The sequence below is a fragment of the Adiantum capillus-veneris genome, chromosome 4 (genome assembly GCF_014529385.1).
Source record: "Adiantum capillus-veneris isolate H3 chromosome 4, ASM1452938v2, whole genome shotgun sequence".
NCBI lineage: Eukaryota > Viridiplantae > Streptophyta > Polypodiopsida > Polypodiales > Pteridaceae > Adiantum > Adiantum capillus-veneris.
Genome location: NC_140934.1, coordinates 162,208,095 through 162,280,183, shown reverse-complemented (window position 1 = coordinate 162,280,183; position 72,089 = coordinate 162,208,095). Strand labels below are relative to the sequence as shown.

At 45.7% G+C, this 72,089-nt stretch overlaps 1 protein-coding gene and 1 pseudogene across 1 annotated transcript; one reads left to right on the top strand and one right to left on the bottom strand.

Annotated features, from left to right (window-relative positions):
• Positions 1-827: 827 nt before the first annotated feature.
• LOC147460275 (chaperone protein ClpC1, chloroplastic-like) lies at positions 828-1,759 on the bottom strand (annotated as a pseudogene).
• Positions 1,760-19,389: 17,630 nt separating this feature from the next.
• Positions 19,390-53,820, top strand: LOC147460274 (uncharacterized). The gene is made up of 4 exons (XM_086511356.1): positions 19,390-19,920; positions 53,056-53,181; positions 53,353-53,547; positions 53,741-53,820. The coding sequence occupies exons 1-4, from the start codon at positions 19,669-19,671 to the stop codon at positions 53,798-53,800; spliced, it is 633 nt and encodes a 210-aa protein (XP_086367482.1). The 5' UTR covers positions 19,390-19,668; the 3' UTR covers positions 53,801-53,820.
• The last annotated feature ends 18,269 nt before the right edge of the window (positions 53,821-72,089 follow it).

The following is a 72,089-nucleotide window of genomic DNA, read 5'->3' as shown; positions in this document are numbered from 1 at the left end:
AAAAGGGCTGCCCTCTCTTATGAGAGGCAGCCATGTGTAGCCGCCCTTGTGTGCGAATAAGTCCAAATCGGACCCTCCAATCAGCCCATGTGTGGCCGCCCTTGAGAAGACAAGTCCGCTTTTGAATTCGGCCACCGGCCACTGGCCATTGACTTCTGACCACCGGCCATCGGCCATTGACTACCGGCCACCGCCCAACCGACCGGTTGTTTTCTGACCACTTTCCGGCCGCCGTCCGGCCATAATATTCCGGCGTTAAAAAAAAAGTCTCAGCGGCCTCCGCCCCCGAGGCCTCTAAAGTTGCCCCTGATTCTTGTCCGTGAAAATTTTGGTTTTCGGTCAGTAATTTTCCTTCACGCACGATGGCTTCTCCTCATAATGGGGGCCTTACAAATGTGCGCTTTTACCACAGAAATTTACAAGGGTAAATCAGGCTCCATACTTAACACTAGCGGCCTCCTTCAGGCGTCCCTTTTCACCTTTCCATGCGAGGCTCGGCCCTCTAAGTTCTGCAGACCCGCCTCGTCTAGGCAACCTCTGTAGGCAGCCCCTGCTCGGCCAACTCTGGCTCCACGACTCGGTCCTGCTCAGGATAATTAAACGAAGAGAGAGAGAGAGTTTTACAGCAGAGAGGGTCAGAGAGAATATGGGGGTTTGGTCTCTCAGTTTTAAAAAAAAAACTCTCTGAAAGAGCGCGCGCCGGCGCGCGCTCTTTCAGAGAGTTTTTTTTTAAAAACTGAGAGAGAGAGAGAGAGAGAGAGAGAGAGAGAGAGAGAGAGAGAGAGAGAGAGAGAGAGAGAGAGAGAGAGAGAGTCATTGTGCGAGAGTTAGCAACTGAGAGCGAGGCGTTTCTGCTGTGTGAGGGGGTTATCATTGTTGTTGTGTACTGAGGGGGTGTAGAAATGGAGCAAGGTCTACCTCGGACAGTGATCGAATGTCCAGGCTGAAAATCCTCTTTCCAGCTATAGCCTGGGAGATATCTCCACCGCAAGCGATCATATGTGCAATGCCCTCCACAATGGCAGTCTTTCCCACGCTAGCCTCGCCCACAAGGCATGGATTGTTCTTAGTCCGTCGGCCGAGAATTTGGATTGCGCGCTCGATTTGAGATTGTCTACCAATGACAGGGTCGATCATACCTTGTCTTGCGAGCTTTGTGAGGTCAGTAGCAAAAGCACGCAAATAAGACATGAAAATTGCGTCTTTTATTGCTACATCGATGCTGGCGGGAGTGATGGTGATACCCTCAGGCGGGAATATAGCGATGCCTTTCTTCCGCCTAAAATATCCATTGCGAGTGTTTGCAGTGGTACCGCGATCGAGCATGTCAAGTGCTTCAATATCTTCGTATAGGGCCATCATTTGGATCACTTCACTTCTGACACGAATATAATCAACTCCAAGTGTGTCTAACACAGAGACGGCAACGCTACATTCCCTTTCTCTAAGTAGTCCCAGCAGCAAGTGCTTGGGGCCAACAAACCGATAACCCAAACACCTTGCTTCAAAGCAAGAAAGCTTCTCCACGACGTGCTGTGCTTCCAGACTTAGCTTGATCTAAGGAAATAACTCTTCGTCTATTAATGGACCTGCATCCGGCAGGATCGTCGACCGGCGCTTGTGTTGTGCTAGTGTAGTTAATGCAGTCCTTGGTGATGGCGCGCAGGGCTTGCAAGTGAACGGAATTGGAGGTGAGAGCGATGGCGGGGATAGAGGAGGCATCATGCAAGAGAGCGATCAAGAGATGGTGGGAGCCCATGCACCTACTTCATTGTGTGCTCGTCCACCACTAGCTGCTTACACAACGTCATTAGTAAGCCTTAAAATTCTCTATTGGTCCCCATTCTCATCCGCTTTGTACCAAATCTGCACTACCCAATTTACTGCAAAATGTGGGATCTAAGAATGCCCCAAATCAATCCGCGGACTGATTGAAGGGGTTTTTTCTTAAATGATTATAATATAAGGCCCCCACCACACACACTAAGATGGAAATTTTTGATTCAAAGCTGTGACGTCCATGGCTCCGTCGGTGGCTCGACCCCTTGCCCATTCCGGAGGGTCATTGGACACAACCAAACTCAAGGGTGTAAGCGTGCTTGAGCCGAAGAATTGGGGCCTCCATGCCTACTAGCTGAATCCAAATGTCGCAAATCCTCTACCGTCAAATGCCCTACGCAAATATTGTGGATGTCCTTCAGGTCCTCAAATTCCTTGCAGATGCCATCCCTCAAATCTTCATTTGGAAAGATTCAATGGAGTTTATAAAAAATTGATTAGCTACAAAGTAGTGCTTGAATATATGGAGATGGAAAATTATTTTGTCGACCAGACGGTACCATTTCTCAAAATTTTGGTTTACCTGGATGGAGCTTTAAGTTTTGATTGTTGTGTGTGTGTGTGTGTGTGTAAGAGAGAGAGAGAGAGAGAGAGAGAGAGAGAGAGAGAGAGAGAGAGAGAGAGAGAAGAAGAAGAAGAAGAAGAAGAGAGTTCTAACATCAGAGTGAGTCTACTTTTGATAGATAGATTTTATTATCGTCCTCGGAGGTCAAATATGACCTATGGGACCAAAGTTACATGTGATGTAGTATGTGTTTGAGTGATGAGTGACTCTCGATGCTCCAAAATTGTGGTGATGAGAGTCGCAATGGAGAGCCCACACTGTGGCTAGGAGAGGAAAGTGTGTAGGTCTAAGTCATTGCTGCAAATGTGAGAGAATAAAGTTCGGATGTGACCAAAAGCTGAGCACTCTGGTACTCAGACTCTCGAACTTGCAATGAGCATAATTTGTGCACAATTGATTTGACTCTTCTCCATTGCCCCAACACCCTATCTCGCATCGAAGGGAATGTGTGTGTGTGTGTGTGTGTGTGTGTGTGTGTGTGAGAGAGAGAGAGAGAGAGAGAGAGAGAGAGAGAGAGAGATTCCTTTCTCGTTCTCAAAGGTCAAATACAGCCTTTAGGACCAAAATTTTAAAAATTATCATGTGAGTGTAGTGCATATTATTTGTGACTCTCAATGCTTGTGAAAGAGAGAGGGAGAGGGAGGGGGAGAGAGAGATATACATGGAATGTGTACACCTATAAGAAAATTTGGTTTTTCTTGCATACATGCAGATGCCTCTAGATGTAGAGAAATATTAATAAGAAAATTTTATATTGTTTACTAACTTTATGAAATTTCACATGAAATTAAGTATTGTCATAATGTATCAAGAGTTGACAATGATATGTATGCTCTCCTCTTTGATTGGCTTATTTTTCTCGATTTTTGGTTCACTCGACAAATCTTGCTCGGTCTTTGGAATTCCTCTTATGACATTACCTCTCTCTTGAAATCATAGTCGTCCTCGACTATGGGGTAGAGAAGATAAAGCCTATTCATTAGTCCTTTTCTAGCGCGTAGAGGATCCCTATCTTACCATACGACATTGTTCCATAATGGATGACTAATCCATTTGGCGCTTGAGAGCGTAAGCTGCCGCAAGCATGTCTCCGCATTAGTCCTATCAATCTTTCATAGTAGAGTGACAAGCTCTACTTAATGTTTGGGAGACATCGTCTCTGCAAATCTGATCCTAAGCATGCATACTACTTAACATTTGTGCACAATAAAGAAAAAGAGAGTCTTATAGGATAAAAAATTTGTTTATTTCAAACATTTGTACATTTGCTTACTCTAAGGACGCATTGTAAGCATTGACAGGTTTAGGTTATCCTTTAATTGTATGCCTTGCATCCATCTAGCATCTTCAAAAGGATAGTTTTTAAACTTAATAAGATACCGTCGGATAATCTTACCGCCTCTCAATACCTTGTCTTCATGGTCGGAGAATGGACTCGGGTTGCATCACCTCTTCTTGGTCCTCAATCTCCAGTGGGTCTTCAATAGTTGGTTCTTGAGGCGGCTCTCCTTTGTAAGGCTTTAGTAGCCTCACATGAAAAGCATTGTGTATGAACCAATGACTAGGCAACTTGAGTTGATAGGCCATGTCATTGATTGGTCTAAGAATCTGGAAGGGACCATAGTACCTTTTTGCTAACTTAGCATAGTACATTTGGTGTCCCATAGAATTCTTGCCCGTCGTGTGCCTTAATCGAGCCTTGGGATATTTAAGCAAGGCCCAATGATTTTCATTAAAGGCTTGGGCTCTTCTGTGCTTATCAACAGCAGCCTTTTGCCTTTGCTGTGAGATAGAGATAGCATCCTTAATCTTTTGGCAAGATTCTTGTAGGTCTCGGCTATGCTCATCTGCATCAAAGATCTTCCGGTGTACCTTAAGTAGCGGGGGACTTTTATATCTTCCATCAATGACCTCGAAAGGTGATTTTTCCGTGGAAGTATGTACAGTGTTATTGTAAGCATACTCCACTAAGGGTAAGTACTTCTCCCATTGGGACCTTTGATCGACTTCCGTTAAGTAGGTTTTTAGTAGATCAAGAATTGTTAGGTTAGATATTTCACTTTGGCCATCCGTTTGCGGGTGATAGGCCAAAGAGAAGTTTAGCCTTGTCCCTAAATTCTCAAAGAGACACTTCCAGAAATTACTGGTCATTCTAGGATCTCTATCCGACACTATGGACATTGGCAAGCCATGGTACTTGAAGATTGTGATATGAAGAGGGTTTCCATTTGATGGGCTTTGATAGTCTTTTTGACAGGTATAAAATGAGCTTGTTTGCTGACCCTGTCTATTATCATCCATATTCCCAAATTCCCATGGATAGACTTAGGCAATCCAAAGATAAAATCCATGGATATGCTCTCCCATGGTGAATTAGGGATTGGCAAAGGTTGAAGCAATCCAGGTTGCTTCCCTCTATCAAACTTCGTCTTTTGGCATACCACACATTTAGAAACATACTCTTGTATGTTTGCTTTCATGGCAGGCCAATAGAAATATATTTCAATCCCTTTTAGGGTAGATTGAATCCCTCTATGCCCCGCATAAGGAGGAGCATAAGATTCATACATTACTTTCTCACGTAGTGAGTTAGTAACGCATAGTCTATTGCCATAGAGAAGATAACCATCTGTAAAGTAAATGGTTCCTCTTTCTTCCCTAATGCCAGGGCTGAAGTCACATCTCTAAAATCGGGATCTATAGCGTACTCATCGATCATAGAAGATAGATCATTGTGAGTTGCTATGAAAACCGGATTCACTCTCGGCCATCTTGAGAGTGCATTGACTACTTGATTATGCTTGTCAGCAATGTGAGCAATATGAAAATGAAATTGCAAAAGGAAATTTGCCCACCTCAGTTTTTTGTCGGAGAGCTTGGTCTACGTCATGAAGTACTTAAGGCTTTGGTGATCCGTCCACAGAGCAGGATGGAAGGAGTCCCCAATAAATAGTGCTTGCACGAGTCTAAGGCATGTAGAACTGTGAGGAGTTCCTTTTCATATATGCCTAGAGCTTGTTCAACAGGGTTGAGCCTTCGACTTTCATAGGTTATGGCGTGCCCTTCTTGGAGCAAAACAGCTCCAAGGCAATCACCACAGTGTCACATTGGACCTCAAATGGCTTTGAGAGATCCGGCAGTGTAAGCGGAGGTTGAGAGATAAGCGTCTCTTTAAGCTTTTCGAAAGCATTGTTCTCCTTGGCAGACCATATATACCTTATGTTTTTCTTTGTTAGGTCATGTAATGGTCCCGCGATTTGTGAGAACTTTTCTATGAAGCATCTATAGTATGCACACATACCTATAAAGCTTCTTAGTTCACGAAGATTCCTTGGATTAGGCCATCCTTTTATTACCTCTAGCTTTGATGGATCCATTTGGATGCCATCTTGAGAGATAATGTGACCTAAATATTGAATCTCTTGTAAGAAAAACTCACTTTTCTTTCGGTTAATATAAAGTTTATTCTCTTGTAAGACTTGAAATATTACGTGGAGGTGTTGCTTGTGTTTGTATAGTGAATTAGATCAAAGAACACTCCAATAAAGGTTTGGTGAGGCCTGAATAGCTTCTCCATCAAGTGGTTGAATGTGGCTCGTGCATTGGTCAAGCCAAAAGGCATGACAATCTATTCGTAAAGACCAAACGTAGTGCAAAATGCGGTCTTTACAATGTCTTGATCAACTATCCTTATTTGATGGTAGCCACTTTTTAGGTCAATCCTACTGAAGTAGGTCGACCCTTGCAGCTTATCAAACAGGTCTTCTACCCGTGGAACGGGAAACCTATTTTTGATAGTGATCCTATTTAGTGCTCTATAGTCGACACACATACGGTATGTGCCGTCTTTCTTTTGCACTAATAACACGGGTGAGCAAAATGGAGATGAGCTAGGCCTGACCATGCCCTTCTCAACTAACTCATGCACTTGCCGCATAATCTCCTCTTATTGAGCTTGAGAAACTCTATAAGGAGGTTTATTAGGCGGTGAACTTCCTGGAAGAAGTTCAATTGCATGGTCATCATTGTTTTGTTTAGGAGGTAATTCACAAGGGATGTTGTCAATAAAAACATCTTGAAATCCCTTGAGAAAATTGGATAACTCTAGTTCCTTGTGATTATTTATATGTTCTTTTGCTAAAGCATTAGGTTCATTTTGAGAATCTTTAACAAAAATCATGTACATGGAAATAGAGCTCTTTATTGACTTATTGAAAGCGTGCGTATGTACAATGGTTATGGTGTTACCCTACTCTTTGGCATCTATGTAGATATATTTCTCCTGAAACTAAAGTAGTTTTTCCTTTCAGGGAATTTAACATTGGCACAACCAAGCGATCAAACCATGGTGCCCCTAGGATTACATCTTCGTGCTTGAGAGGAGAGATAAAGAAGTCCTCTTTGTCCACATAGCTTGGGACATGGAGCCTCAATTTCCCGATTAAGGGAGTGACTGAAGCTTCTTGCCCCTTGAAAGCACCATCTCATAGGCTTGGATGCCTAACTTGGTGGCCAACTTTGTGGATATGAGATTGTGAGTGGAACCAGGGTCAAAGATAATAGAAGCATCATGTTCTCATACGTTTTCCAAAGCATGGCATAGAGGAGATCCTTTGTGGGGTGAGCTTCCTCTTCTTGGATTTCGACCAAGGTAGCTCTAGGAGGCTCATGGTGGGTGTTCTTTTGGGGGCAAGCACGGTACGCATGCCCTCGCTCGCCGCATTTGAAACAATGGTTTTCCTTGCAATAATGCTCAAGCTCTTCAGGAGAGAGTTTGTTTTTGCCTTTGTAAACTCCCTTCTCCTTAGCTTTGTTCTTATTGGAATTGCCCTTAGGAGACTTTTGGACATTGTCCTTCCCCTTAGGCTCATTGGAACCCTTGTTTTCCGTGGGCTTAAGATTTCTCTTAGCCCCTGTTTGGAAATTGATTCGTGAGGCCACCATGGTATGGTGTATGACCCTAGATATGGTGTGTGGTCTTTGTGAGTTGACATACTCCGCCATATCTTCAGTTAAGCCCGCACAAAATTGTTGTTTTTGCTCTCCAAAATCCATCTTTTTGAAGACAATATCTTTGAGATGTAACTTCCAAAACTTGTCTACATATTTATGAATAGATTCGTAAGGAGAGAGCTTCAAGCTTTGCCATTTGGTGAGTACTTTGTCTTTGGCATCGATAGCCAAAAACTGCTTCATGATGGAAGCTCTTAAAGCTTTCCATGTTCGTGGGGCTTCCGTAGGCTAGACCACCATTGCCTGGCGGACTTTTGAAAATGCATAGCTGTTGGAATTAGGGTTGTAGAGAAACACACACAGCTTGGAGAAGAGGAAGGAAGCTCAACACACACAATAGAGAGTGTGTTACTTAGTGTGCAATGGAAAGATAGATAGCCCTAGAGTGATGGGCGTATATACAATGCACGAGGGAAAAAACCTCCTAAAGAGGGAAAAAATGCCCCGGTGGTCCTAGTGTGTTCACACACATCACTACCACATGTATATGGTAACAAATCCCCCCTGGAGTGATGCAGTGAACGAGAGCTAGCACATGAGTAAAGGGAAGTGCCATGCCCTGAGGACAGGATCAGTCCACAAAGGGGAGTAAGCCCAAAGCTTTGCGGAAAGCTTCAAGCTTCTCATGAGACAATGCCTTTGTGAAGAGATCTGCAAGGTTGTCCTGTGTTGGCACATAAGCCAAGCTGATCTCTCCTGCTGAGAGCCTCTCCCTGACATAGTGGTAATGCACCTCAATGTGCTTTGTGCGAGCATGAAAAACTGGGTTCCTCGCAACTTCCAATGCGCTCTGACTGTCAATGTAGATAGTGTTGGCAGTGTCCTGTCCAACACCCAAATCAGCCATAAGGCGTCTGAGCCATACACACTCAACCGTAGCTGTGAAGACTGCCCTGTACTCAGCGTCACAACTCGAAGTGGCCACAATAGGTTGCTTCTTGCTCAACCATGATATACATGAACTGCCAAGCATGAAACAAAAACCACTTGTGGACACTCGCGTGTCAAAACAACCAGCCCAATCTGAGTCCGAAAAAGCATGTAAGTCTGGCGGCAATGATCCCCCCTTGGGATAAAACAAGCCAAGATGTAAAGTGCCACTAAGGTAGTGGAAAATCCTCTTGACAGCCTGCCAATGCTTAGACCCTAGGCTATGCATAAATCTGCTGATCTGTGAGACTGCAAATTGAATATCCGGCCTCGTGTTGCATACATAAATGAGGCAGCCAACAGCAGTTTGGTAAAGAGTGACATCAACAGGATCGCCAGCATCATGTAGACTCAACTTCAAACCTATTTCCATGGGAGTGGCAATAGGTTTGCAATCCTCAAGTCCAAGCTTACATAGCAATGTCTCTATGTAACTTTTTTGACACAAGGCAATACCACCATCACACTGCTTAAACTGTATACCCAAATAATGATGCAACAGCCCCAAATCTTTCATCTTGAAAGTAGCATTCAAATGAGCCTTAAATTCAGCAATGTGTCTCTCATTTGGTCCAGTGATCAACAAATCATCAACATAAAGAACCACAATGAGAAGTACAACACCCTCACGCTTTACATACAATGTGCTTTCTGTTGGACTGTTACGAAAGCCTTGTTTGACCAAATGAGTGTCTGCTTTCTCATACCAAGCACGAGGAGCTTGCTTCAACCCATACAAAGCCTTGTTACATTTGCACACTTTGTCCTCTTGTCCTTTTATGACAAAACCGTGAGGCTGCGTTACATAAACTTCCTCAAATATGTCACCATTCAAGAAAGTAGTAACAATGTCTGATTGATGTACATCCCAAACAAAATGAGTTGCCAATGCACATAGAAAACGCACACTAGTCATACGACAAGTGGGAGCAAAAGTCTTTTCATAATCTATGCCTTTTTGTTGTGCATAACCCTTTGCAACAAATCGAGCCTTATGGCGATCGATCTCACCATCCGGCTTGCGTTTCAACTTGTAAACCCACTTCGTACCAATGGCCTTTTTGCCAGGAGGCAAATCACATAAAGTCCATGTGTCATTTTCTGTAAGTGCATCATATTCTGATTGCATGGCAGCCATCCAATTTTCTGAATTTTGTGCTTCATCAAAAGTCAAAGGCTCCTCAACATCATGTAAGCTAGACACAGCCAAAGCATAACAATTTGATGCATAAGATGCATGGCGAGAGCCTGAATGAGTACGACTAGACAAAGGTGCATCCAATTTACTGTCACGCAAAGTGTGCACCAGCCATTTTGGCATACCTCTAGCCTGCTCATTTTGAGCCCTTTCCTCATCAAGTACATCATGTACATCTGCATCAGTAATAGGCTGATCTAAAACATTTTCAGAAACCCCCATAGGTTGTACATTTGCCTCATTGGAACTTACATTCGTATTTCCACCATTGAAAAGAGGCAACAAAGTGTCATAAATGTCCTGTGAGCTTACATTACTGTCTCTAGTACATGACAACAAGGGCTGAACAGAATCTTCCACAAACACTACATCCCGTGAAACCAAAATACGTTTTGTTTGTGGATGATACAACCTGTAACCTTTGCTTTCAGCAGTATTACCAACAAAAATACATTTGACAGCCTTATCATCCAATTTTCTGTGCTGCACTTGTGGCACCAAAGCATATGCCAAACAACCAAAAACACGCATGTGCTCAATAGAAGGTTTTCTATCATGCCATGCTTCATATGGAGTAATAGACTGCAAAGCTTTCATAGGACACCTGTTAAGTACATAAGTGGCACACATAATGGCCTCAAGCCAAAAAGAATGCGGAAAAGCTTGACTTTTGACCATACATCGTGCCATTTCCGTCAGTGACCCGTTTTTTCTCTCAGCAACACCATTTTGCTGAGGTGTATAAGGCACTGTACATTGGTGTTTTATCCCACGACTAGCCAGAAATGCATTAAATTCATGAGACATATACTCCCCCCCTCGATCGGAACGGAGTGTGCCCATAGTACATTTCGAGACATTTTTAGCCATAGCCAGAAATTGTTTGAAGCACATAAAAACTTCGGACTTTGCTTTAAGCGGAAATACCCATGCATGCCTGGAGTAATCATCAATGAAAGTCATGAAGTACAGGTAATTGCCCAAGGACGGAGTTTGCATGGGCCCACAAACATCACTATGCACAAGCTGCAACCTGCATGTGGCCCGAAATGAACCATCCTTTGGAAATTTAGAACGCTGCATCTTACCCAAAATATAGCCTTCACAAACATGTTTGAGAGGTGCTTCAAGAGGCGGCAAAGAAGCAACCATATACGATTTCTACAAACGCAGCAAACTGGCAAAATTCTGATGACCAAAACGTGCATGCCAAAGTTTTGCATCTGAAATAGCCCTTGAATTTGCAACAGCATTTGCAAAATTTTATCCACACTTGTCATACAAAGTGAGCTTATACAGCCCACGGCACAAAAGGCCAGATGCAACAATTTCATCACCAAAACTGAGATCATGAACTGTATATCTGTCATCCACAAATTTGACTACAAGTACAAGTCTAGCAAGTGAGGATACAGACAAAAGATTCTTCTTGATCCCAAGTACATGAAGTGCATCAACAAGTGTGAAGGAACTGCCATTAGCAGTAGTGAGCACAATCTTTCCAACTCCCTGAATTGGATAAGAGGCGTTGTTGGCACAAGTGACTGAATTCCCATGAGGGACAGACTCGAGAGAGGTAAACAATTCACGATGTGAGGTAATGTGCTTTGTAGCACCACTGTCGAAATACCATACATATGAATCTGCAGCAACCGACAAGCATGCATCATGGACAGCAGGATTGTAAGTGCACTCTGCGCTAAAAGCCCATTCTGCATCAACATCAGCAACACAGTCTCCTTTCACAGAATACTCAACAATGGCTGCATTTGTAGTGGAACCAGCATTTGCAGTGGAACCACCCTCTTTCTTCTTAGCCTCTTTGGCCTTCAACTTAGGACACGACTTCATCAAGTGATCATTGGCTTTACAATAATGGCAACGCATCTTCCTTTTGCCCTTATCACCAGAATTGCCAGACGAATTGTTGCCAACAGAAGCATTAGGAACAGAAGTTTTGCCACTCGCAGCAGAACCATAAGAAGTGGCTGCATTGTTGTTACCACCCTTTCTTTGAGAAGCTATAAAAGCCTGTTCAACTGCACGCTGTCTAGTCCTGTTTTTTCTGGACAGTGACTCTTGCAACAGCAATGTGCATAATGCATCAAACTTGACAACTTTTGGATTTCCTTGGGTCATAAGTCTCCAAGTACTAGCAAAAGTCTGGTAAGAATTTGGTAAGGCATCAAGAACAGTCTGCACAAGGGAACTGTCTGAAATAACTTCACCTGCAGAAATAAGTTGCTCATTGATATCCTTGACACTAGCAAGGAAAGTGTCCATATCATCTTCCTCATGCATAATCTTCGACTCCAACTCTTTACACAGCAAAGCAATTTTAGCCTCATTGCGACTTGCATAAAGAGCTGCTAGAATATCCCAAGCCTGTTTTGCAGATTTTGCTGAACGGATGTGAGGAACAATGGTGCGCTTCACAGACAATGCAATCAATGCATGAGCCTGCGCATCCTTAACATCCCAACGAGCTTGTTCTGCCATAGGCAAAACAACTCTAACAGTTGCAATCCTTGCAGCAAGACCTGCAACATCCTCAACATCGCCTACATCTTCAGAACCAGGACGTACATCAATGCCCTGCACAATGTTCCAGACACCCTTTGACACAAGAACATGTTGCATCATATAAGCCCACATAGGGTAGTTGTCCCCATCCAACCTGTCCTCAGCAGCAAACATCTTGAACACATCTGTGTTGTTGTTGTCAGCCATGTAAATGCTGCACCTGATGTGAAAACTGCCCGAAAATAGGAGAAATGGAGCGGGAACAACCTGTGCTATATAGCACAAACTGTAGAAGACTATAAGGCACCTGTTATGTAGAAAACGGCACTGATAGAAATTCTGCACAAAATGACGAAATAGCCTGTGCAGTACTGCCTGTAGTGGAGCGGAGGCCAAAATGAGCCCAAATCAAAATTCTAAGGAGATCAAGCTCTTCGAGCTTACCCAAAATTTTTGTCGACCTGCAAACGCTCGCCAAAGCTCACTGAAATCGGAGAAAGTGAGCAGGCGTGTGCCGGAGCAGCTGGCGACTAAGCCCGGGAGGACGTGACCTGCTCTGATACCAATTGTTGGAATTAGGGTTGCAGAGAAACACACACAGCTTGGAGAAGATGAAGGAAGCTCAAGGCACACAATAGAGAGTGTGTTACTTAGTGTGCAATGGAAAGATAGATAGCCCTAGAGTGATGGGCGTATATACAATGCATGGGGGAAAAAACCTCCTAAAGAGGGAAAAAATGCCCCGGCGGTCCTAGTGTGTTTACACACATCACTACCACATGTATATGGTAACAATAGCTACATGGCGTAGCTTAGAGGACTCCGTGAAGCCCTCATCTCCAAACGCCGCATCGAATTGTTGTATGAAAGCCAAGACTTTGTTCGTAGCACCAAAGGTGCCATCATAGGTAAGGAAAGAGATGTTCTTTCCTCCCTCTTTGAACTTCTTGAGCTTGGACGACCTCTTCCACGCGGCATAGGATTTCCTATGGCTTCTTCTTTTTGGTGGTTTGAAAGTTGCACCATCACTTTCTTCAGAGGAGGAAGAATTTGAGGAAGATGGAGAAGAGGGTGACCTCTTTCTCGCCTTTTTCTTGCCTTGGTCTTCCTTGTCGGCACCATTACTTTCTTCATAAGAGGAAGAAGATGGAGAAGAGGGTGACCTCTTTCTCGCCTTTTTCTTTTCTTGTTTTTTGTCACCTCTCTTTGAATTATGGTATGGAGAAGTGTGCAATGGTCTTCTCCCTTTAGGAGGTGATGGAGAGCGTTTTGCCCGCCATCTTCGTGGAGCCATCTCCATCGAGGTGGCAGGAGACTCACTTCTTTCTTGAATCAGAGAGAGGCCTCTTTTGGAAGTCTCACAAGGAGGCTTCCTAGGTACTCTCTCTTCTTGGTGGAGAGTTTGGAGAATCTCATGAGCACAAAGCTGCCATCGCACTTCACTTTGGAGGGATGGATTGCCCATGGCTTGATGAAGCCTAGAAACAAGGTAGTTAACAAGCATAGGGGCATCATTAGTAGCCTGCTCATTAGCAAAATCAAAGCTATTAACATTAATTTCACTCTCTTTACTATTGTCAACCATTCTAACAACTTTTAGGTGTAAACTCTTTTAGGTGGTCCAATCATGCAAACAACAGAAAAGTAGAAATAGAAGAAGGATTACAATGATGTGAGAGTATGCACATGAAACACTTGAAAGTGTTCCATGCTTGTTGGGGGGGCAATATGTGACGTGTTTTGGTGGAATAGTGTGGGCCACCCCAAAGTCTTTGAGAGATGTTTTTCAAATGCTTTTGGGACCCTTGTATGTAAATAAAGCATGCTTGTACAAAGTGTACAAAGGTGGTGTGTACCAGCTCTCTCTACGCATGTAGGCCAGTTGTGTGGGATACATAGTTTTGTTGTTTTTGTACATAGAAGTGTCAAGACTTCAAAGAGTGTGTAAATGATTTAAAAATATGAAGAAAAACTGAGTTTTCATCGGAATAGAAGAGAGGGTCTTTCAGCACCAAAACAGTACCGACTCCTGTCAAGCTTCTAATAGTTCAATAGTGGTTAAGCTGTAGGCAAGCCCCGTTGGTCTCCACTATTAAGACCATAGCTCTTGACGGTGATGCCCCGTTATCTGCATGAAGTAGGCACACTGCAAGGCTAGAAAATCCCTATTCTACTTACTCAATTGCAATTAATAATACCCTCGGGGGGTGCACTAAGTAGTCATGTTAATGTATAACGTGAGTTCAAATGTAGGGTTTTAAAATACAAAAAAATTAGGCAATTTAGCAGAGATACATGAAAATAAGGGATTTTTATATTCAATTTTGGGAAAAAATCCTAAAATAAGGGGTCATTTTATTCATCCACACGTGTCAAAAGAGGGGGTTTTTAAATACCCCTGAACGCACGTTGAATAGGGAGTTACTGAAGGGTGAACCCCCCGAGATAATACCAACCATTTATAGCTAGCTTGAGGACCTCCCTTCTTGAGCAAGAAAAGAGAAACCTTGTGCTCTGATACCAATCTAACATTTAATGGCTTAGTAACTTGTGTGTAGCTAAAAATAACATGAGCATAGTGAGCATTTCATTAGAATAGATTCCTAATGAGCATAGCAAGAGTGCTTGGATGGAGAGAGCAAAAAAAATCATAACACCTAGATAGATCGGTGTGAACAATACTTCAAAAGAGAGAGAAATTAAGCTATTGACAACAGTTGAGGACCGGATTTACATGGAGCCGGTCCCCCCCCTCCAAAAGGCTTTGTATTATAGGTTTTCCCCATCAAGGGAGACATTTTACAAGTTCCTTCAATAACTTGATGGTGCAATGAAGATGGAAGCTTCAAGCACCTTGCACACACTTATAAAACACAACATCCATTCCCTCATGGTCTCAGACCCAAGACCTCACACATCTTCGAAGATGGTGAGAGCTAGCGGGGTATGAGAGTAGATTGAGAGGAAGAAGGAGTAGTCTTACGAGAAAGAAGTATATCTCCTCACATAATCACTCATAATAGCTTAGCATAGCTTAGTAATTAGCATGGTAGAGGAGATGAGCATGCATTGAAGCTTGGCTCTTGGTTGGATTTGCATCACAAAGCCAAGAGTTGTTGGTGTAGGCCTCCCTTCTCACAAGCTTGGAGTAGATGGTGAGTTAAAGCTTGAGAAGGAGAGAGAAAGTCTTCTTGATTCACACATGAGATTGTTTGAGTGTGTGTGTGTTCATGCCTTGCCAAAATCAGCCCTCTCTCCCTCTCTCTCTCTCTCTCTCTTGGTCGACCCCTCTTGCAATTTACTCATGCTGGCACCCCATTGGACCCTACAAAGCTTAGCCAATCATAATTGAGAAGCATAAGTGATAGACTTGTGACATGTGTCCCCCTTTCCCCTTTTGTGAGAGCTTTAGGTAATTAAATAATGCAATTGAACTCTCATTGGACCCCTTTGTCTTCTGGCCAATAGGAAGCAGGCAAGCCATTGGGCTGTTGAATGCTCATTTGACCCCTTGGGAGACTGTCCAATAGTCTTCTAGAGAGCTTAATTCCTATTGGTTCTTTTATCAAGCGTTTTAAAATGAATTAAACTAAATGTACTCTAGCCTAATTCTCATTGGTCCACCTCTATGGCCATCCAATAGCATTTATGTGCACCTTGAGGGCAACTGGGCTAGGGAGCGGACATGTGTCCCCTGTTCCCTTTGTGTAAAGGGCTTGCAAGTGTGTGTGTGTGTGTGTTTCTCTCTCATCCCCTACTAAAAGGGCTCGGCCCCTCCTATGTAGGGATCTAGGAAGACTTTGTGTACACTTAAAAGCATCCAATTTCCCTAAGGTTTGACCATTGGACTTGCCCTTTGAAATTTGGAACCTTAGCATTTTGGAAGTCTTAATGGGATAAACCTTAGGTCTTTGAAGCCCATTGCTTGCACATTGCTCTTTTGCAGATGCCCCCCTCACCCCTCCCCCTTGGATCCCTCTTTTCCCTCCTTTGGATCCCTACTGTGGCCAGTCTGCCAGCTTAACCAATATTCTAGCTTTTTCTCCCCTGGTACTTCCCCATATTAAATGATCAGTTTAACATGAGAATTCATGTACGAGAATTAGATATTAGTTATTATGACATTGTGGACTTTAAGAAAGCCTTTGATATGATTCCACGTAACAATTTGTGGAGAAGGATGTACAAGCTTCAACTGCCAAGTGAGTTTATGCTTTCGTTTTCTTGAATCCATGAGAATGTGATGTATCAATTGTGTATGGAAAGAGGAATTTCAAATCTTTTTGCAAGTACTATTGGGGTTAAACAAGGATGTCCATTGTCACCAACTCTCTTTGGTCTATGCATTGATCAATTGGAACTAATATTACTTGACTTTATGCAAGAAGAAGGCATTGAAGAGGTCGCTATTTGCAATGTGGTAGTCATGCTTTTATTGTATGTGGATGATGTAGTGCTTCTAGCAGACACTTTAGAGGATGGACAAAAGCTTATGGTTGTCCTCGAGAACTTTTTGCTGACATAGTGGGTTGATTGTGAATGAATCCAAAACAAAGGTTATGCTTATGAAAACCAACCATAAGGAGAATCCATGCATTGTGTACAACAATGAGACACTTGAAGTTGTTGAAAGCTTTAAGTACCTTGGCCTGGAGGTTGCAGGCAATCACAAGTGGCATGAATGTGCTATGCATCATTTGGAAGCTGAAAAAAGAGCGTGCTGTGCATTTGAGAACATGTTTAATGCAGGAAATATCAAGTGTTGGGTTCTCGAGAAGTACCTTTTTGACACATTGGTGACACCTGTTCTTCTTTAAGGAGTTCAAGTGTGGGGCGGGAGCATCTCAAAGTCTACTAAAAAAGAGTTCGAGAATGTCCAAAAGCGTTTTCTTACAACTTTCTCCAAGTTAAAACACAAACACCATATATGCTCCTACTTCTTAAGTCACGATCTCTTCCAAGGTCATGGACATGGAAAGGGTTGTGGAGTACATGAAAAAGATGCGTCAAAACCCGTCACATCAACTTCCTACAATTGCATGGGAAGCAAGCAAAAAAGTTTAAAAGACGCATAAAAGCAAGATCTTGAGCACGGGATGGATGCAAGATATAAAGAAATGATTTGGGAGATGGGATGCATTATACTTGCTACATGATGCCGCAATAGACTCCCGAGTGAATGAAGCTTTTCTACAACGCAAATGTATTACAACTTGGGAGGAATCCGATGGGTCACCCGTCATACATTACACCACCCATATTTCTCCCAACTACAAAACCATGTTCTTCGCTGAAAGAGGAAACTATACTCACCCTTACATGCTTGACCCTATCCCCTTGTCAGCAATACACACTATTGCAGCCATTCGGCTTGCTCCTACTCCGTTCAATGCGAGACATGGCCTTGGGGCAATGGAGAAGAATCAAATCGATTGTGCACACTGCACAGTATGCTCACTGCAAGTTCGAGAGTTTGAGGCTACTAGAGTGCTCAGCTTTTGGTCACATCTGAACTTGCAGCTTCGAATACATTTTTAGCCATGACATAGACCTACACATTTTCCTCTCCCAGCCACAGTGTGGGCTCTTCATTGCAACTCTCATCACCACAATTTTGGAGCATCACGAATCACTCATTAGCCACACACATACTACATCACATGTAACTTTAGTCCCATAGGTCATGATTGACCTTCGAGGACGATAATAAAATCTCTCTCTCTCTCTCTCTCTCTCTCTCTCTCACACACACACACACACACACACACACACACACACACACACACACACACACACACACACACACACACACACACACACACACACACACGCGCGCGCTCACGCGCGCTTTACATACCACTGGTTGCTTCATAAATTATTCTTACAAAAGTGCATGACAGAGACCTCCCAGTTGAATGCACAGTTCTCTACTTGTCCATTGTAGTTATCCATGCAGACACATTCATATTCATGCCTACACGTGCAATTCTCCATCGCATGCAAAAATTTTGTACTCCCATTATTGTAGTTATGTAAAGAAATACCAAATATCAAATAGTGAAATATCCCAATATCCCACGAAAGAAGAACATTTCCACAAATAGGCACACCCTACTATGAGTGTGAATCCTATCGCACCTATGATTGACAATTCTCCTTCTCCTAGAAGATGCAATAGATAGAAGTCTTAATTCTTGAAAGAACTTCAGATCATAATATGAAGGCATAGGTGCTAGATAACAATATCACAAATATTAAGCAAAAAAGTTTAAACCAGTGAAATAAGCTTAATGATTCAAAGCGTCACTTCTTGTTTGTCAATACCCATCACTCATATTTTGCCTATTACAATCACATACATAAGATAGCACATAATGACCCACTACTCAATGGTCCTCTTTATAGGATTAGAAAGACAAATGCCATATATCTCTCCCAATGGCCTACATATGAATGAGATGATGCTTAGGCTAGGTTCAGATTCCACACTTAAATGTGCGTGTAGGTGATGTGTGCCACTCACGTTTTGCACCTCTAACTCTAGTATTCACACTGCAAGTAAACTTCCCTTCTCTCGACTCTTACTCATGGAACATGGCTACTCCTTTTCCTATGTGATCTTCTGTGCTGTGTGAACTGCTAGGGCTGGAGCATTTATTGGAGCGTCTCTCTACTGGGTGGAAAAGGCGGTTTGTGTAGATGCAAGTCCATTGCACAATATGACGGCACGCTTAGGGTAAAACCCCCAATGGTGTGCCACCTAAGAGAGCCGGCAAATTGCGACGACTGCTCCGCACTGTTTTCACTCGTGAAGGGCGCATCCAAGAGCTGGAAGCAAGGGCTGTCTTGGGTAATCGCAACGTCGCAAGCGATGAGGCACGCAGGTTGCAAAACGCGAAACAAAATTTCCTTTGTAACAAAAACGGCCACTAGAAGGAAGACAACGAGGGGCATAACATGAGCCGTTCAGCCAACGCGCCTCGAACTCGACATCGGACGGCCAATATCGCATCGCCTGCTGCTCTAACCAATCCACCACCTGGTTCAGCGTGTCCCTTCACTGGAGGGAAATTAACTTAGTAAAGGCCACGGACGGATCCCAACACAGGGACCCGGTTTTCTAATGGCCCCTTTACCCTAATGCCCCTCTTAAAAGAAAAAAATTTGTCACTATTAAGTTGCCATGTGGCAGTACGCGACAAGCTTTGTCCAACCGTCTCCAATTGCTCCCAAGAGTTCAAAAAGGTTTGCCGTTCAATTAATTGTGTCATGGGTAAGCTTTAACACTTTACTCAAGGTACATTTAACAATCCTGTGTTTCCGAAATCTTCGTAGCCACAAGTTTCTGTAAGACTGGAGGGACTTGAAGCCACGCATGCATTACCACCTTTGCAGATTGCGACCGTCGGGTTGCCCATCTGCCGCAGGGCTTTGCACCAGAAGAGCTTGATGGGCCGATTTTACGGCGGGTGCAGACTTTAAAAGCTTGTAGCGTTGAGGCTGTGTGCTTGTGTATATATTGTGGGTGCGGCTCGCTATCAATGGAACATGAAGCATAACGCAGGACCCATCTAGAGAAGCACTATCTCTGTCCTCCATCATGGTGTTCAAGCATCAGCATGACCAGCAGCTTGGCCACAGAGCTGCCACTGCAGCAGCTTTGCGTCCTGCTCTCCGTCACCAGCTCCCTATCACGGATTGGACTGGTCAAGTCAACCTTGAGGATAAGATTCCTGCCCGTCCTCACTCCTGTGAGTCCTCTCCTCACGTGATTGCCAGCAAACCGCAGAAGTCCTTGGACAGAACTATGCAATTTTGGTCACGTGCCATTCCTATCTATGCAAGTTATAAGGTATCTATTCTTCTGTATACTCAGAACATTCAGAGGTAAATAGGTGCTTGTACAATCTTTGCACCAATCTATATTTATGTGTGTGTTGTTGAGAGAGAGAGAGAGAGAGAGAGAGAGAGAGAGAGAGAGAGAGAGAGAGAGAGAGAGATGAGCTGCAGCTGCAGCTGCTCTAACGTCAGCAGATGATGAAGATGATTGCATAGTTAAGTGCGAACGGTTTTGATGATAAGTCATTGTGGGCCCTCCTCCCTACGTGCGTGTGTCTTTTCTGGCATATGCCCTGTTGCACTGCACTCGCCTGTTGATGTTCACCCGCAGTGTATCTGCTTGCGCACGTCAACTGCTTCGGTGGCTAGGAGGTTTTTCCCCCTGTGCATTGTATATACGCCCATCACTCTAGGGCTATCTCATCTTTCCATTGCACACTAAGTAATACACTCTCTGTCGTGTGCCTTGAGCTTTCTTCGTCTTCTCCAAGCTGTGTTTTCCTGCAATGCTAATTCTAACAATTGGTATCAGAGCAGATTGCGTCCTCTCGGGCTCGCCAGCAGCTCCAACACACGCCTACTCACTTTCTCCGATTTCAGTGAGCTTTGGCGAGCGTCAGCAGGTCGACAAATATTTTGAGTAAGCTTCAAGAGCTTAGTCTGCCCAGATTTCTGATTCGGACTCATTTTGGCCTCCGTTTTCACTACAGGTAGTACTACGCAAGCCATTTCGTCATTTTGTGCAGAAGTTCTGTCAATGCCGTTTTTTGCATAACAGGTCCCTTACAGTCTTCTATGGTTTGTATTGTAGAGCACGTGTTGTTCCCGCCCCGTTTTTTCTCTTTCCGGGCAGTTTTCACAATAGGTACAGCATTTGCCATGGCTGACAACAACACAGATGTGTACAAGTTGTTTGTTGCTGAGACAGATTGGATGGGGACAATTATCTATGTGGGCTTAGATGATGCAACATGTCCTTGTATCAAAGGGCGTTTGGAATATTGTGCAGGGCATTGATGTACGTTCTAGATCTAAGGATATAGGCGATGTTGAGGATGTTGCTATGTGATTTGGCGGGCTTATGCATAAATGAAGTGAGAAGTCCCACCAGGAAATTGATCTCAAAAAGGGTGTTCAACAACCAAATAAGAGAACCGACTAGCTTTCGATAATACGTAGCGCCGACCACATTGAAGGGGCCATATAGGGACAACTTCTGGTGTGGATCCATTGGGGTAGATATCCGGTTGTATTCGGCCATACCAAATGCCTCCAACAACTCTTCGACATAGCGCTACTCAAAAAGAAAGATGCCTCCCTCTGTCTCCCATATCTAGAGTCCAAGAAAGTAATGAAGCAAACCTAGATCTGCCATCTCAAACTTCTTTGCCAAGGTCTCCATAGTACCGTGTACATGTGGATCATTGCTATCTATAATCATAGGATCGTCCACATAGAGGATAATAAGTGTCACCATGCCTCCCTGTTGGAAAAAAATATAAATATGGGTCTGGAAGAATGATGAAAGGAAGAAAGAATCAATCTTTTGGTACCACGCTTGTGAAGCTTGCTTCAGAGCAACATAGCCTTCCACAACCTGTAAACTTTTTCACTTGATCCTGGAACTCATAAACCTTGAGGTTGCTCCCCATGCATCTCCCTCTCTCAGTCGCAGTTGAGAAAGATTGACTTAATCTGGGCTATCGATGATGGATTGCTAAAGCAAAATCTATTTGATTAGTCGTCATCCATGCAATTGGTGCAAAGGTCTCGTCATAGTCCATTGTAGTTCTCTGAGAAAAATCCTTGGCAACGAGGTGGGCCTTGTGGTTATCCAAAGACCCATCTGATTTGCACTTGCCAGATTGTGGAGATCAAGGTGTATCAATTGCTGTTGGGCTTCAGTTATGGGTTTGGTACCTGTAGGTGATATACCATAAGCAGTGGCGCGGAAGAGAGGGCATTAGTTGGACGAGGCACCTGTAGAGTTGTCACCTTTTCAGTTGGAGATTGGGGTGATCGTCATTAGAGGACTCTGTAGCTGACACTTGCTCTGAACTGGGCTCGTAGTCGGACTTGCTCTCATTGCTCTCCTCAGAGGAAGAGGTTGAAGATTCTTGCTCAGACTGAAGGTGTTGCTTCTTATTGTGAGTGAGAACCACAATGTTTAGCACAATGTTTAGTGAATGATTGAAGGACCGATATCGCAAGCTGTCTCTGAAATGAGTGAAATGAGGAAATTTTCCACAAAAGCATACATAATCTACAGGTAACGAATCCCCACACTCATATACATTCAGAATCCGGTATTACCACAAGGACCATGCCTCACAAGAATGCATGCACAATTTTGTCTCTAGCGTTGATCCTGGCCCAATTTCTGTATGTAGATGCTACAAGCGATGGGAGACAAGGGGGGGATCTACAAGCGATGGAAGTGGTTGAGGAGATTGATGTGCCCGCGCTACTGACGCGGCTGGGGGAAGATGTGTCGACTTGCAGTGCTAACGAGTTTGCGTAAGAAGGCGATGGGAGATGATTGCAGTTCTAAGGAGGTTTGAGTAAGAGGGTCGCTGGGATAGGGGTTTATAAAAAAAATCCATGTAGGATTTTTTTAACTTATGCGAAGGGTGAATGCCCAGCGTTGGGGAAGGGCGAACGGTGATTGGCGCGGAAGAGTGGGCGAGGGCGAGCCATGGCGAAGGTGAGTGTGAAAGGCGATTGGCAAAGAAAAGTGGCGAGGGCGAGCCATGGTGAGGGGAGGGCGAACGGCGAGAGAGATGGCCGAGAGCCGAGCAGGGCGAGCGACCAACAGGCTAAAAGGCTAGAAGGAGAGGGCAAGCCAAGGGGCGATTAGCCAACACAAAAGATAGTCGAGGAAGCAGCATCACAAGGGAGGCCGAGGAGCAGCAGGGCGAGGAACGCAGGAACTAAGAACTGTGGAGCTGAGAGAGATAGACAGAAGGTGAGAGATGGCAGGTGGATTAATTAAGCCTGCCAATCATTTAAAGATTCCAATTAAAATCTACTCACAGGCTAGCCATTGTAAATCATTGAACTCATTATGTATCCTAAAACTTGCGTGTTAAATGGCTAAGGAACATTTTGAAAAGCACTACCACACGTTATACACTACTGTGTTAGATACACGTTATCTACTAATATTGAAGAAGGGACTGTAGTAACATGTGATGTAGGGAGAGCCTTCCGTTCCTTTAGAGAGAGAATGCAATGATCACAAACAAAGTGAATGCTACTGTGAATGAAGGTGTTGAGACAAAGAGAAAGAGAGAGAGAAGAATATGATACCAGATGGTTCTCAAACCCTCCTCCAAGGGCCCCCCTCTCTATGGCGAGAGAGGTCTATGCTATAGATTGCACAAATCTGGTACAATGGTTTAGATGCAATGGACTCGTCGAGGATGTAGACGACAAGATGAGGAGGACGAGGACGGGCTAGAAACTGAAAACGCTAAGGTTGAAAAGCTGAATCTGCAAATTGCTGACTTTCTGTTGAACTTTGACACTGTGTCGGCGAGGATGGCGATGACGAGGACTCGATGATGATCGGCTGAAAACGCAGATGCTGAAATCTGAAAACAGCGGGGTGAAACTGTAAACGCTGGCTGACTCGACGGTACGGCGAGGATCTACTGCGGGTAGGTGAGATCTACGAGGCTAGGAGCTAGATCTGCAAAGGCTAAGTGCTGAAATCTGAAAACGCTAATGGTCTTGGCTGATCAGGCGCCGGAAACTGCAAACACTAGTCTTGATCTGGGAACTAGAAATGCCACGCTGATCTGTTGCAGAAAACGCCAGAGGAACTGGCTCTGAAAACGCTGGCTGCTGCTGTTGGCTGAAAACTCTAGGTTGTCTTCTGCCGGTCTTGCTGAGGAGAGAAAACTGCAAGTTGCTGGAACTTCTTCTGTCTCTTCTGCTAAAACTGGGCGTCCCTTGTCTGCTTATATAGCTATAAAAAGCTGGGTCGAGCAGTCTTCCCAACAGCCCACGACCGTAGAAATTGGTAAATTAAATTAATAAAAATGCCAAACTACTTGGAAAATGTATTGTCCCAAAACTGGCCGGGAATTGGACCTTCTGCTTGGACAATGCATATGCTGGATGATACTGGATGTGCAATCAGAGGATATGCAACTACTCGTAAGTGCGTGGACATGCACGAGCTGCTCATAGGCTCACAAAGGTGTGAGAACACTTCCTAAGCTGACTTGAACCCTAGACCTAAGATAGGTTGTCCTCATGCACATAGGGTTAGATGTGCACGTGACATGTGAGGACTGGCAATTTGGGTTGATTAAGGAAAGAATAGAGTGAGATGGATGAGTAGTGCAAATCACAAGAGAGTGACATTTGATTAGAAAGAGTTGAGTGTGAGAGGGAGTAGGCCAGATAGAAAAGCAAAGAAGCGAGCAGAGTGAAGTTATGGGAACAATAGATTACAACTTGGTACTTTGTACGATCAAATTCAACACGAACCACAAAAGGACTGATGGAGATACCACATACAAAAGCTAGAACACAGCAACCAACAACAGAAATAGGCATACCGAGGTACCGAAAACAAACTATAGAATGATGAGAGGAGATGGGTTTCCGCACAAGGCTTTCTTCAGATCTTGACTAGGTCTCGAGCTAGTAGACATTAACAATGTGCGGAATGATAGCACTTAATTCTTGACTCAATAATTCTTGACCCATTGACTAGGGGTGTGACAAAGTGATGACGTGGCATGACCATCTGATAGAGAAATGGCCAAGTGCACAAGAGAAATTGGACGGACTAACTTGAAGAACTTATGAAGCACCGGCCGTGGGGCCCGAAACCCTAAAAGACAGAAGCTTCACCCTGAAAGGGATTTTTGTAAAATGCACTGACATGCTGACGTGGCAGATCATACGGATGCTGACGTGGCAGGGCCATACAGAATTTCCGCGATTTGCACTGCAAGTGCCATGTGGCAGGTTGTATGGATTTCCGCAAATTACGCTGGCTGTTTTTGGGAATCTCCAACGCTAGCTTTTGGGGACCATAGCTTTTGGGTGAACTGATTGCTTTTGGGGCTCTGCTTTTGGGCATCCCATGTACTGCTTATAAGAGCCCTTGGGGCTTCACTCTGCAGAGGATTTGGACGTAGAGTTGAGAGTAGAGGTCCCTCTGGAGTTGTATTTGCAATGATTAATGATAAAGAAATACCGAAAGGGGCGCTAGACTCTGGGGCCAATACCTCTGGGCACGTAACTACGTTGGGCCGTGTCGACTCTCTCTCTCTGTCTGTGTCTCTCTCTCTCTCTCTCTCTCTCTCTCTATATATATATATATATATATATTCAGGTTCAGTGATTTTGAAGCACATGTAGGTATTTGTGAGAAAATCTCCATGGCCCGCCGACCCCAGACTTATTAGCCACTCCCACCCTTACTTCATCACGCATCGGGCACGCTCCCATCTTCATCGCTCTGTCTTACAGGGCAAAATCCATAAAGAACCCCAGATTACACATGGGTTTTTGCGGAGAATCTGACAGAGATAACACCTCTTGGTGGGCAAGCAAAGAAAAATTGAAATCGGACGCGGCAACTGAAGTAAAGAATGAAGATTTGGACAAATTTTTTTGGCAGAAAAGTTTGTTAGAGCGGAGTACAAACGTCAATTGCAGGTTGATACATGTGTGAAAAGATTGATCAAGTACTCCAGAGACCAGAAATATGCGAACTACCTGAAGAATTACCCAATTGATGAGATTCACTCGAGGTGGCCCGCTGAAAAGACAGACAAGTGCCAAAAAAAAAAGAAAGCGGAACCTGTACTCATAGAAGAGTTGGACAGAACTCTTGAAAAGAAGATGAACCAGAGGACCACCAGAAGATAAGCCAAAGAGTTACAGAGCAGCAGCCGAGCGCGGTAGAAAAGGAAAGACAAAAGCAGGACTAGTACCAGATTTTGTTGGGGACCGCCAATCCTGACCAGCTGAACGAAAGTGTCGAACTTTGCAAAGCATGGGGCAAAGTGCCAGACTAGGAAGCCCTTATCTTCTTTGATGGAGAAGCCAAGGCCAACTTCAGTTCAACCGAATTGGCGGCTTGACTTGGAATTATGCCCGAGGAAATGGGACTACTGGCCGAGGCTGTTTTAGAGGCACCGGACGGGATGTTGCCACTACACCTATCATTGGCAAATTACGTTTGCATTGTTAGGAGTATTTGGGGCACGAGGACTTTTACATCATGTCTTTGGAAGGGTGTGACGTCCTCCGAGGAATCCCTTGGTTCCCCAAGAACAGTGCCGTGGTCGATTATAGGGCAAGGAAGGACATCTTGACGAATGAGAAGGGCAAAGAGATTGTACTTGATGTAAAATTGAAAGACGAGTCCATCCCACTTTATGAAATCCTTTTTTTTTGTTTATTCAATTTTCTTGAAAGAACTAGAATGATGATTAAAGGTTGAATATGCCAGAACTCAAAAACAGAACGACAAGAATTTCTGCAAGCTTAGACTGACTATTTCTCTGAGGGCTTACAAGGCGAGTTACCTCCTTCACGTCCTCAAGATCACACGATCGATTTGATTCCCAATAGTACATCACCGAACCGGCCACCTTATAGAGTTAGCCGAACTTGCTTTAGCCAAATTGATCCGTAGAGTGGTTATCATCAGATCCAAATTGCTCCTGGAGACGGCTACAAGACAGCTTTTAGGACGACTTTTGAGTTTGTATGAATATTTGGTGATGCCATTTGGCCATGCGAATGCCCCGGCCACATTCAACCGCATGATGGATAGGATTTTCAGAGAGTACTGATCATTTGTGGGCAATTTCTTTGACGTCATCATCGTCTTCTCCAAGAGTGAAGCAGAACACACACCACCTATTACAAGTTTTCCAGGCAGTGCGGAAGCATAAATTGGTTATAAATGCTAAAAAGAGCGATTTTTTCTTGCCTGAGATACACTTCTTGGGACACATCGTCTTAGCAGAAGGGGGTAAAGATGGACCCGGCTAAATATGAGACCATTTGTGACTGGCTTTATTTGAAGAATGTCCATGAAGCTCGAAGTTTTCTTTGCTTGTGCTCATATTATTGGCGGTTCATTCGGAAATTTGCAGAGATAGCTTCTCCTTTGCATATGCTGACTCAGAAAGGAGTCCCTTTTACTTCGGGAACGACAGAGATTACAGTCTTTCAGAAACTCTAGGAAAAGTTGACAACAGGATCAGTTTTGGCCTTGCTGGACTTGCAAAAGCCATTTGAAGTTTACTGTGATGCTTGTGGTCGCAGTTTGGGAGTAGTCTTGATGCAAGAAGGCTATGTCATTGCTTACGAGAGCAGCATGTTTTCACGTCGTGAATTGGTTGCACTGGTTTACAAGAAAGAGCCGATGGCAATTATCCATGCTCTTACATAGTGACTACATTTTCTACTCGGAGCTGACTTTACTTTCTTCATAGACCATTAGAGTTTACGCTACTTCTTGTCGCAGAAAAAACTTTTGGAAAAGCAGATGAGATGGGCTAACATTCTGTCATAGTTTCATTTCCAGATAGTCCATGTGTCACAAAGTGATGACGTGGAGGATAGCAGAAACCCTAATTTCCGAAAATCGCGGAGGCAAGATTTTTTTAATTTTTTAATTTTTTGAAAATTTTGAGCGACGCAAATCTTAGCTTTTTGCTATGATTTGGGAGAAAGAGAACTTGCTTTTTACTGACTCTCATTGAGAGAGAGAGAGAATCTGCTTTTGCTTTCAAGCTTTTGGGGCTCTGCTTTTGGGCATCCCTTGTAATCTTTAAATTAGTGGTGAGGGCCTCACTTCTCAGAGCATTTGGACGCAGAGTCTGAGAGTGAAACCCTAACCGCTCTCTTGTACTTTGATGATTGATTAATACAAAAAGAAATACTGAAAGGGGTGCCAGTCTTTGGGGCCAATATCTCTAGGCACGGAACTCCGTCGGGCCAGTGCTTTTCTATTGTGATCTGTGAATTGTTTGAAGTGTTATTTGGTGCTCGTGATTGATTCTTGACTTGGAGTGTCCAAGTCTGTTACAGTGGTATCAGAGCACGGCCGATTTCTCTTCTACGAGAAATCCGATCCCCAATTTTTTTTCCGCGGCACCTATGGCTTCACGCAAGGATCAGTCGACTCCCTCTGCATTTGGAGATGTGGGCTGGGATCACAACAAAGATTCAGACAGAGTGTATCGCCCGCCTCGGCCTACTCAGGCGGAGCAAAGAGAGATGAAGCGTCGTCAATTGATCGGCGATGCAACAAAGATGATGCTCAGTTTTGCGAAGGATCCGAAATTGGCAAAATATATGAGCGAGACTTCTTTTCAGGAAGTGCATGCACAGTGGCAGAAAACCACCACACCACCCCCGAAATTTGCTTTCAAGAAACCTTATGATCCCAAACAATATTCAGAGAAGGAACTAGAAGAGGTGGTTGATGCACGGATTGCTCAGCTTTTTGACGCACAGAAGAAAGCCAAAAAGCATGGCAAAAAGCAAAAGAAAAGCACTGACTTTCCAGGTTATTTGGGTCGTCAGTGGACTTTTGACAAGGCAAAGAAACAGAAGAAGCGTGTTCGATTTGAAGGAGTACCCAGTTCTTCTTCTTCTTCTTCTTCTTCTGACAGTTCTTCTAGCTACTCGGATTCGAGCGAAGAAGACAGAAAAGGTAAAAAGCGAAGCAAGAAGCAACGCTTCGGAAAGGGCAAGAGAAAGGCAAAGAAGGCTAAATCTCGCCCAGAGACTGACAGTTCTACTGAGGACTTGTCTACAGACAGCTCAGATTCTGATGACGGAAACTTTTATGCGAACAAGAAGAATTTTTACAAAGCCAACCAGTATGACTTTCTCGAAGATAAAAGCAAGAAAGTCCGAGAGTTTAAGGAAGGTGGCCACTCGATCAAATTTGATACTTTTTTAGGATACTCAGATGCTTGGAAAGCTTTGTCTTTTATACAACAGTTTGACATCGCTTTCGCAGGAGGACGCTATTCAGAGCACTCCAAGATTCGGAGAGCTATCTCTTACTTTAAGGGGAATGCTCGTACTTGGTGGTCCACGCTTCTTTTAAACAAGACTGCGCCAGTTAAATGGCTGAAATTTAAGAAGCTTTTTATTTCTTCTTGGTTGACGTAAGAATATGAACGAGATATACGAGCTGCTTGGAACCATCTTCGGATGACCAAGAAAGATACAATCAATGCTTACTGTGAAAGATTCTGGAGCTCTTTTGTACCCTCCTCTTCATTCAAGAAGATCTCGTTCAGAGAATAGATTGAGCGGTTCACCTTGGGTCTACCTACAGATATCCGAGATCACTGCTTGGAACAGAAGTCAGCTTCTATTGAGGAGTTGATGAGTCATGCGAAGCGGGGCTTTGCCATTCACTCTGGCAGTCTGACCTACCCCACAGATGAGGCCATGACACAACGAGCCGAACAGACTTCTGGGAATGAAAGTAGAAAGAAAAAGAGCAACCCAGAGAAAAAGGATGCACGACCAAAGCTTACTCCTGAGGAGCGAGCTCGCTTTATTAGAGAGGGGAAGTGCTTTGGATGCGCATATCTCCACGAAGTGCCCTAAAAAGGCACAGAAAGAACAGAATGATAAAGACGACGACAGGCCTGGGAGTTCGAGAACAATTGAGGAACGTGGCAGAAAAGGCAGATAGGAAAGCAAAACTGGTACCACATGGTGTGGGACCTGCACCGAATCTAATGAATGAAAGTACAAACTTTGCCGCTTTTGGGGCAAAGTGAAGGATCAGGAAGCTCTTTTGAAGGAGCCAAGGCCAACTTCTTTTCACTTGGAATTGGCGGCTCGATTTGGAATTACGCCCGACAGACTGACGCCACAGGCGGAGGTAGTTCGACTGGCACCCTGATGGGATGTTGCCATTACACCGAGCATTGGCAAACTTCGTTTGCAATGACAGGGGTGTTTAGGGCACGCGAGTGATGTTCTACTCAGGATCCCTTGGTACCACAAGAGCTACGCCGTGGTTGACTACTGGGCAGAGAAAGCGACTTTGATAAATGAAGGGCTTAGAGATTGTACTTGATGAACTTCAATTTCTTTACTCATTCTTTTGGGAGAGAACTGAACGATGGATAAAGGTTGAATATGTTTTGACCTGATCAAAAGAACGCCAAGATTTTTCTCCACACTCATGCCGATTGTTTTTCAGAGGGCCTGAAGATTAGACCATTGACCTGATACCTGGAAGCACGCCACCGAACCGGCCACCTTACCGTGTGAGCCGAGTACAGAATGAAAAGATTATGAACCAAGTGAAAGACCTCTTGGAAAAGGGTCTTGTCCAGACTAATACTTCACTGTATTGCTCTCCACTGTTGTTGGATTTGAAGAAAGACGGATCTTGGAGAATAAGCATCGATTATAGAGCTCTCAACAAAATCACCATCAAGAACAAATTTCCGATTCCTAGGATCAATGATATACTCGACAAGTTACAAGGATCCTTGTGTTTTAGCAAGATTGACCCGAAGAGTGGATATCATCAGATCCGAATCGCGCGGGAGACGTCTACAAGATAGCCTTTCGGACGACTTTTGGGTTATTTTAGTTTTTGGTGATGCCTTTTGGCTTAACCAATGCTCCTGCGATATTTAATCGGATGATGGACGGGATTTTTCGAGAGTACAGGCTAGTTGTTGGCACTTCCTTTGATGATATCATTGTTTCTCCAAGAATGAGGCAGAACGCAGAGATCATCTGCTTCAAAGACTTTTTGGGACACTTTGTCTCAACAGCAAGAGTGCAAGTGGATTCGGCCAAGATAGAGACTAGACGTGATTGGCCCGATTTGAAGAATGTGTTCGTACTACAGGCGGATCATACGAAAGTTTGCAGAGGTTGCTTCCCCTTTGCATATCTTGATACAGAAAGGAGTCTTTTTCTCGTGGGGATCCACAGAGGTGACTACCTTTCTGACATTGAAAGAGAAATTGACTACAGGACCAGATTTGACTTTGCCGGACTTGCAGAAGTCATTTGAAGTATATTGTGATGCTTATGGTCATAGTCTGGGTGCGGTCTTGATACAAGAAGGCCATGTCAACGTTTACGACAGCCGATTGTTCTCTAGGCCGGACATGACAACACAGATTTATGAGAAAGAGCTTTTGGTGGTTATCCATGCTCTTACTCAATGGCGGCGTTATCTACTCGGAGCGGATTTTACTGTCTTTACAGACCATCAGAGTTTGCGCTACTTCTTGCCGCAGAAGCAGCTTTTCGAAAAGCAGATGCGGTGGGCGAACATCTTGTCACAGTTTCACTTCCAGATTGTCCATGTGCAGGGACAGAAGAATGTGGTGGCAGATGCTTTGTCTCGGAAGCCGTTGGTTCTAGCTATTTTCTGCGATACATCATAGGAGCTTCGAGGATATGGTCGATCAGTATGCCACAGATACAGATTTTGCAGATATTTTCACACGAATACGGGATGGGGGGACAATAGCTGGATACTCCCTTCGGGAAGGCTACTTGATGAGAAAGACTATGTTGTGCGTTACACAGCTGTTGAGGGAAAAGTTTATAACTGAATGCCACTATCCAGCTTTTACGGGTCACCGCATCATTGCTACCACCATGAAGGGGGTAGAGAGATACTTCTTTTGGCCGAGACTCAAAAAGGATGTGGAAGAGTTGTGCGCAGTATGCCAGAAGTCAAGTTTGATAGGCATAAGGCATAGGGATTGTTACAGCCTTTACCCATACCCACCCGCCCCTGGAAAAGTATTGAAATGGATTTCATTTTTGATCTCCCGAGAACACAGAATCATCACGATGATTTTTCGATTACATGGCACGTCTGAGACGATTGTCTCCGACAGAGACCCCAGATTTATGAGTTTGTTTTGGAAGGCAATTTGGGAGAACATTGGCACGCAGTTGCAGTTCTCGTCATCGTTCCACTTGCAGACTGATGGGCAATTTGAGATTGCCAATTCAGTGATTTTAGATTTATTGAAGTCTTATATCTCGGATCAGAAGACTCAATGGGAAAAGAACTTACCTTTGGTGGAATTTGCCTACAATAACACGATACACTCTTCGACGGGGAAGACGCCATGTGAGATTGTTGAAAGTGCTACGAAGGTTCCATCCTTCCCGAGCACGAAAGATTAGATATTTGAAGCGGATGAATATTCGCGAGATTTGGATACGGCTTTTGCCAAGGTTCGCAAGACTTTGCAGGAGTCTCAAGAACGACTAAAAAAGGTAGCAGATCGCCATCGTTGCGACTTGAAATTGAAGGAGGATGATTGGGTGCTCTTACGTTTTGAGAAGGCTTTTTTCAAAGCTTAGTATGCGATACTACGGACCTTTCCCGATCACTGACAAGATAAATGATGTCTCCTTCCGATTGAAACTGCCAGATACTTGGAGGATTCACAATGCATTGCATGTGAGTCTCTTGAAACCTGTTAAGGGTAATGTGCCTGATGATGGAGAGCCTGATGAGCAACCCGAAGTGGAAGAAAACGAGGAGATCCTTGTTCCTGAACTGATTTTGGCACATAACGATACGAAGAAAGGTAAAGTCCGAAGGCGGTTCTTGGTTAAGTTCAAGAACTTTTCTGCATTTGATGCGAAGTGGATGGAGGAGGAGGACCTAGCAGATACTCCTCGGATTGTGAAACTTTACCTCGATGTTTTGGTTTAGCATAGTATACTCCAAATGAAACCCAGAATTCAGCTTGGCCGGAGATATGGTGCAGTGGGATGCACAAGAGGGGAGTCACTCCGCTCCCTTGTCAACAGATGCCTTGATTTTGATACTAAAGTCACTGATGTCTCTTTGAGCTTCAGGGATACTGAGAGCTGACAGTATTCTGTTGGATGACTTTATGAAATGGAATTCCTGATAATGATACTGATTTGTTCTTGACTTCTTTTGAGTGCAAGAACTGATAGCCGAAATGGCTACAGCATTTTGGTCTGATTGATCTCGAATAGACATGGTTGCAATAGGGGTTAGTCAATCGGACATCGATGAGGTCCCGATTGGACCTAGATGTGATTGCTAGCTAGATTGCCGATAAATCATGGTCTAAGATCCGAATGAATGTTGAATGTCATGTGATGTCCTGTGATAACCGGTGATGCCCTGTGATGTCGTGTGATATGACTGTCGATTTTGTACACGTGCTAGATGTGTGTTCCTAGTACGTAGGTACTATCAGTCAGTGTCTGCTAAGACGGTTTATGGCTTTTGTCGGTTTTGCAGACGTAATCGCGGTCGATTACAATGCTTTCAAGAGGGGGGTATGTCACAAAGTGATGCCGTGGAGGACAGCAAAAACCCTAATTTTTGCCAGAAACCCTAATTTCCGGAAATCGCGAAGGCTGAAAAAAATATATATATTTTTTGAAAAAATTTAGCGACGCAAATCTCAGCTTTTTGCTATGATTTGGGAGAAAGAGAGAGAAAAAGAGAACTTGCTTTTTACTGACTCTCATTGAGAGAGAGAGAGAATCTGCTTTTGCTTTCAAGCTTTTGGGGCTCTGCTTTTGGGCATCCCTTGTAATCTTTAAACTAGTGGTGAGGGCCTCCCTTCTTAGAGCATCTGGACGCAGAGTCTGAGAGTGAAACCCTAACCGCTCTCTTGTACTTTGATGATTGATTAATACAAAAAGAAATACCGAAAGGGGTGCCAATCTTTGGGGCCAATATCTCTAGGCACGGAACTCCGTCGGGCCAGTGCAAATCTATTGTGATCTGTGAATTGTTTGAAGTGGTTATTTGGTGCTGTCGTGATTGATTCTTGACTTGGAGTGTCCAAGTCTGTTACACCATGTTCAGGGACAAAAGAATTTAGTGGCAGATGCGTGTCTAGGAAGCCCTTGGTTCTTGCTATTTCCGTGATATATCATTGAAGCTTCGAAGATATGATTGATCAGTACGCGATCATTATTTTGCAGATATCTTTCAGCGGATACAGCGTGGGGAGCTAGTTGCAAGCTATTCCATACGGGACGGCTATTTGATGCGAAAAACGATGTCGTGTGCCACACAACCTTTGAGGGAAAAGGTTTTGACAGAGTGCCATTGTCCACCATTTTCGGGCCATCGCGGCATAGATACCACCTTGAAAGGTGTTGATGTAAGGTGCAACGGAATGAATGTTTGAACTTTGCTCAAGATGAGTGCTCCGAACTGTGCTCAAGGTTCCTTTTGTTCTTATGGAAGGGAGAGCCTTCCGTTCTTAATGAGAGAGTGCAATGATCATAAACAAAGTGAATGGACACTGTGCGGGCAAGTGTATGAGACTGAGATATAGAGACAGAAGAGAATAATACGACACCAGAGACGTTGTAAAACCCTCCTTGGAAGGCCCCACTCTCGTCGGCGAGAGTGGTCTACTTATGATTGCACAATCTGGTACAATGGTGATGCATGAGACTGATGCAAGTCTAGGCTATGTCGGCGATGACGAGACTGACCTAAGGGCTGAAATCTGCAATCTTTCTACTGCTGTCTAAAAACGCTATGAGATGAAATCTGCGACTAGTCCAAAAACGCTGATTTTGGGAACTGTTTCTGTGGGTCTTTCATGCTGAAAATCTGCAGGTTTAGGGCTGAAAACTGAGGTTTCTTAAGGCTGCAAATTGATGGTCTTTCTGGGCTGAATCTGCTACTTCTTAGGGCTGAATCTTGCTGCTTCTTTAGGGGGTTGAATCCTCATGAAAACGCCATGCTACATCTGTCAAAAACGCTAGGCTGTTGGAAATAAAAAACGCTAGCTTGTCTGCTTTCCGGCGATGGATGATGATGCTGATGCAAGCGCTAGTGGCTGGGAGGTATGGCGATGACTGCTGATGCAAAAACGCCAAGGCTGAGGCTTGCTTTGCAAAAACGCTCGGATGAGGAGGAATCTGCTGCTTGGAGGGAATCCACCAAGGCTTGGTCTTCCTGAGAAGTTGCCTACTGAGCTTGGCTCCTGTTGCCTCTTTTGCCATTTAGTGCTAACTTTGGTTTGCTTATATACTTACCCAAATTGCCCTACCTACTTTTGTTGGAAAGTCACTTTAAATTAATAAGTGAAAAATGCCAAAAATAGGTAAAATAGGCTAAATGCACTGGAAAATTCCCCTGATGGAATCTGATGGATTCTAGTGGGAATACCGATGATCATGCTGTGTGCAACCAGAGGATATGCATCTACACTAAGTGACTGGGCATGCACGGTCTACGAATAGACTCACAAAAGTGCCAGATCACTTCTAATCTAAACTGATTGGACTGACTGAACCCTGATCATGCTGTAGCTTGTCCACGGACACATAGGGTTGGATGTGTCACGCGACACCCCCTCCTTTTCTCCCCTCCTTTTCAAAGTGAGGTACTGGTACCGAACTCTATGGCGTCGAGGGAGATCGCCAATAGTATCCGGAATCCTGGAAGGGACTCTTCGCCGGCCCACTCTGATGTGTGGGTCGTGCGGTACTTGAACTTCATAAAGGTCTGCAACGCTTGCTTCTTTGGGCCGCGCTGAAAGCGACACAAAGTCTTCTGTGGCTCCTTCAATGCTTCAACTTCGTCGATAGTCATGCTTCTTTCTTTTTCTGGAATCTCCATGGCTGAAAATTCCTGAAACCATTTCCAACACAAAACCATGAACATACCTATTCCATGTAAAGTGAGTGGAGAAAATCTTGTCTTCCTCAAAGACTGTGCATGCAATGTAGATGAACAAAGAGAGGAGTGCCAAACCGTTCACCACACACACGCAAACAATGAGATCGAATCTTTCTCTTATGATCTAGAGCAATCAACTGTGGCAATTCACAACGGAAATGCCCATGCTTGATGCTATACTTTCATGTGCTCTTTCTACAATTGTGTCGTGCCAAGGAAGAGACATGGAATGTGACTTCCGTTAATGCATACTTTTCAGCTTTTCATGAACAATCCGCATACATTCGTGCTCATTCATGAGTGAAACGTGCTCAACGTACAATATGTCATGCCTAGGGAAAGGGATCACATAAAGACGCTGACTAAAATACAGGAAACGATCACGAATGAAACACTCGAACAATGCGTGCGTATCAATCATGCGAACACATAATACTTCCCGTGAGCGGTCTTTGGACCTAGGCTCTAGAGCCAAGATCGGTTCTTCTTGAGGGGGTGCTTTGGACCTTGACTCGAAAGCCAAGATCGATCCTTCGTGATTGATCGTATCTACAACGAGGTTAGCTTCGCTAGAAATAGCATCAACTAACACATCATCCTTGTGAACAATCACATCATCTTCATGCAACTCATTATGCTTGTGAGAAATCACATCTTGATCATGCAAATCATCATGCTTGTCATTGTCAACCAAATCATCATGCAAATCATTATCATTCAAATCATCATGCTGCTCACAATCATGCAAATCCTGTGTGTCATGCTTTGGAGAAGAAGAGACTGAGAGAGTCTCCGTCTTCTGAATCTCTTGCATCCGGCACTTGAGAAAAGAGTCACAAGAACTCTTGCATGTGTCGGTCGCGCTGTTCTTGTGTTGCCTTTCTTTTTGCTTCTCTTTCTGCTTTGTCTTCTACATGTCTGCGTTTCATTTCTGCCATTCTTTCTGCATTTCTTGCTTCTCGTTCTAAATTCCGTTCCATAAACATCAGCTCAAACTCCTCCATAGGAGTTAGTGCAATCCTTGCCGTAGATAGGGAAGGGTAAAAAAAACCTCCTGGTGGGGAAAATTCTTCGTCGCCTCTCTCATGCTCATCACTTCCAAGCGAAGTATCCATTCCGCTTCGAGTGATGACCATTCTGAAGTCGTGGGTTCTTGTGGTCTTGGGTTCTTAAGTTCACGAGGAACTTGGGTTCTTGGGTTCTTGAGGGTCTTGCGGTTCTTGAGGTTTTCTTTGGCTCGCAATCTGTGTTTGAGAAGGATCTTCTCTTCACCCGAGTCTACTCCTTTCCGCGGGCGCACCCCTTGGCGGCCTTGCGCTCACACCAAGGTTGCTTTTTCCCACCTCACGTCAATTGGCCGGTCGCTAAGTGCACGGTCCGCTCTCAATGAGTGAAAAGAGGCACAAGGGGAGGCTGGACAAGCCCTTCTTTCTTGGGTTTCTTGTCACTCTTCAAAAACATGATTAGGAATCGACACGCCCAAGTGAACTTGGGTTCGTGCAACCGCAACAAGCAAAAAAAAATTATGTGGTTCTTTTCTTGAGTGATACAAAACACTCCCAAAGCTCTGATACCAATGTAAGGTGCAGCGGAATGAATGTTTGAACTTTGATCAAGATGAGTGCTCCGAACTGTGCTCAAGGTTCCTTTTGTTCTTATGGAAGGGAGAGCCTTCCGTTCTTAATGAGAGAGTGAAATGATCATAAACAAAGTGAATGGACACTGTGTGTGCAAGTGTATGAGACTGAGATATAGAGAGAGAAGAGAATAATACGACACCATAGACGTTGTAAAACCCTCCTCCAAAGGCCCCATTCTCGTCGGCGAGAGTGGTCTACTTATGATTGCACAATCCGGTACAATGGTGATGCATGAGACTGATGCAAGTCTAGGCTATGTCGGCGATGTCGATGGTGATGACGAGACCGACGTAAGGGCTGAAATTTGCAATCTTTCTACCGCTGTCCAAAAACGCTATGGGTTGAAATCTGCGGACTAGTCCAAAAACGCTGATTTTGAGAACTATTTCTGTGGGTCTTTGACGCTGAAAATCTGCAGGTTTAGGGCTGAAAACTAAGGTTTCTCAAGGCTGAAAACTGATGGTCTTTCCGAGCTGAATCTTCTACTTCTTAGGGCTGAATCTTGCTGCTTCTTTAGGGGGCCGAATCCTCATGAAACGCCAGGCTGCATTTGTCAAAAACGCTAGGCTGTTGGAAATAAAAAACGCTAGCTTGTCTGCTTTCCGGCGATGGATGATGATGCTGATGCAAGCGCTAGTGGCTGGGAGGTATGGCGATGACTGCTGATGCAAAAACGCCAAGGTTGAGGCTTGCTTTGCAAAAACGCTGGGATGAGGGGGAATCTGTTGATTGGAGGGAATCCACCAAGGCTTGGTCTTGCTGAGAAGTTGCCTGCTGAGCTTGGCTCCTGCTGCCTCCATTTAGTGCTAACTTTGGTTTGCTTATATATTTTCTTACCCAAATTGCCCTACCTACTTTTGTTGGAAAGTCACTTAAATTAATAAGTGAAAAATGCCAAAAATAGGTAAAATAGGCTAAATGCACTGGAAAATTCCCTTGATGGAATCTGATGGATTCTAGTGGGAATACTGATGATCATGCTGTGTGCAACCAGAGGATATGCATCTACACTAAGTGACTGGGCATGCACGGTCTACGAATAGACTCACAAAAGTGCCAGATCACTTCTAATCTAAACTGACTGGACTGACTGAACACTGATCATGTTGTCGCTTGTCCACGTACACATAGGGCTGGATGTGTCACGTGACAGTTGAGTCTTACTTTTACTGGCCGATGCTCAAAAAGCATGTGGAAGAGTTTGTTCGCAGTTGCTTAGGATGCCAAAAGGTCAAGTTTCACAGGCATAATGCACCAAGACTTCTACAACCTTTACCCATACCTTCTGCCCTTGGGAAAGCATTGCGATGGATTTATTTAAATTTTTTTAATCTTCCTAAGACACAAAGTGGGCATGATGGGATTTGGAGAGTCATTGACAGATTTAGCAAGTAGGCCCACTTTATTCTGGTAAAGAAGAGAGTTAAGCCCGATTGTTTGGCGAAACTGTTTGTCTCACAGATTTTTCGATTACATGGCATGCCTGAGTCCATTGCTTTGGATAGAGATCCCCGGTTTCGAGTATATTCTTTGAGAACCGGAGGCTGTTTTAGATCACCATACTTGTCATTCGTGCAAATCTGCTTATGACGAGTATTTAATTAAATGCAAGTCTGCTACTTGGGAATCGGTTAGAGTTGTAAAAGCTCAGGATCTCCAGACCTCCTAGACCCCAACTCTGCCTGTCTCTCCCTCTTAATATTGTCACTGTGGTGGACGCTCTATGCTCCTAGTGCATCCAACTGCCATATGACCTGCATTGTCCAGGTAAGCCACTAAAGAAATATTCATTGTTAGATATAAAGTTCATGTATAGTAGGCATAGAGATGAGGTGAGTAGGATCTTTGTGTTTGAATAGCTATTTAATTGAAGGCGTCTTTGTTTGCCTCCATTATCTCCTTCTCCTCTTGTTGGCTTGCCTCTCCTCTTGGCTCTCTCAGCCTTTGACCTTCTAGACCCTAACTCTGTCACTCTCTTTGATAAAAAACATAGCTTACATTCAAGTGCCGAAAGGTACCGACCGCAAGGGAATTGCAAATAGTTACATGAGACACCCATAGACAATTAAAGGCGGTGGCCAAAAGCATAAAAAGCTGAAAATAAGCCTCCTCCTAGTGAGCGTAAAAAGTGCCCTAGCAACCATTGTAGGAACTTGCGAGAACTTGGAGCAGGTTTTTGTTTCGCACTTCACGTGCCGTGCTCAACCAACTCATAAAGAACAGTCTTGAGTGTTTAAGCTAAAAAAAAGTATTGATTCACTAGAAAACTTGCTCATGCTGATTAAAAGGCAATAGAAGCAATCTAGGGGGTGCCATATCAACAAGATACATGAGCACTAATGAAACGAACTCGCGGGAGGATCTCTTGGCTACAGGGACTGCCTATGGACACTCGTTGGACAAACCACCTGACCATAGCCATCATCATAGCACCCCCTTGTCAAGGCGAGCGTCCAAGGACGTACGTGTGCACCTATAAGACCATGCGTCCCATACCACCCGGCCTCACATCCTTGAGGTGACCTCGCGTACTCCTACCCTCACGGGCTAACCACTGGTAGTCTGGTACTCTCCAACTGGGGTCGATCCTTGCAAATGAGGCCTTGGCCTACTTTTATAAAAGTGACCGGTCACACTGGCCGGGTTCACACTACCTCCATCCGAACACTGGACACCCATCCCGATAGTGTCATAGACTAGATCCCCTCTCCTATGATTGGGACAGAACATACTTCCCCCCTTGAGAATCATTGACGCCCTCATCAATGAGGAGAGGCTGAGAGAGCCAAGAGGAGAGAAGCGAGAAAGAGGAGGCGGCGATAAGGAAAATAGAGATACCTCAAGTTAAACAGGTGTACAGGTGCAGGGATCCTCCACATTATCCACTCTTCAAGATTGTTCTTCTTTGATAGAGATTCCACCTTTTTATCCTGAGTTCCACAGCTCTCCTAGGGAAATTGTTGTATGTTCATGTAGTTTTGATAGAGATGATATTCTTCTTGCTGTACTTAGGACATGGTATGAGGAAAGTTTTCCACCAGTGGACATGATGTAAATGTATATGTTAGGAGATTTGTGAGATTGAGAACCAAGAAATAGGCTTGGTCTTTTTTTGTACATTTTATAGATTTTTTGGGATCATACCTTCTTCTTGCTGTACTTTTTTTTTTTCCCGAGAAAAAGATCCTTCTGTTAGTTAATGAAAACTGCCCATAGGGCTACAACCACCTCTGCAAGAGAGGGCTACAACAATCATGATGGGGAGACTCTCCCAATGAAAAAACAGCATATGTACAATGAGGCTAAATCAAGAGATGGGAGGAGGGAAGAGCCACACAGGTGGACGGTAGTGCCATCTGAGCACACCCTAGACCATAGTGATCTTCTTGCTGTACTTAGGACATGGTATGAGGAAAGTTTTCCATTAGTGGACATGATATAAATGTATATGTTAGGAGATTTGTGAGATTGAGAATCAAGAAATAGGCTTGGTCATTTTTTGTACACTTAATGGATTTTTTGGGATCATATCCTTGAGATTGAGAACCAAGAAATAGGCTTGGCCATTTTTTGTACATTTTATGGTTTTTTTGGGATCATACTTCTGTGATGATTGGCATTGTGGTGCCCTTGAGATGTTTATTTTAATTGAAGATGTTCTCTTGGAAAAACAAAAAGAGTGGGTAGACTATGGGTGTGGTCCGTTAGGTAGGCTTGTGGCCATGCTCATGGCCTGCTTGCAATTGGTCCACGTCCGCCAAAGTGCCTGTCGTATAGTCCAATAGCCAAGTCCACTAGCCCAGTGAATTTGTCCACTGGTCCAGGTTTATCAGTCCATTATAATTTGCCACTAGTCCATCGTGTATAGACTAGGGACTAGAGACTAGCCTGTAGTTTAGCTCATAGTTACAGGGAATGGCCAATTTTAGGCTTCATTTCCCGTTCCCATTCCAACTTCCCATCTGGAATCCCCATTGGGTAGAGACTAGGGACTAGAGACTAGCTTGTAGTTCAGCTTATAGCTACAGAGAATGGCCAATTTCAGGCTTCATTTCCCGTTCGCATTCCAACTTCTGTTTGAAATCCCCTTCCATGTTATGGACGTGAGTTTCCGTGACAGGGAATGGCAATTTAGGCCCATTTTCGTTCCTCGTTACACATTCTGATTTTCTGTTCCTGGTAGCTATGGTCCAGCTGCCACATGTACTCCTGTGCAGCACATTAAGTTAGGCATTCCAAATAGACTAAGCACTTTAGCCATTTAAGATACACTGGTGCCTTGATTAAGTGCCGCATTTAATTTGTGTAGCAGGCTACAGTGTCACTTTCACAGGACAGTTAGTACAGTTTGAACTTTATAGTTGGTCTTTGGTCTGGTCCGTTCACACTGGACGGACTAGCTGGGCAGTGACACGTGGCAGGGATACGGTGGTCTAGTGGACATCATGGCCAGGTCCCCACCACCACTCAATGGAGATAGACTTAGATGCTGTCATTTATGAGCCGTTGGTGGCTCTTTATGGTTGTATATATGAGTAGTAGCGGTTTGGTCATGATCGTCTTTCACTTAGTCGTCTAGAATGAGTCTATACACACAGCACGTCTTCACCATCCCTGCACATTTTGAGCCTCGACACCCCATTGTACCTGTGAGTCCTGGGCTGGAGCTGAGTGTGCTGCCACGCCAGAGTTTGTATCAGTTCTTTGAGATAGTCGAGTCATATGTTGTGGTCTGTTGTTGTGTTGTGTCTCTGTGAGCTCAATTGTTGTCTATTTGTTCCTTTGTTTTCATTCTGTTTGAGTGAGATTGTCATGCACATTACACTGAGGCGCACCCATTGTAGAGAGCACGACACACTATCCGCGCTACAGGTGCTCTCATTTTGGTGATCATGTTGGGGACCTCAATTGAAGTCTCACTCTCTGTGAGGTACAAATCTTGAAGCTAGTTGGGTCTATCTAGCTTTGCCTACTTTCCCATGCACTGTTCTCCTCTCGCCCTGGTCCAGTTGGTCTAGTTCTCTCTCGCCCTGGTCCAACCAGCCGTGGTCCCTGGTCTAGTCCTCATCGACCCTGGTCTAGTCCTCCTCGTTCCTGGTCCAGCCTGGGTCTAGTCACTTGCCTGGTCTAGTAGAGCCTAGACCAGTCTTCAGCCAGTTCAAGGTTTTCTTGCCCAAATCTTGGTTGGATTGGTGGTCACTGCATGACACATACAAGGCAGTCAGTCGAGCGTCAAAGCGCACTACTGAGTCCTCTGAAGTACTACAACAGAAGACGATGCTTGGTACCTAGTAGAAGTCCATCAACCTCGTCACCCAGACCTCCACATACGACATCACCCATTCCTCCATCCGGTTCCACATCTTCCCGATCACCTTCCCCAGTAAAGCTCTCTCCTATCCTGTTACAGCAGGCTCCTGAGCAACAGGCTCCTGAGCAAGGGGCCATGGAGGTTTTGGCTAGTGTTTTGGCCAAGGTAAACATCAAGTTCCCTACCTTCAAATTTCAAAGGACTCTCTTCAGAAGATGCTGACGACCATGCAAGGAGGTTTGTATCTCTCTGTAGGGGCCGTGGTCTTAACAGAGAAGATGTTTATTTGGTACTCTTTCCATCTACCTTGGATGGCTTAGCTGACAAATGGTACAGCCAGTTTGCAGAGAACCATTTTGCAACTTGGGCAACCTTAAGATAACAGTTCTGTGCAGCATTCAGGCCAGGTGACTACCAGGAGAAGGTCTTGGATGAGTTGGCCAACATGCTGCTCCAGCTAGAGGAGACTTTTGCAGAGCTTATGACTAAAACCAAGTCTCTAGTTGCCAAGCTTCCCCAGCAACCTGGGGAATTTATGGTTAAGAAGTGGGTGGAGAAGGCGCTTCCCAAAACTTCTCAGCAAAAACTCGGAGAGAGTCTCTGATCCGACGCCACTCTGGAGGAGTTCATCGCAGCTGCTACTAGGATAGAGGGGGCTAGGAAGTTGTTCAACAACTCCCCTCACATAGAGACCTCTTCTGTGTCTTCGGAAAGTCCTGCTGATCCATTGACTTCTTCATGTAGAGAATCGAAGCCCTAAAACTACAACGCGCTCTTCAAGAGGAGAAATCAATCTCTCTTTGCCAGGAGAAACCACCATATCTTGAGGCTTTAGATCAAATCAAGAGAGAGCTAGAAGAGCTCTCGTCTCAGCAGGAGACTAAGGCTATGGTATGGTGTAGCTCGTGTCGCTCTCCAAGACATCCTCCACAGGACTGTTATTGCCACTTTTGCGAAAATTCGGGGCATGAAGACAAGGATTGCTACTATATCAAGGGATTGCCGCAAATACAACAAAGTCTAGGTCCTTCTCTCCAACTAGGGATAGCACCTGCATCCAACATGGTTTCACCCTATGGCCATCAAAACCCGATGCCACCTCTGTTGACAACAGCTCCTATGCAAGCTATGCAAGGTATGCACAACAACTTTGCATCCCCAACTTTTTATCATGCTAGTACTCCTTCAGTTCCCTAAAGCTTCTACACTTCAGCATCCAACCCCATGCAGCAAGGGCCGAGACCACCTTGCCCCTCCAATAGGCCAATTTTGTGCTACAGGTGTGGAGAGTATGGACATTATCAGAGCAAATGTCCATTGCCAGAAGGGTCCCCTCCTTGCCGACACTGTCCTGAAGCTAAGGATCACTATAATAAGGACTGCCCAAAACAACGAGCATCCACATCTACAAGCACAAGCCAGACCAAGCAGGAGTTTACATTCTCAAAGCTTAACCTCATCACAGTAAGCACCATTCCACATGCCCCGCCTTCCACTTGCCTCTCGAGATGGGTTGAAGCAAGTGGAAGAGCCGGCTGGTGTGCTCACACGGGCACAGAGAGCTGCTCTTGGTTTCAGCCTCCCTGGTGGTCCAATTTTTTCATCTCCAGGCACACAAATGAATCAAACTCCCTTAGTAGCTGAAAAACCAGCAGGTAGTGCCAAGAGCCAACCTACCTCTCTTCTATCAAATATTAATGGTGCTTTCATGGAAGCAGTAGAGGACTTGCAGAAGCTTAAGATACCAGAGCAAGATCTAATCAACAGAGAGAAGCCTACAGTAGAGTCTATCTTGAAAAACACCTTTCAGCAAGTGTCACTGTACGATATGCTTCGACTTGATGCAAATTTTAGAAGTGACACCCTTTCCATCATCCAGTCTCTATACCGTGGTCTTGTGTAGCCCTTGGAGTCCTACATGATTTCATATCTAGCTGCTCCCCTCACTGACTACAAAAGTCCTCATCTCACTGTGTCTATTCTTGGGCATCAATTCTCAGGCGTCATAGTGGATGGTGGATCTGGGATCAATCTGGTGCCAGAATTTACTATGTTGGCCTTAGGTCTGCAGCCCACTCGCCCTGCTCCATTCACTGTTACATTGGCAGACCAGAGAAGAGTCTACCCTGTGGGCATAGTAGAGAAGGTGCCTCTGATGGTACAAGACTTCACATTTAGCTTGGATTTTGTGGTGGTCAGTCTTCCTCAGGTGGAGAGAGGATTTCCTTTGCTGATTGATAGACCATGGTTGCGGCATACTAAGGCACTTCATGATTGGGGAAACCACTCCATGTGGATACATACTCCTGGCTCTCCCATGCAACCAATCCGGCTCGAAGGAGGTATGGATCTAGTGGTTTATCACAGCTCATTGTCAGTACAGTCCAACCCCGACCCTGAGCAACCCATACCACCCAACGGGTCTAACGAAGACATGTCCAACCCCCACCCTGAGCAACCCTACCACCCAACGGGTCTGACGAAGACATGTTGCAGTGGCTGGAAGCTACCACCTCGATGCCATGCTATGTGGTCTCTATTCAAATTTCACCTGTACCGTTAACACTCTCTCTCCCAGCTCCTCGGGCGAACACCAATGTCCCCAGCCCTACAGCAGGAAGTGTGCCAGTCGAAGAAGTGTGTTAGTCCCTGATTCCCTTGATTCAAGTGTTCCTTTGATGGAAGCCGTCGGTCTTGGTGAACCTATAACACATCACTGAAGGGGGAAGAAATCTCCTCTTTAGGAACTGGCCAATGATTCGCCGTTTCCTCTAACATCTCCCATGTCAGACGCTACGCCCCCTCAAAAGCACTCTGCTATGTCTGTGTCTGAAGATTTACCCTTCGATGAGCTTCCACCAGGATGGTTACAAGAAGAGTATGCAGAGTTTCCAATCGATCAAACACCAGCCCATGATGTTTCGAAGCTCCAAGGGGCAGCTCACTTCTCAACTTCCGAAGTACCCTCTACAGTTACACCTCCTGACCCGGTCAAAAAAGTCAACTTGAGCAACCCTAACAACCCTCAACATGTCCTCTTAGCAGCTTGGTTATGGGAGCATCCCGCATTACTTGATCAGGTAGTTTCTTTTATACACTCTTTTAAAGATGTTTTTGCTTGGTCCTACAAAGATTTAGAAGGGATCCCACTTGAATTGGGTCTCCACACTATCCCTCTGGTTAAAGGGGCTAAGCCTATCAGAGGCCGAGCTTACAAGCTCAACCCAAAATATGCAGAGGCTGTCAAGTTAGAGCTCGAAAAAATGCAAGAGGCAGCGATCATTGTACCTGTGGAGCACTCTGAGTGGTTATCACCCATGGTGATAGCGCCTAAGAAGCAGTCCAATAAAATCTGTGTGCGTAGATTACCGCTCTCTAAACAAGGTAACTATCTCAGATGGTTTCTCCACACCTTTCACTGAGCGTGTGCTCGAAGATGTAGCAGGGCATGTATTGTACAGTTTTATGGATGGGTTCAGTGGATACAATCAGTTGGGCATCTATTCAGGTGATCAGCTTAAAACGGCCTTTGTGACTCCCTAGGGTATTTTTATCTACACTAGGATGTCGTTTGGGTTGAAAAACGCTCCACCTTCCTTCAATCGAGCAGTATATCTTATATTCTGTCCTTTACTTACGGATCATCTTTGCATCTTCATGGACAATTTTTCGACCTTCTCAGGTGCCCAATGTTCAACCCCAGTGGAAAATCTAGAGGAGCACCTCGCTCAGCTCTCTGCTATCTTCCTCAGGTGCAGAGAGGCACGGCTAAAGCTCAATCCTAACAAATGTCACTTTTTGGTCACTGAGGGCACACTTCTAGGCCATGTGGTGTGTGTCAAAGGTTTAGCACCTGACTCAAAGAAGATCGTGGCAATCTTGAAGTTACCACCTCCCATCAACCGGAAAGGTGTTCAGAGCTTTGTAGGCCACACATGCTATCATCGCAGGTTCATACGAATATATGCACAGGTGGCTCAACCATTGACCCGACTCACTAGTGCTACAGTACCCTTTAAATGGTTAAAACCTGAGGCTGAAGCATTTGAATACCTCAAAAAGCGCCTCACTAAAGCACCTATTTTAGTGGCTCTAGATTGGTCTCTCCCTTTTCATGTGCATACTGATGCTAGCTGTGGGGGCTGTGCTGACTCAGCCTAGTGAGGAGTACAACTTGGATCGCCCTGTTCACTATGTAAGTCGCGTGCTCACCAAAGCAGAGTGCAACTACAGCACCACAGAAAGGGAAGGTTTGGCTATGGTGTATTCTTTACAAAAGTTTCGTCATTACTTGTTAGGGGTTCACTTCACTATCATCACAGATCATCATGGGCTACGCTATATTTTGAATAAATCCCAAGTTGTAGGAAGAGTCTTGAGGTGGCTACTGATATTCCAGGAATTCGATTTCGAAGTAGTTCTTAGTCCAGGCAAGCGGCATGTCATGGCCGACCATCTCTCTTGCATACATACAGGTGAGCCCGATACTGGGGTTAATGATGACTTTTCAGATAGTCATTTCTTTAAGGTCGACACGACCCCATAATGGTATGGAGATGTGTTACATCTGCTCTCTACTGGCCTATATCTTGAGAATGCTTCTCCCTTGCAAAAAAGAAGACTCTTGCTGAAGTCTAGACCCTTCTCTTTGATTGGCGGACAGCTCTACAAATCTGGGCGAGATGGTGTGCTGCGCAGGTGCGTCTCCCCTCATGAAGTAGACCACATTCTGGAGGATGCACACAGTGGTCCTACAGGTGGCCACTACCCTGGTCACATCACGGCGCAAAAAATCTTACAGACCGGCTTATGGTGGCCCTATATATTTAGAGATGCTATTGCTCATGTCAAGATTTGTGATTTCTGTCAGTGATGTGCGCCCAAGCCTAGCAAGCAATCCAATCACCCCCTGCAGGTATCTATGGCGTGGTTGCCCTTTGAGCGATGGGGCTTGGACTTTGTTGGTCCAGTTACTCCAACTACTCAACCCGGCAATCGTAAGTATCTCCTGGTAGCAACGGATTATGCAACAAAGTGGGCCGAAGTGGTGGCTACCATTGATTGTACAGCCGCCACTGTCGCAAAATTTTTGTATGAAAATATTTTTTGCAGGTTTGGGTGTCCTCTGGAAATCACCAGTGATCGAGGTAGTCATTTCGTCAACGACCTGATCTCCACACTCCTCACGAACTACAAGATTTTTCATTGCAAATCTTGCTCTTACTATCCTAGAGCAAATGGGTAAGCTGAGAGTACTAACAAAGTGCTAATCGCACTTCTCAGGAAAGCTTGTCACCTGCATCCAACGTCTTGGGCTCAGGCCATCCTCGGCACAATTTGGGCTTATTGTACCTCCTTCAAGGTAACCACTAACCACACCCTATTCCAGCTAGCTTTTGGTCTAGAAGCAATTGCACCATATGAGTTCAACTCAGGTTCAGCAAGAGTGGGAAGTGTTCGCGTCACAACGGGGATTGCTTCCGTAAACCTCTCTCGTCTCTCAATGGTAGAAGAAAGGAGGATGTTAGCTTCACACGCTCTCCAAGCCAAGCAACTTCTTTGCAAAGTGTGGCATGATCGCCATCTCAGAAAGCCGAAAATAACATAGGGTTCCCTAGTGTTACTCTATCAAGCGAAATACCTAAAAAAAGCAAAGAAGTTGGTTCCAGCCCGGCAAGGACCATACATGGTAATGGAGATTCTATCCCAAGGGGCCGTACAATTAGTCACCCTTGAAGGAGTTCCTCTGCCTTTAGTCAACGGATCTAGGATCAAAAGCTATCATACTGTATGCTGACGGTCAAGGGTCAAAAATCAACTGTTGATCTTCTCCGACTCCTCAACCCTAAACTGGATCTTAATGTTCCCCATCAATATCTCATTCACTCTCTACTTCTCCTGTTTCTACTGGTTGCATGGGCATGCTTCTAAAATTTGGAAAAACCACTCTCTGTCAGTATCTCTTGTACCCTTTCCTTTCTCTGGTCCTTCGCCGGTCTGGTGAGCGTGGTTCTAAATTTTGTAGGACTCCTTCTTTGAGGATATTACAGTTCTCACTCTTGTTGAGGTTCACCTTGAGTCATCAGTTTCCGTTGGTATTTCTTGATTAACACTGCTCGCTTCACTGTGCTTGCTTCTTTGACCTTGATTTGGCCTACCATTATCTCAGTTGACTAATGCTTTATCAAAGCTTCTGATCATCTCTAGTGCTCCTAACATGGCACTAAATTAATTTTGCTATTATAGAAGTCTGCTTTCTCCAGTTGGGTCTCTTGTGGGTGTGCCATTTAATTGTTCAGTAGCAATTAAAACTTCGCATTTTATCTCTTTCAAGCAGTAGGACTCACCAAGACTTCTGATCTGCTCTTAGCCCTGTCTCGAACTCATTCTTGACCTGCCTCTGTTGGCCTCAACCTCGTCTGCCAACCTCGCCTCTCGCCCTTGGCTTGCCCTGGCATGCAGTGCTAGACCTCGTCCTTGTTGGACACTACCCTCCCCTGCCTCGCGCTCGCCCTCGCTTGAAGACCTCGACGTCCCCACGCCTGTGGCCTCGCCCTCGCGGCTGCCTGCGGGCCTCGCCCTCGCCCTTGCCTCTGGCCTCGCCCGCCTGCTGCCTGCCGGCCTCGCCCTTGCCTTCGCCATGCTGGGCCTCGCCCTGGGACATCGCCTTTGCCCATGCTGCCTCTCGCCCTTGCCCTCGCCCTCGCCCTCGCCCTCGCCTTCAAATGTCTCCACGTAAGTCACATAAAATATTAAAAGCATATACTTAACTGGCTTTATTTTCCAACTCAGAGAAAATGAGCCTCAGTTTAATAAACATAAATCAGCGCAGCACGAATTCTCTGCAAGCGTTTTCAGCCAGGCAACTTCCAACTTCCCTCGCTAGGGTTCCTCTCTCTATCGCCACCATCTCTCTCCATCGCCAGGCGTTCCTCTCTCTGTGCTACCCATACCCTGGATAGTACTTGAAGATGGCAGATTGACCTTGACCTTGCTACATGTATTTGGTTGTGGTCGAAAACATGTATCTCAATGTGGTTTAGAGAACATGTATCTCAGTATGGTTTAGGGTGCCAGCTCTCCTCAGGTGCCAGGTGAGAACTTAAGAACACAGGTTTTACAGGTTTTTACAATTGTAGATTCAGTCCAAAAGATTCTCTGGTATATTTTATCAATATGGTTCGTACTCGGAATCAAGAGCAGCACCTCCAGTCGGAGGAAGAGTGCTCTGCCTCCTCGAGGGATAGCACTGACAATAAATCAGACTATACCCCTAGTTCAGAGCAACTGTCCGGAGAATCTTCAGAGGAAGATTCACCCCAATCAGTCACCGCTGGCAAGGTCACCACTCTCCAGGTGCCTCGCCCTTCTGGTGCCATCTCGAAGGTACCCTTACTAATGATCTATCATGTACAGGCGCCAAACCCGGCACTCAAAGATGTGTTCTCTCAGCAGCAAATGATACACCTGGGTCTCCAAAATTTGGCTCAGGCCGATTTGTCCTGCACAATTTCCAGTGCCAAGCTGAGTGCCCTCTTGCTTACTTTTCCAAAACTAAATGGAATTACCCTTACAATGGAGGTGCACCTTTGCCCGCCACAAAAACCTTCTCGAATCTCTCCCCGGAAGACATTGCAAATGCGTGCCGAGAACTGTTGCTGCACTCACATGGAGACTATCACAGGAATCAGCAACTGTACTCAATTTTACAGTATTATTTTTTACTGCGCGCACCGGAAAGAGCAGTAGTTCCATCTTCTCCAGCTTCTCCAGGAATATGTGATGCATTTTTTTGTCTCTGCCACTGCTTGCCGTATCCGTTTCACCATCTGTTGTTTAAGGCGCTACAAGACAGGGCAAAAAGATTTCGGACTCAACGTAAAGGAAAAGCGGAGAGGTTCAATTGCTATGCAACCCCTATGATGTATTGGGTAGTGCAAATTATGTAGCAAAAAGCAGATGCAACCGCTGTTCTCACTCTGCAAGATGATGCCAAAGAACAAGGTCGTTCCAAAATGGCCAAAGGGAAAGGCACTTTACGCAAGAGGGCAAAAGTACAAAAGGTTTCGACAGAGGAGCTAGCAACACTACCCTTCTGTGAATCAGGTAAAATCTCTGACGTCGATACCGCAAACCCAAGAGTGAGCATGACTACTTCTGTGGCCACCTCTACTTTTACACCACCTCTTGTGAGTAGTATTGTAGGCACCCAAACACACTCTCCACTGGTGTCGGCAGTACCACCTACTACTACTACTCCTAGTGTAGGGGCACATGGAGGTACTGCAGGGGCATCTAGCTCTGGCACACCTAGCTCTGGGCAACTTGACATGTTTGCCAATTTTGTGCCTCAAGCCGATAGACTTTTAGATGCAGACAGAAGAGCAAATTTCAACGATTATAGATGCAGCCATCTCATTGCACATTGCAAGGTACTAACGGTCTGCATTGCGCTGTCTATGACAGTATGCAAAGGGAAGTGCGCAGCCACCTTCAACGATCGATGGATAGGGACATGTTAATTGCTCAGGCTCAAGATTGCATAAAGATTCTCACTCAACAGTACTGGACCTCAAACATATTGTCCGCACTCAACAAATACAGTTAAAAGAGGCAAATGATATGGCCGCAGTTCAGGAACTTTCTCGTGTGGTACATGCAGTGTGTCCCTCATGTGCCAAATACAAATCTATAGCCATTTTACAAACAGCTACAGCTACAGCTACAACTCCGAGTTCTACGCAAGTTCCTGCTATGGCACTACAGATACAGACGGACGTTTCCAAAGCTCATTCAGGGGTTTCTCAAGCAGCTGAGAAAACAAATCCTACTACTATGGAGTCTAAGCCAGCAGGATCGGCTTCCTCATAGTTTCATGGATCCTCTCTGGCTTCTCCCTCCCAATCCACCTCTTTCCCACCGCCCTTCTATAGCTTCCCTGGATTCCCACCAACTGTCCCACCTTCTCAGCCTACTCAATCTTTTCCTGGGTTTGCACCTGTCCCATCTTCTCAGCCTACTCAGTCTTTTCCTGGGTTTTCACCTGTCCCTACTCAGTTTGCTGTTGCCCATGGGGTGGCCACTCCATATTCAATGTACCCTCCTCATGGCCACTATCCCCCACCATACCCATGGCCTCCATCTCCTTATCCACCTTTCTACCATCCTCCCCCTCCCCCTCCATCATCCGACCACCAGTAGATATCACCTTTTGGAGTTTTTACTAGTAGTAGACCTGGTTGCAGATCTTTCAGTTCTTCAGTTTCCGCTCTCCAAGACAGGGAGCAGTCTTGTGGCGGGCAACCTGTAGCAGGCTACAGTGTCACTTTCACAGGACAGTTAGTACAGTTTGGACTTTACAGTTGGTCTTTGGTCTGGTCGGTTCACACTGGACGGACTAGCTGGGCAGTGACACGTGGCAGGGATACGGTGGTCTAGTGGACATTGTGGCCAGGTCACCACCATCACTCAGTGGAGAGAGACTTAGATGTTGTCATTTATGAGCCGTTGGTGGCTCTTTATGGTTGTATATATGAGTAGTAGCGGTTTGGTCATGATCGTCTTTTACGTAGTTGTCTAGAGTGAGTCTATATACATAGCATGTCTTCACCATCCCCGCACATTTTGAGCCTCGACACCCCATTGTACCCCATTGTACCTGTGAGTCCTGGGTTGGAGCTGAGTGTGCTGCCACGCCAGAGTCTGTATGAGTTCTTTGAGATAGTTGAGTCATATGTTGTGGTCTGCTGTTGTGTTGTGTCTGTGTGAGCTCAGTTGTTGTCTATTTGTTCCTTTGTTTTCAATCTGTTTGAGTGAGATTGTCACGCACATTGCACTGAGGAGCACCCACTGTAGAGAGCACGACACACTATCCGCGCTACAATTTGCTAGACAAAAGGCTTTAAAATCAGTTTGCCCCAAGGTGTTAAAGAACTTGAGCTTGAAAATTTCTTGCTAATGAGATGGGGAAATTGTTGTGATTCTGAATCTTTTGTTTATAGGTAGATTTCTTTGATTGTGTGATTTGTGAATTGTTTTGGCCCTCCTTGTTTCATTTTTGCCTGCAATTTAGTGTACCGTGTATGCTTCAATTACTCTGAATGGATCAATAGGTTTGCTTCTTGATGAAGTGCAAATTTTTGAAGGGATTCTTAAAATGAGTATCTGCCAGGTTGTCCATAACTCTAGCTGAAAGTGCTGTTTATTAGCTGAAATAGAAAATCAATCAGCTGCTTACTCTCCATTACTGTGTCCGTAACAAGCTTAAGCACTTTGGGGCTATCCCTATATCATTGGTTATGGATTTTTGGATTTAAGGTTGTATGTTGGTAGGATCTTCATCGATCCCATTAGAAGAGATGTTTTCCCTATAAGGCAGTTGACGTCATCCTTACTTGTGGGAAAAGAAGAATTTAGACAGGGGTACAGTTCTGATCATAATACAATGCGATGTCATTGTGGTTAAGTTAGTTTTTGACTCCGCTCACTTATGCATGACAGATCTGCCAATTGCGGAGTCAGTTCATTAGCAAAGAAACACAAGAACAAGTCTGGGAAAATCAACATGAATGGGCAGCTGAAAAAGTGTATTCTCTATGTTCTGAACTTGGAGGTTTCTTTTTAAAGGTTTTCCCTCTTTCTAATGATTGGATATTTATTGTGCGCATGCATGCATGCATATGTGTGTGTGAGAGAGAGGAGGGACAATCCTTGAGTGATGGGTGTTACTTGACTGACGTATGCCTGAATGTCAGAAAACTACAAGACCATGGCTTTGAATGAGTCATCAATGTGCAGATCGCCCAGCTTGTCGGAAAACCTGACTTGGCCCCTCAAGCATGGGTGAGAAAGTTGGTTACACTGTGTGATTCTGCTCCTGCAACACCTTTTCCTGTTGTAAAATGTGTTCTTGAGCACGAGCTTGGTTCCACCATGGAGGACTTGTTCGAGGAGTTCCAGTCTAACCCAATTGGATCAGCATCTGTGGCTCAGGTTCATCAATTCAGTTTAAAATTTGTTTACTAAGTACTGATTTATACCTTGATGATAAGTAGATGGCATGTGGTGTCATTAAGAAAGAACAATGATTTGAACTAAGAAAGGTGCTAATTATCTTGCTTATCACACTTTTGGTGCATGTATGATTGCTCATGAGGCATGTTTTGAACAATTTTGTGTTGTGCAGGTCCATCGGGCCAGAATCAAGGGTGCAAAGAAGGATGTGGCTGTAAAGGTAAACAGCTAGATTTCAATAAGCAGAAGAGTATGTATGTTGTTCATTCGTGCATATGAGAAAAAGGATTTATATGTCAAGGTTCTCAAGAGCCCAAACTGCTGTATGTGGCCAATCATGAAAGTCCTGTAGCTGGCATAGACCATGTGGTCCCCTGCCTTGTGTAAAAGCACTATAGTATGCGTATATTAAGCATCAAGGCCCCGTTGAAGATGTGATCAATGAAGAGTGACAGGGTCCTTGATGCATATATAAAATGCTCTCCTGGAAAATCAGTATGGTTAGATGCTCTCCCATGCTGTAGTCTCTGTATGGCCTGTCATACTATGCCCTCAGTAAAGAAATCAGGGATTGTCATGGGTCTGTGGGTTCTGGTATGGGGAACCTGACCTGGTTTAAATATAATCCCACCGCATATGTGAGCCCTGTTGTCGGGTCCTCAATAGCTTTTTTTTTTTTGGGGGGGGGGGGGATGCTAGACTAAACCATGCCAGCCCTCAGTAAAGAAATAAGGGATCGTTATGGGTCTGTGGGTTCTGGTATAGGGAACCTGACCTGGTTTAGATAGAATCCCTCCGCATATCGGGTCCTCAATAGGTTTTGTTTGGGGGGGCGGGAGGTGCCGCTTACACAAACCATGCCATGCTATACTAAACCATGCATATGTGTGCCATGTTGTTGGGTCCTCAATAGGTTTTGTTTTTGGGGCCGGGGGGGGGGGGCACTGACACAAACCACGCCATGTCTCTTAGTCTAGTAAGAGTGTAGATTTCTCGTCTGGCCTAGCTGTGAGATATCTGTCCGAAGAGTCTCTGCTCTTAGAGGCCTCTATATTTACATCGGCACTCATCCTCATACAACTTGTCCTGAGGCGTCCTAGTACTATGAGTGCCTGTCACAAGTAATGACGTGGCATGTCCACGAAACTGACATAATTAAAAAGATTATAAGTTGTTCCAACTTATAGGGTACCCGTCCGATGGGGCCTTGGGGACACCAGAGTTATTAAAAAAGACCAAATTGTGTACGTGGCAGGGCTGTACGGATGCTTCTGCAAATTCTGCTGGCTGCTGACATGGCACTGTACGGAAATCTGCGATTTGTGCTGGCAGCTTTTGGGAGCGCTAGTTTTTGGACCAGATGCTTTTGAGATTGAAGCTTTTCATGTACTACTTTTGGAAGGCCATGGGCCTATAAATTGTAACTAGGGCTTCTTTTTCCCTCGGGTTTGCCTCGGAGCACTGAGCAAAGAGGGCTTGCGGAATTTGTACTTTGCTCAATCCTTAATATTAAAATAAATCCCGAAAGGGGCACCAGACTTTGGGGCCAATACCTCTAGGCACGGAACTACTGGGCCGTGTCGTCTCTCTATTGAATTGTGATAAAGTTTGTGAAGTGATTTTAAGTGATTTCTCGTTTGTCGTACCAGATTCGCGACTTGAGGTGAGTCTGTTTGTAAGAGCGTTGGGGCATCCCAAGTTGGAAATCTGGCACGACACACGAGAGAATCACTTAAAATACTTCACAACTTTATCACAGTTTAAAATTAGAGTAGCCCGGCGTAGTTCCGTGCCCAGAGGTATTGGCCCCAAAATCTTGTGCCCCTTTCGGTATTTCTTTTTATATTAATGCTTGAGCAAAGTACAACTTCCGCGGGACCTCTATTCTTAGACTCTGCGTCCAGATGGTCTGCAGAGTGAGGCCCCAAGGGTTCTACTTATCCCTACAAGGGATGCCCCAAAAGCATTCAATTCAATAGAAAAATAAACCGAAAAGCATCTGGTAAAAAACTGTCTCTAAAAGCAGCTAGCGCAAATTGCAAAAATTCATACAGCCTGCCACGTGGCATGTCAGCGCAAAACGTGGAGGTCTGTACTGCTCCATGTCAGCATGCCAACACGATTCAAGGAATTTCGTACTGCTGTCCACGTCATCAGAAATCTGTACTGCTGTCGAGGTTGGTGGGCAGGGCTGCCACGTCATCAATTTGTGACATACCCCCCTCTTGAAAGAATTGTAATCGCCCTCGATTATGCCTGCAACATCAGACATAAGCTATAAACCAATTCAGTAGACACTGACTCTAACTATCGACCCCCTAGAGGACACAAATCTAGCACTTGTACAAAGACGACAGTCACATTACATTCATATCATATCACATATAATCCATTCAGATCTAGGACCATGATTCCTGGCAATGTATTTAGCAATCGCATCTAGATCCACACCGGACCTCAGTGATATGAGATTAACTAATCCCTATTGTGATCATGTCCGTAGATGTCTTAAGACTGAAATGGTGCAGTCATTTGGTCAATCATTCTATCTCTCAATCCTACACTCAACACAATCACATGTGTGAGTAATTATTTCTGGGAATTCCAGTTCTTCAATCAGACACTGAGTTCATACCGAACATAGTGTTTCAATCATTCTGTTCTAGTCATCTTATCGCTGTGTGGCCATCTCATCCCTCGGGAACTCTTGATGCGTTCACCACGGTTTCCAATCATACCATTCATCATCAATCATCATGATGATTCAAAATTCATGATTCTTATCGAATCGTGATGGGGTTCATTCTGGAGCTGTAGTTGCTCCCAATTCGTCATCGTCTTATTCTTGATTTCACCTGTTATCTGTTCACAAATATCAGATCTTCCAGAAAAACATTAATTTCATACGCAAATCAGAGTCATCTTCGAAAATTCCTATTTCTAAAGTTCCTTCATTCATTGAACATGCAGTCCAAAAATCACACACTTAGTTCATACTGAACACATTGTTTCAATCATTCAATCTAGTCATCTCATCCGTCCAAAAGTCTCGATGCACCTAGATCCTTGTGTAGCCATCTTATCCTGTAGGAACTCTTGATGCGCTCAGCGCAATATCCAGTCATCTCATTCATATGGGAATCTTGATGCACTAAAATCATTCATCATCATCATTCATTCAAATTTCAAACAAAATCCACGATTCTTATCTTGAATCGACGGATTTATTCCAAAGTTGCCGTCGCTCGCGATTGCTTTTAGATGCAAATTCCTGAGTTGCCATCGCTCCCGATTGCTTTCAGACGCAAATTCCTTGCCATGTCATTCTCGATTTTTCCTGCAAAACACGCAAAATTTCAAGCAAATGGTCACCTCGTTGCAAAAGAGTCGAGGTCTAGCTCCATGCTTCCAAACGCTTTCATATGTATGTTCCTCGCTCCTATTAGTTATGTGTACACAAATAACAAGAGCTTCCAAAAACATTAATTCCACACATACCGAAAATTTTTACAAAAAAAAACCCTAATTTTCCAGACTTGTTGGATATAAGATCCGTTCATGTCAATGCGTAGAGCTTGTTGAAAGGATCAATGTCGCCTTTGTTGAAAGGGTAATAGAATTGTCAGAATAGTGCTTAGTCGGATTATGTCATGCTGGTCGGAATTAGCTTCAGTCGGATTATTGTTAGGTCGGCCTTTGCTGAGTCGGATGTATATGCCAAGAACATTCAGTTAGACAGTTGTAACTCTGTTTTATAGTAGAAGTCGTGGGTAACAAACACACCACACACGAGATGTGTTCAAGCTTTGATCAATGGAGTTTCTTACTGTGTCTGATCTTCTTCTCTTGGCTTTGACTTTGCTCTTCTGTCTGAAGTTGTCTAACTGTGTTTTTTGATGAGTCTGATTATGGAGTGAAGTTTGATTCTCTATTTGAGAGCATGGATGTGGAGAGAGATTCTTGTGTTGATGAACCCCAACAGCCTTCTGTCGCATATCTAAATTCTTAGCCATCGAAGAGATTTTTAAAGGGCTTTTGGCAAACTTTCCTACCAAAAATTTGTCGTATTCTTCATTCTTTTCTTCAATTCCCGTGCCGGATTTCAACTTCTCTTTGCCTAAACCGAGAGGTGTTATGTGTTATCTCTTTTAGATTCTCCACGAGAACCCATGTGTAATCTAGGGTTCTTTATGGCTTATGCTCTATAAGACAGAGCGATGAAGACGGGAGCGCGTCCGATGCGCGATGAAGTAAGGGTGGGAGTCGCTTATACGTCTGGGATCGGGGCACGAAGATTCTTCAATAACAATTTCCAAAGTGCCCAACAGCTCTGTCTGCTCTTTGGTAGGACTGATATGCTTTGAGAAAAGCTCACGCCTGAAGCTTTGATACCACTATAACAGAGTTGGGCACCCCAAGTCGGAACATGGCACGACACACGAGAGAATCACTTAAAATACTTCACAATTTTATCACACTTAAAAATTAGAGTCGACGCGGCCCGGTGTAGTTCTGTGCCAGAGATATTGGCCCCAAAATCTGGCGCCCCTTGGTGTTTCTTTTTATATTAATGATTGAGCAAAGTAAGACTCCGGCGGGACCTCTGCTCTTAGACTCTGCGTTGAGATGCTCTATAGAGTGAGGCCCCAAGGGTTCTATTTATTCTTAGAGCGGTTGTCCAAAAAGCAGAGCCCCAAAAGCATTCAGTTCAAAAGCAATAAACCTGTCACGTGACACATCCCAACCCTATGTGTCCGTGGACAAGCTACACCATAGCAGGGTTCCCATCAGTCAAGTCAGTTTAGATTTGCAGTGATCTGGCACTTTTGTGAGTCTATTCGTAGACCGTGCATGCCCAGTCACTTAGCATAGATGCATATTCTCCAGTTGCACACAGCATGATCATCGGAATTCCCATCAGAATCCATTAGCATCAGTTAGGGGAATTTTCCAGTGCATTTAGCCTATTTTCCTTTTTTTGGTTATTTTCACTTATTATTTTTAAGTGACTTTCCAACAAAAGTAGGTAGGGAAATTTTGCTAAGTTAATATATAAGCAAACCCAAGCTAGCACTTTCTGGCAGAAGAGGCAGCAGGAGCTTCCCGCTCAACAGGCAACTTCTCAGCAATACCCCCCTCAGCATCAAGAGCCCTCGCCATCCACCTCCCATGCCTGGCGTTTTCTCCCACAGTCCCTAGATCCAGCATCGCCAACAACCAACCTTGCCTATCGCCAACAACCAACCTTGCCTGGCGTTTTTACCACCTGCAGATCAGCCCCATCATGGCAAGTCACTTCAGCGTTTTTCTCATCAAGTACTAACGCTAGACCTTGCTGCCCATCCCAGCGTTTTTGCCAGCAAGTCATCAGCGACTTCAGTTTTCAAGACCAGCGTTTTTCAGTTTTAGTGAACCTGCTGTGGCAGCGTTTTTCAGCCAAGGTTGTCCACCTAAAAACGCAGCCTACAGAACAGCAGCATCAGCGTTTTCATTCTCAGCATGACCCCCGACAAGAACAGTCATTTTCAGCCATAAGCAGCAGAAGGAAACCAGTCATTTCAGCCCCGAAACAGTCCATGAAAATCAGCAGATAAAAGATCCCAGATTTCAGCCATCAAGTCGTCGTCGTCATCACCGCCGTCGTCATCGGCGCAATCCCATTGCATCAGTCCATTGCATACGCATTGTACACTTTGTGCAATCAAAGTAGACCACTCTCGCCGACGAGAGTGGGGCCTTCGGAGGAGGGTTTTACAACCTCTCGGTGTCGTATCTCTTCTCTCAGTCTCATTCACTTGCATGCACAATATCCACTCACTTTGTTCGTGACCACAGTACTCTACAAGATGGAAAGCTCTCTCTTTCCCTAAAGAACTTAAAGGAACCTTGAGCAATAAAGATCACTAATCCTGAGAAATACAACATTCATTCTGCTGCACCTAACAAAACCCAAAAGAATTTGGTCCAAAAACTGTCCCCAAAAGCAGCCAGCGCAAAGTGCGGGAATCCTTACAGCCTGCCACGTGGCATGTCAGTGCAAAACGTGGAGATCCGTACTACTGTCACATCAGCATGCCAACGCGCGATTCACAGAGTTCTGTACTGCTGTCCACGCAATCAGAACCCGTAGTGCTGTCTAGGTTGTCGGGCAGGGTTGCCACATTGTCAGTTTGTGACACTGTTACAGTGGTATCAAGGCTCAGTCCATTTTCTTTCCAAGGAGAATCCGATCGCGACACACATGGATTCAATTGATGAATCGCGCAAGGATCAGAAGAAACCACCTTGCAACTCAAAATTGAGTGAGAACACGGAAGATTCAAATGGACGACAGCCACCTTGTGTTGATTCAGAAGAAGTACGGGCCTCCTCGGTCCACGAAGTATGAACGAATGGAGATGGAGCATTACGAGCAGGCTGATGCCTGTGCTCGACTGATGCTCGAGTATTCTAAAGATCCTCAATACGCAAATTTTTTGACTAGGCACCCGATTGATGAGATGCATTCTCAATGGCGTACGACCATTGATTCACCTTTGAAGTCAGCTTTGCAGAAAGCACTTGTTCCGCGGGTGTACACTGAAGATGAACTTGACGACGTAGTCCAAAGACGAGTCAACTGACTCTTGAAGACCGAGAAGCATTCAAAGAAACACAGTAGATCAGCAAATTACCCTGGCTACTTGGGTCGTAAGTCTACTTTTGCAAATGCACGAAAGACAAAGAAGCGTGCACGCTTAGAGGGTGTATCCAGTTCGTCCTCGTCCTTTTCTGATAGTTCCGACAACTCTTCCTCCTCTGATTCAACTGATGAGGACAAAAAGGACAAGAAACGAAGAAAGACCCAAAGACACAGAAAGAACAAAAAGAAGGCTAAGAAAAGGAGATCCCACTGAAGATCCCGAAAACATTCAGATAGCTCCGAGGAGATTCATTCTCTTCTGAGAGTTCGGACTCCTATGAACCGATGTTTTATTCTAAGAGGAAGCATTTTATAGAGCCAACCAATATGACTTTCTCGAGGACAAGAGCAAGAAAACCAAAGTTTCAAGGAGGGTGGACAAGCACTAAAGTTTGATACTTTTTTAGGCTTTCGAGATACCCTCAAGGCCCTCACCTTTATTGAGCAGTTCGTCATAGCTTATTCAGGAGGGCGCTATTCAAAGCACTCCAAGATTTAGAGGGAAGCATCCTTCTTGAAAGGAAATGCACAAACTTGGTGGTCCACTCTTTTGTTACGAAAGGAAGCACCAACAAAGTGGTTGCAGTTTAAGCGTCTTTTCACTCCCTCATGGCTCACTCAGGAGTACGAACGTGATGTGGTTACCGCTTGGAATCATCTTCTGATGATCAAGGACGATAGTTTGGATACTTATTGCCAGAGGTTTTCGGATACTTTCCTACCGGCCTCTTCTTTGAAAAAGATCACTTTCAAGGAACAGATCGAGCGATGTTGCTGTGGTCTACCCAAAGAGATACGAGATTACTGCTTATTGCAAAAGTCCGAGTCCATACAACAACTGATGGGACATGCTAAGCAAAAGTGTGCTATGCATTCGGGTAATCTTATTTATCTGACTTATCAACTTTTGACAACAAGGACCAGACAAAATTCGACCAATGGTAACAAAAGTAGAGGGAAGTTTCAGAAAAAGAAGGATACACCTCCCTGATTGACTGATGAACATCGAGTTGAGTATCTCAAATTCGGGAGTGCTTTGATTGTGGAGAACATGGACATGTGTCTGCAGGGTGCTCCAAAAAGGCACCCAGAGGACAATTAGAAGGCAAGCCAGATAGTTCCTGAGCAGCCGAAGAGCGCGGAAAGAAAGGAAAGACGAAAGCGGGACTGGTACCCCAGACTGTGTGGAGACGGACCCTGATCAGATGGATGAAAGCACTGAACTTTGCCACGCATGGGGCAAAGTCGAGATCAAGTAGCCCTAATCTTCTTTGACGGAATCGAATGCACTAAACAAGAAAGAAAACACGAGCTCGCTACTGCTGCTTCACCTGCGCACGCCATAGCTTCAAGCACACCCCCCCCCCCCTCCCCCCCAACCCCCCTCAGCCCGCTGCCTCCCCCCCCTACCCCTCTGCCCCGTTGTCCACCCCGCGCTGCCTGTCAACCTGCGCCGCCCCCTGCCAGCCCGCCCGCTGCCTGCCCGCGTTGCCTTTTAGCCTCTGCCGCCCCCTCCCCTCGTCACCCCCTCCTCCTGCTGCCGCAAGCGTTTCCGCCTTCCCCAATGGTGCCCCCCCCCCCCCGGCTCGGTTTCTCCCCGTCAACCACTGCAGTTCGGCCTCCTCGGCATTGCTTCATTTTTTGGGGCAGTGTCTCCTGCGCCTGATTGCAGCGTCCGCCCGCCGACCTCTTCTTACGACACAGCAAGCTCCAGCTTCGCCACAGAGGGACTCGCCAGAAGCCCCCTCGCCCGACCCCGCTGAGCCCATCATTCAACTTGCTCTCTCGCCAACAGAGCAAGCGAGCGTAGCCGCTAAGGTAGAGCGATTGCAGGCGACTTCGGTCATCTGCAAAATTCTCGGCACCCGACCTAGCAGAGGAGAGCTGCGAGACCTTCTCCAGGCCCGCCTTCTCGCAGAGGTGGGCAAGATCTTGGATGTCCAGATTCTCGGACGGGGGTACTATCAGATCGAGTTCGAGACTTCTGAGATGGCTTCCAAGGTCATAGCTATGAGTCCACTGGCCATCTGAGCATCACGTGCCCACTTTCGACAGTGGCGACATGGTTTTGACCCGACTTCGGATGTGCTAGTAGAGGAGGCAGACATCCCCATCTGAGTCTGCTTTCCGGGTTTATGGAGGGAGTACCTACCACTTCTTTCCAGGATTGGCTCCGCAATCGGGACTGTCCTGGAGACACCTCGTACGGCAGCATCAGTAGCTGCCAAGGCGGCTGGCATCCCCTCAGTTCGAGTTTTGGTCAGAGTTACCCACACGCTCTCGAAGGTCATCCTTCTGGTGAGTGGGGGTTGGTTTAGACAGAGTGTGGAGTACTCGGGCCTCCCGAACCAGTGCTTCATTTGCCGACAAATGGGCCACCTAGCGAAGGCCTGTCCACGGAGGAGGCCACGGCCTGCACCTTAGCCTCAGCCCCAGCCTGCCAAGGCTGGGCCGCAGCCACAGTCAGCGGCACAACGCACAGATTCAGAGCCACCCTCCGAGCTTGGGGCTCCAGCGGAGGAGGAGTGGCAGCAGGCCCGTGGCCGTCGACGCCAGGGGCCAGAGCGACAGCCTGGCACTCAAAGTGGCCCTCAGGTGCCTACTCAGCAGTAGTGGGTTCCCACGGGGAACCGTTTTGGTCCTCTTGAGTAGGAGGAGTCCCCTATGCCAGCCTCCACCTCCGCTTCACGCTCGACAGCCGCTCCCCCCCGCCCTCTGCTCCTGTCGCCTCTCCACCTCGCCCCTTTACCTCTGTCGCCCAACCCCGCTCCTCTTCTTCTCCTCCGCTCCCCCCAGCTCCTTCTCCCCCCCCTCCTGCTCCAGTTCCACAGTCGACTCAGGAGACTCGTCCCTCGCCGGCGGCTAGGAGATCTCTGGGCAGCGCCTTTGCCACGAGTCGCCTAGCGAGAGAGGGTCAGCCCTTCTTGCGGCCCCCTCTGCAGATTCAGACATCTTCCCTTGCAGCTATCCCTCGTCATCTGACGAGCATTGACCTCCGACGCCGCTGGGACTTCTTCGACTACGGGTTCACTCGCTTTCTCGGCGATTCCGTAGCAGACCACGAGGCAGCCTGCTTCAGGGTCCATGCTTTGTTCCTCGCCGCTAGGGGGACAGAGGCCTTGGACTCAGTAGTTGGTTTCTCCTTCCCCCTCTGTGGTAGGGCCGAGACAGAGTGGTCCCTTGACTCAGTGTTGGGATGGTTGCATACACAGGTTCTCGAGTTCATCACATGGGAGAACTTGGAGTTACAGATTTGCTGCAGAGTTTGTGGCCACTGGCCAAGTTTGCGGTGACACCCCCAGACTCAGCAGGATGTAGGCACATTGTGGTGTACTTCTTTGCTGATACGCAGTGTTTGCCTTGCTATGTATACATTCATGAGGACTCCTTGACAGAGGAGGTTGCTTTACGCACGGCTCGCTCTGCTTGGGCTTGGGCTAGGCACTCACTGCAGTCTCGCCTATCTAGAGGACGCTCGGATGCGGATTACTCCCCATCCAAGCCTGCCTCGAAGATAGCCCATCTTGCTGCTGCGGCAGCATCTGTTCTCTCTCGCTCCCCACGAGGATCGTCTCGTGGAACGTGTAGGGACTAGGTGGGCCCCGGTTTCAGCGAGACAGCGGGGCCGATTGCGTCAGGAGCTTCAGCGTTGCCTTGTGGGAGGAGAGATTGATCTCCTTATGCTTCAGGAGCACCATGTGTGTGAGAGCCGCATTCGGCGATGTGGTCAGATTTTGCGTGGACGATATGATACCTTTTGGTCAGCTGCTTTTGGACCTGGAGGCATCCAGGGTGGGGTATGTATGACTATTGCGGATTCATTGCAGCAGGCCATTGTGGGCAGAGGGATTATTGTGCCAGGCAGGGCTCAGTGGATTACTATGGAGGTTCAGGGTGGCCTTGTGGGCTTCCTGAACATCTATGCGCCCAATGTGGCGAGTGCTCGTGCAGAGTTTTGGTCACAGATTGTTGAGTCTTTGCCGCAGGCTGACCATTGGTGTGTAGGAGGGGACTTCAACATGTTGGAGGACCCTTCTGACAGGATTGGAGGCAGCCATGCTACTGTGCATGGAGTCGAGTTAGCAGGTTGGGAGAGGTTGTGTATGACTTTGAGGGTCTCGGATACATGGCAGCACTCTGGCTTTGTGAGGCCTCCAGCCAGTCTTGCCTTCTCTAGATCGGACCGCAGAGTGGGAGGAGTGAATCTATCGCGGATAGATCGCTTCTACACTAGTGACCACTTGAGTGACTTGGAGGGATCAGTGGGCATCCTAGCAGGGACATCCTTCTCGGACCATGCACCAGTGATCCTCACAGTGGCAGACAGGTAGAGGAGTGGGAGCACGATGCTTCGCATCCCAGAGCGGGTCTTGTTGGACTCAGCACTCAGAGAGAGGGTAGAGGCTCTCTGGACAGAGGGCATGGACAACCAGGTTCTACCTGCAGACAGAGTGGCTTTAGGCCTAGCTCAGCTTAGCCACTTTTTTCTCCAGGAGTCTCTGGCTCGCCGGGCTGCAGCGAGAGAGGAGGAGCAGCGTCTCAGACGAGGCATTGCTTCACTACAGAGGATGCAGGAGCAGCATCCAGACAGTCCATGGTTGGAGGAGCAGTTACAGCAGGCTCGACAGAAGCTTGCTAGCACAGAGGAGAGGCGTCATGAGTTTGCCTTTCATCGACAGGCATCTCAGTGGACTCAAGTGGGTGACAGAGTGACAAGTGCTTTTTTTGAGACTGTGGGACCTCGGCACTCGCATGCCAAGGTCAATCAGTTGAGGAGACCCGATGGATCAGTTGTTTGTGAGCCTGAGGATATGCGTGCAGTTGCTACTGACTTTTACCGTGAGTTACTGTCGGCTGAGCCCTAGTCAGAGCGGCAGGATGCATGCAGGGAGCAGGTTTGGGCACAGATGCCTTGTCTTGTGACTGAGGAGATGCGCCAGAGGCTAGAGATGCCACTTCAGCTTGAGGAGCTGCACACGGCTCTTAGGGCCCTCCCTCGTGGTAGCTGTCCAGGTGAGGATGGGCTGACTCCCAGCTTTTTCTTGGAGTACTGGGACCTGCTTGGCCCAGATCTTTGTAGTGCCTTTCAGTACATTCTGCACACAGGAGTGATGCCTGATAGCATGAGTGAGGGCCTGATTTACCTCATTCCAAAGGAGGGTGGCTCCTTGGATGAGATTCGATAGTGGCGTCCCATCACCATCCTCAACTCAGCCTACAAAATTCTTGCCAAGGCTCTGAGTTTTGAGGATTCAGCCACTTTTGGAGAGCCTTATACATGGGACTCAGACTGGTTTTGTCAAGGAACGCAGTATCCTTGACAACATCTTCACTTTCTGGGAGGCTTCTGCCCTGGCACGGCTCCGTGGGGTTGGACCTTGTGATTCTTCTTCTCGATTTTGAGAAGGCATACGACAGAGTTGACTGGGACTTTCTAGAGGGCACTCTACGCAGGATGGGCTTCTCAAATGCTTGGATTAGAGGGGTGTCAGCTTTGTACAGACAGGCTCACAGTCAGGTGCTTTTGGCAGGAGGTAGAGGTGAGCGCTTCATGCTCACACGCTCGGTCAGACAGGGTTGTCCTCTTGCCCCCTTTCTCTTTCTGTTCTATGCGGAGGCGATGAGCAGATTTTTGGTGTCAGAGCAGGTTGGTCTTTCGGGGAGATGAGCTATTGGACGCTGACTTTGCCGATGACTCAGCCTTGTACTTAGAGTGCCAGGAGGCCAATCTGCACAGATGTGAGCAGGCTTTGGAGACCTTCTGTTGTGCATCGGGCGCACTTCTCGGTTGGCAGTGCTCCTGTGCCAGATTGGATGCCAGGAGAGGGTTTCAGGTGGATTCCCCCAAGGACTGCAGTTCGGTACTTGGGTTGTCGGGTTGGTTTGGACTTGTCCCCCGCACAGCATTTTGCTCCTCTTCTCCTGTCCATCAGGAGAAAGCTGTTACATTGGAGCTCAGCACGACTTTCGCTGGCTGGTAGAGTAGTAGTTGCCAACCAGGTGTTGTTGGCGACTATGTGGTACATCACTTCTTGTTGAATCTTCTCGAGTTCTTGTATCAGCCAGGTAGAGAGGCTGATCAGGAACTTCCTTTGGTCAGGTCGTGACACTCAGATTGCCCAAGCCAAGGTGGCTTGGTCGGTCATCACACTTCCTTGTTCTCAGGGAGGGCTTGGGATCATTGATCCAGCACAGCAGAGCAGAGCCCTTCTTGGGAAGTTCGTAGTCAAAGGACTTCTTCCAGGAGAGGAGCCCTGGAAGGAGTTCTTGCTGCAGAGGCTTCGTGCCAGGGTGCCTCAGTCAGGAGGCCCTTGGCAACCTTCGACCAGATGGATTTTTACAGAGTTGCGCCGAGTTGGTTTGAGCAGGAGACTGGAGGACCGCTTTGCTGTGAGTTTGCTTCGATCTTGGGAGCTCTTACGGCGTGGCCTAGAGCAGAGACAGCCGACGTGCACGAAGGAGCGCCTACTGTAGCCCCTCGTCTGGAACCCCATGGTTAGCACTCAAAGAGGCCACTTGGTTGGTAGTCGGCCTCCTGTTTCTTGGCGTCCCATGGCAACAGGTCCAGCACGCTCTCTAGGTGATTGGCTAGAGTTCACAGGTTTGTCAGAGGAGATGCAGGGTTTCCAGCTACAGGGCATGAGAGGGGTGCAGAGCATGTGTCAGGACATCTCAGAGTCAGTTCCAGCTGAGTGGCTCACGCCTCTCGAGCCAGTACCACCCCGGTGGATGGGAGCCTTCACACGACTGGAGGTTCTCATTTCAGTCAGGGTCTGCTCAGAGTCTGTCTAAGCCGTGTTCTTCGAGCTTGAGGGTGGGGGACGACTACAGCGAGTTGCAGTAGAGGCCCTGCAGGTAGGAGAGTGCTGTTTTCAGAGGATCCGAGTAGTGGGCATCTGTGGGCGGACCTGCGTTATAGACCCTGACCCAGCAGTTCTTGAGACAGGACACTGGAGGCTATGGGCTTGGAAGTGTTGTCCGTTGGCACGAGTACAGTGGGATCCTGGTGAGTGGCTATGGAGGGATCCCTTCTCTTCTGCAGACCACCCAGGAGTCCCGTTCTTTCAGTATACTATTCGACTGGGACGTCATATACTAGCAGCACAGAGAGAGGCCCTCCCCACTGCAGCACGTCATTGGCAGGAGAAGGGTCTCACAGTCGAGTTCTTGGCAGACTTTTGGGAGAGGTTGTGGGACTCCAGACAACCGAGGCGAGTCACCGTGTTTCAGTGGCTGGTCGCACATAGAGCCACAGCAGTAGGGAGCTGGCTAGTGCATAGTGGTCTCTCGGTCACATGTGCAGCTTGTGACCATTTGGTGGAGAGTCAGCGTCACTGTCTTTTGGACTGTCCCTCGGCCCAGCAGGTGTGGCTACGAGTTCTTCGGCTGATGCCTGCTCTCTCCACGGCTCGACAATACACTTGGGGGGCAGCAGCTTGGTCCACCCTCACAGGCCCGGCACTTCAGTTTGAGCTATCTTCCATCAGCAAGATGATAGTGATGCAGGGGGGGCGACCTACACTCCAGCCTGCTACAGAGCTTACTCCACAGGAGTGGTGCAGTGAGAGAGAGGAGTGTTGGGAGCTCATCAGTGGCCTGACACTTTGGTTCATCTGGCGGGACCGCTGTTTCCGCATCTTTGAGGCTCGCCCTGTGCCACCAGAAGAGACTGTTCGTGACTTTTGGCTAGAGCTGATCCATACTCTCAGAGGACAGCTTGAGGGACTACAGGGCAGCTCCGTCCGCATGCGGGAGCGCCGCGAGGCTTTCCTTCGACTCTGGCGCCCTGGGCCTTTCTACACCATAGTCCAGGGGGTGCTCAGATGGCACTACTGTCCACCTGTGTGGCTCTTCCCTCCTCCGATCTCTTGATTTAGCCTCATTGTATATATGCTGTTTTTTCATTGGGAGAGTCTCCCCATCATGCTTGTTGTAGCCCTCTCTTGCAGAGGTGGTTGTAGCCCTATGGGCAGTTTTCATTAACTAATAGAAGGATCTTTTTCTCGGAAAAAAAAAAATCTTCTTTGACGAAGGAGCCAAGGCCAACTTTATTTCACCTGAATTGGTGGCTCGACTTGAAATTACGCTCGAGGAAATGGAGCCACAGGTGGAAGTTGTTCTAGTGGAACATCCAGACGGGATGTTGCCATTACAGTTGCCATTGGAAAACTTCGTTTGCATTGTCAAGGTATCCAGGGCATGAGGACTTTTATATCCAGACGGGATGTTGCCATTACAGTTGCCATTGGAAAACTTCGTTTGCATTGTCAAGGTATCCAGGGCATGAGGACTTTTATATCATATCTTGGGAAGGGTGTGACGTCCTCCTAGGAATCCCTTGGTTCCACAAGAATAGTGCCGTGGTCGATTATAGGGCAAGGAAAGCTACTTTGAATATTGAAAAGGGCCAAGAGATTATACTTGATGTAAGGTTGAAGGGTGAGTCCGTCCCACGTGTATCAGCTTCGGTTGTTTCCAAATTAATGAAATCCAGTCTTTTTGTTTACTTTATTTTCTTGAAAGAACTGAATGATGAACAAAGGTCAAATATTTTTGATCTAGAAAAGGAACGACAAGATTTTCTACATGCGTAGGTTGATTGTTTCTCTGAAGGCCTACCAAGCGAGTTACCTCCTCTTCCTGAACATCACACGATTGATTTGATTCTCGGTAGTACACCATCGAACTGGCCACCTTACCAAGTTAGCCGAGCCCAAAATGAAGAAGTAATGAACCATGTAAAAGAACTTTTGGAAAAGGGTCTCATCCAACCTATCACTTCACCATTCCGTTCAACAATGTTGCTAGTACTAAAGAAAGATGGATCTTGGAGAATGTGCATTGACTATAGACCTCTCAATAAAATCACCATCAAGAATAGATTCCCTATCCCAAGGATCGATGATATACTCAACAGACTTCAACTCTTCAGATCAATTCTGTTGAAACAAGAGGACCCCAAGAATATTTGGTGATGCTATTTGGCCTTACGAATGCTCCGGCCACATTCAACCGCATGATGGATAGGATTTTCAGAGAGTACCGATCATTTGTGGGACTTTCTTTGACAGCATCATTGTCTTCTCCAAGAGTGAGGTAGAACACAAACACCACCTATTACGAGTTTTCCAGGCACTGTGGAAGCATAAATTGGTTATAAATGCGCAAAAGAGCGATTTTTTCTTGCCTGAGATACACTTCTTGGGACACATCGTCTCAGCAAAAGGGGTAAAGATGGACCCGGCCAAAAATTAAAACCATTCGCGATTGGCCTGATTTGAAGAATGTTCATGACGTTCGAAGTTTTCTCGGCTTGTGCTCATATTATGTCGGTTCATTCGGAAATTTGCAGAGATAGCTTCTCCCTTGCAAATGGTGACTCACAAAGGAGTTCCTTTTACTTGGGGAATGACGGAGATTACAGCCTTTCAGACTCTCAAGGAAAAGTTGACAGTAGGACCAATTTTGGCCTCGCCGGACTTGCAAAAGCCATTTGAAGTTAACTGTGATGCTTGTGGTCGCAGTTTGGGAGTAGTCTTGATGCAAGAAGGCCATGCCGTTGCTTACGAGAGCAGGATGTTTTTACGTCCTGGATTGGTTGCACAGATTTACGAGAAAGAGCTGTTGCCAGTTATCCATGCTCTTACTCAATGGCGACATTTTCTACTCGGAGCTGACTTTACTGTCTTCACAGACCATTAGAGTTTATGCTACTTCTTGTTGCAGAAGCAGCTTTCGGAAAACCAGATGAGATGGGCTATCCAGATAGTCCATGTTCAGGGACAGAACAAATTAGTGGCAGATGTAGTCTCTCGATAGCCCTTGGTTATGGCTATTTCCGCGATACACCATCGAAGCTTCGAGGATATGGTAGATCAGTGCGCCGCAGATCCTGACTTTGTAGATATCTTTCACCAGATACAGAGTGGGGAGACAGTTGCAAGCCATTCCATACGGGATGTCTATTTGATGCGGAAAACGATGTTGTGTGTTACACAACCTTTGAGGGAAAAGCTTTTGACAGAGTGCCATTGTCCACCTTTTTTGGGCCATCGCGGCATTGATACCACCTTGAAGGGTGTTGAGCGTTACTTCTACTGGCCGAGGCTCAAAAAGGATGTGTTGTTTGGTATGCCAAAACGTCAGGTTTGAGAGGCATAAGGCACCAGGACTTCTACCGCCTTTACCCATACCCTCCCATCCCTGGAAAGCATTGCCATGGATTTTATTTTGATCTTCCCAAGACTCAAAGTGGGCATGATGTCATTTGGACAGTCATCGACAGATTCAGTAAGCAAGCCCATTTCATTCCGGTAAAGAAGACAATTAAGCCTGATCATTTGGTGAAATTGTTTGTTTGGTTACATGGCATGTGTGAGTCCATAGTCTCGGACAGAGACCCCCGATTCACTAGTTTGTTTTGGCGGGCAATTTGGGATAACATTGGCACGCGGTTGCAGTTCTCTCCTCTTTCCACCCATAGACAGACGGGCAATCTGAGATAGCCAATTTAGTGGTTTTGGATTTATTGAAGTCTTACATTTCGGATCAGAAGAGTCAATGGGAAAAGTACTTGCCCTTGGTGGAATTTGCCTACAACAACATAGTTCATTCATCGACGGGGGGAAGGTGCCATTTGAAGTAACTGAGGGTGCTAAGAAGGTACCTCTATTTCTTAGCACCAAAGATAAGATTTTTGAAGCCGATTAGTATACGAGAGATCTGGACAGTGCTTTTGCCAAGGTTCGCGAGGCTCTTGAGAAGTCTCAAGCACGAGATAAGAAGGAAGCCAGTAAACATCGACGCGACTTGCAGTTGAAGGAAGATGATTGGGTGCTCTTATGATTTGAGAAGGCACCCTTGAGGAAACGAAAGGGAAAGGAATGGCTTTTTCCAAAGCTAAGTATGCGATATTATGGTTTTTTCAAGCTTCAAGAGAAGATAAATGATGTATCCTTCATAGTGAAGTTGCCTGATACTTGGAAGATTCACAATGCTACTCATGTGAGTCTCTTGAAACCTTTCAAGGGTGGGGTACAAGGAGCCTGAGGAGCAACCTGAACTGGAAGAGAACAAGGAGATACTCGTTCGAGAACAGATCCTGGCTCACAAGGAAAGGAAAGTGAAAGGTAAAGTGATACGGTGGGGTTCTTAGTGAAATTCCAGAACTATCCGGCATTGGATGCGAAGTGGATGGAGGAGGACCTAGCAGATACTCCTCGGATACTTTACCTTGAGGCTTTTGGTCGAGCTTCCTCTATTGAGAGAGATCCCGCAAATCAGCAGGGTTGAATCTGGTGTAGACGGGAATGCACAAGAGGGGAGTCACCCCGCTCCTTTGTCACAGGTTACCCAAATGGAATAAAGTCAGTAATTTTTCTTTCGATTTCAAGGATACTGACAGAGACTGACAATATCCTGATGTATGAATTTATGAAAGAAGTACTTTGACATGGGAATTCCCGAAATGAATCTGATTTATGTGTGATCTCTCATGTGAGTTGTGTTTGAGTGCATGTTTGAAAGACGAAATGACTGCAGCATTTCGGTCTTGCGATTCGAGATGAGATGGACATGATAGCAATAAGGATTAGTCAATCCGGATATCAGTAAGGTCTGGTATAGATTTAGATGCGATTGCTAAATCTCGATGGACTATATGTGATTTGATTTGAATGTTCAGCTATTGTTGTCTTGGTGCAAGTGCTGGATTTGTGTTGTCTAGTGCGTCAGTACTTAGAGTCAGTGTCTACTGAACTAGTTTTTGGCTTATGTTTGATTTTGCAAGCGTAATTCGAGGGCGATTTCAATTCTTTTAAGAGGGGGATATGTCACACAA

Excerpts from the sequence above, each read along its gene's own strand:
- LOC147460274 (XM_086511356.1), top strand. The coding sequence starts at position 19,669 with ATGGTGTTCAAGCATCAGCATGACCAGCAGCTTGGCCACAGAGCTGCC. Across the intron at positions 19,921-53,055 it reads CTATCTATGCAAGTTATAAG|ATCTGCCAATTGCGGAGTCA; the intron begins GTATCTATTCTT and ends TATGCATGACAG. Across the intron at positions 53,548-53,740 it reads GATCAGCATCTGTGGCTCAG|GTCCATCGGGCCAGAATCAA; the intron begins GTTCATCAATTC and ends TGTGTTGTGCAG.